The sequence below is a fragment of the Ixodes scapularis genome, unplaced genomic scaffold (genome assembly GCF_016920785.2).
Source record: "Ixodes scapularis isolate PalLabHiFi unplaced genomic scaffold, ASM1692078v2 PGA_scaffold4__175_contigs__length_147842914, whole genome shotgun sequence".
Classification (NCBI taxonomy): Eukaryota; Metazoa; Arthropoda; class Arachnida; order Ixodida; family Ixodidae; genus Ixodes; species Ixodes scapularis.
In genome coordinates this window covers 66,822,488-66,883,435 of record NW_024609879.1, presented here as the reverse complement: position 1 = coordinate 66,883,435, position 60,948 = coordinate 66,822,488, and the positions used below count along the sequence as shown (strand labels likewise).

At 47.6% G+C, this 60,948-nt stretch overlaps 1 protein-coding gene across 1 annotated transcript; it reads right to left on the bottom strand.

Moving 5' to 3' along the window:
- Positions 1-485: 485 nt before the first annotated feature.
- LOC121837779 lies at positions 486-48,123 on the bottom strand. Its single transcript, XM_042293588.1, has 5 exons — positions 47,861-48,123; positions 47,577-47,792; positions 47,064-47,222; positions 8,415-8,871; positions 486-593 (listed from the first exon to the last, which is right to left on the bottom strand). The coding sequence occupies exons 1-5, from the start codon at positions 48,064-48,066 to the stop codon at positions 486-488; spliced, it is 1,146 nt and encodes a 381-aa protein (XP_042149522.1). The 5' UTR covers positions 48,067-48,123.
- Positions 48,124-60,948: the final 12,825 nt, after the last annotated feature.

Sequence of the window (60,948 nt, the reverse complement as noted above, 5' to 3'; positions counted from 1 at the left end):
CGGGAACTAATGAAGAAGTTACTAGAGTCTCTCAAGACCTCCGCTTGCTGGAAGAAAAAGTCGAATCAATATCGTTAAACACTGAAACTACACTAAACCTTGCGAGCGACCTCAACGCTCTTGATAACCGTATCCGCCGGAATAATCTTGTATTCAAAGGCATTCCAGAGGAACCCAGGGAAACCTGGGCCAGATCTGAAGAAATAATAACTTGCTTTGTCAAAGAACACTTAGATATAGAGGCAGGTGTAATTGAAAGAGCCCATCGGGCAGGTAGAAAGAACGCAAACTTCCCCCGCCCCATCATTGTAAGATTTCTTAGCTTCAAAAGTAAGCAATCGATTCTTGAAAACGCACACAAGTTGAAAAACCTAGAATCTACTAAGGTATGGATTGAGGAAGACCACTCGCCATTGATCCGTGAAGCACGCAGAAAGCTTTGGGATTACGCAAAAACGCATCGTAGTCCCCAATCACGCGTGCGTCTAGTGTTTGATAAACTTTTTATGAATGACAAGGTGTTTTTGTACGATACCCAAACAGACACCGTTGTTGAGTCGCAACGGTCTATTCCAAGCCGAATTACAAACTGACTAAAAAAGAAAAAGAGTACGTCTCATGATTTGTCCTTTTTTCTTGCCAACTTTCGGAGCATACTATCTAAACAAGATGCTCTCGCTGATACAATTGCAATGTGCAACCCCGACGTCGTGTTAGGAACGGAGACTTGGCTTTCTGATAATATACTGAATAATGAGTTAGTACTCAACCATGACTTTGCGATTTTTAGAAAAGATAGGATACAGTCACGTGACGGTGGAGTCCTTATTGCTGTCAAAAGAAATTTGCCCGCTGTTCCCATTCTAATGGATGACAACATTGAAATAATCTGGGTGCGTGTAAAGGTTGCTTCCTCTTTCATTTTAGTAGGTGCATGCTATTGACCGCCGAACTCTTTGTCTGATTTCGTTGATGACCTGTATACCTCTATTGGAAATGTTACCTCTCGTTATCCAAGCTTGCCTGTTTTTCTTGGAGGTGACTTTAACTTTCCCGGGATTGAATGGACCACTGTTAATGTGTCTGACGAATGTCGCAACAATTCGCTTACATCCGCCTTTCTAAACATCTCGCAATCATTTTGCCTGACCCAAGTAGTACTTAAACCCACTCGGGACGATGCAATTTTAGATTTATTGTTCACTTCTGTGCCAGAATATTTAAAAAAGGTCACGTGTCTTGACAAGATCAGTGACCACGTGGCTGTCTTGATTAACTTCAGTATATCTATAAGAAATGCTCCCTTACAGTCCAAGGAAATTCACGACTTCTCTAAGGCAAACATTGATGGCATAAACAGTGTTTTAGAAACTTTTATTGGCGAATTTAACTGCGATTTCTTTTCTAGGTCAGTAGAAGAGAATTGGCAAAGGATAAAAAATAAGCTTAAAGACATACTTGCTACATTTGTTCCAAAAATTACTATACCTGATGCATCGGAAAAGCCGTGGTTCACGAAATCCCTGAAAAAATGCTGAACACCAAAAGACGTCTCTTCAAAAAGGCACAATCTCGGGATACTGACGAATTATGGTCTCAGTACGATACTCAGGCTAAGCTGTGCAAACGTGAAACCAAGGTTGCAAAATCCAACTTTTACGGCAATGGTCTAAAAAACTTGATGCAAAAAAATCCCAAGAAATTTTGGAAAATAATTAGCCCACCTAAAGACACAATTCCTAATTGTTTCTTAGACCAGCATGGAAATGTAATGTCACCAACGGAGTGCGCAAACAAATTTAATGAGTACTTCGGAGATGTTTTTACCGAAGAGTCTTACCCGCTGCCCCAGTGTGATTTGGCACACAACCATTCTTTATTATCGAAGATTAAAATTGACCCGGATGGTATTAACAATATAATACAAAACCTGCCCCTCCAGTCTTCTCCTGGTGCCGACGGCATCAGTTCCAAGCTACTAAAACTTACACAGCCATATGCCGGGCTTCTTCTTGCACAGCTTTATCAACAATCCTTAGACCAGAGCATTATACCGCATGACTGGAAACATGCAATCGTCACTCCAGTTTACAAATCTGGTAGTAAATCGTTGTTTTGTAATTATCGACCGATATCTCTCACCAGTGTCCCATGCAAGATTCTTGAGCATGTTCTGTACACTCATATAATGAACTTTCTTGTAGACAATGGTTTCATTTTCATAAATCAGCATGGCTTTCAGAAGAACCGGTCTTGCGAAACCCAACTTTTTGAATTATTAACAGATCTACACACAAACATACATTCGCGCTTTCAAACTGACACTATTTTTATTGATTTTTCTAAGGCGTTCGACCGCGTGCCACATAAACGCCTACTTAAAAAACTCGAGTGTCTTAATATTGATAGTTCTTTAATTAACTGGATTCGGGAATTTTTGACCAACAGAACACAGGCAGTTTCTTTTCATTGTAATGTTTCTTCTAGTATTAATGTGAAGTCTGGAGTTCCTCAGGGATCGGTTTTGGGCCCCTTGTTATTCCTTATCTATATTAATGATATTGCCACTAGCATTTCCTCTACAGTCAGACTCTTTGCAGACGACTGCGTTATTTATAGAACTGTAAAAAACCAGACCGACTGTCTCTCACTACAGCATGACTTAGACGCCCTCTCTTTATGGTGCGACCGCTGGCAAATGAACATCAATACCTCAAAATCTAAATTTATGAGCTTCTCCACAAAAAAATCCACTGTAAGTTTCAACTACTCAATAGGACATTTATCAATTGAGAAAGTAAATAAGTACAAATATCTAGGAGTTATTTTGAGCGAGAACCTACACTGGCAGGACCATGTAAATTATGTGGCTAGCAAGGCTAGTAGGTCATTAGGTTTTCTAAGACGAAATTTATATCTGGCACCTCCGGACGTTCGTTTACTCGCTTACAAGTCATATGTTCGGTCTCAATTAGAGTATGCCTCTATCATATGGAATCCTTGTCAAGACTACCTTATTCAACAAATAGAGTCAATTCAGAATAGGGCAAGCAGATTTATTTACAAAGATTACTCTCGACACTCCAGCGTATCTCAACTGAAAGAAAAAGCTGACTTGCCACTCCTCTCTATCAGAAGAAAACTTTCTAGGCTAACCTTCGTCCATAACATCTATTATAATAACCCACTCCTCAAGCTTAAACTATTAAAGCCGCCACACCGTATTTTTCCTCGATTTGACCATCAGCATAAGGTATTACTACAAACATCACATACTAAACTTTTCCAGACGTCACCTCTACAGTTGGCAATTTCCGACTGGAACAAACTTCCAGCCAACATTGTAACTTTAGCAAATGTCGACGAATTTAAAAATGCGTGTGCTCAATACTGCGTAAATTGAAATGTATGTTTTCCACGTGTTTTCATTATATTGTTATTTTTGCATGATGTGTGTTCATATTTTCACTGTTCTGTTTTCCTTGTATACTGTTGAATTTCCCCCCTCATGTATGCCCCCTTGGGGCGCTTGTGAGGTACAAATAAATGAAATGAAATGAAATTAAGTAAAAAGTGAACATCATCTATATTTTTAAGGAGACCCCGACAGTTCCACTGCATGAAACTAAAATGACTCATCACAGATTAATTAAATTATAGTTAAAATTGTGGGGTTCACAGCTGTGAGTGGACACAAGCTATGGTACACTCGGGGCAGTGACTCGAGCAGGTTTTTTCTTTTGGTCCCCCTTTTCGGGGGTATGCTTTGTCCCTCCCTTGGCGGGTGGAGGTGGTTCTGTCGGATCAACAGATACCTCCATGGCCTCCTCCTCCCGCTGTGAAGTGGAAGGAGTGGGCCCCTCGCTGCTCTGAAAGGGAGTGGTGTCAAGCACCACTCGGGGCTTAGGGCCAGGACGATGGGGAACCATCCTGGCACGTGGGGCTTTGGGCAGGGCCGCTGGGGTCTGAGAACCCACAGAGGCCTCGCTGGCGGTTGGGGGGCTGGGTGAGCTCTCCAAGTCGCGAAGACTGTACTGAGTGCCCACCGTTGCCTTTAGTGGCGGCGCTGCCCCCCTGGCAGCCGCCTCGGCATAGGTGCCTCCTTGGAGGAAGAAAAATCGCTTCCTTGCTTCAGGGTACGTGAGGTTTTCTTTGATTTTTAGTGTTAGGATTTTCTTTTCCTCCTGAAACTTTGGGCAGGCTCGAGAGTAAGTGGGATGGGCACCAGAGCAGTTGACACACTTGACAAGTGTACCCTCGCATGTGTCAGCTGGATGGTCCGTAGCTCCGCACTTTGCACATGTCGTTTTCCCACGACAGATAACAGAGCTGTGACCAAATCGTTGGCATTTGAAACATCGTCTCGGGTTTGGTATGTAGGGGCGCACCTTGCAGTGAAGATAGCCTGCCTTGATGTTCTCGGGCAGCACAGTGGAAGCAAAAGTGAGGACTAAGTGCTTCGATGGTCTCTCCTGTCCGTCTCTGCGTATGAAGATGCGTCGCATGGCGACCACACCCTGCCCGGAAAGGCCCTCCAAGATCTCCTCTTCGCTAGACTCCAGCAGGTCGTCCTCTGAGATGACGCCCTGGCAGCTGTTCAAGGTGCGATGTGGGGTGACAGATACTTTGTAATCAGAGATCTTGTTTAAGTCTAAAAGAACAACACTTTGCACTCCGTTTTCCACCTCAACGAGCAAGTCGCCAGATGCTAGTTTCTTTGTTTTGAAGTTTTTACCAATTAGGTTTTCTAAAGTCTTTGAAATAAAAAACGGTGAAAGTTTGGCAAGTGGTTTTCCATTTTCTGAGTGCATTACCAGAAAGCGGCTGAAGCTATTCTGGGCAGCAACTGATGTCTCTTTGCTAAATACTTCGGTCCGGACCCTTTTCAGGGTCCGATTGGGGGGGGTTTTTTGCTTGGAACCCATATGAAGGGCAGAAACTTCGGCATCCGTAGCGCACCACCCACCGCGGAGTCCAACAAGGGGACAGGTAACATCTCATAACAGGTCTGGCTTGTCTGAGTATGTTACTCTACCAGTGCTACTAGGAAGCTATAACCAAGTGTGGATCAAGAGAGTGTTCTGTCGCCACCCAAGGTTAGCCCTTGCCGCCAAAGAAGGTGAAAACGAAGAATAGGAGAAAGGAGGAAAGAGAAAGAAAAGAGGGGATAGTAGAAGAAATGGCGACTGACTGAATCATCCTGGTCGGGCCAAGCCAGGACACCCGTCTACAGGAAGCAGGGGCCAAAGTGGTGTGTTGCCTCGCCCGGGGGGCCCCGAAGGGTCCAAACCTACCCCGGGCTCAGCTCAACCACCAGGATGCCCTTTTCCCTGGACACGGGCTCGCCACACACAGCCAGACGTGGGTGGGTCTTAGCCACTTTTACTCAGGGTCTGTGGTGTCGCCAAAGTGGCTAGGGTCCGTGGTGACGCTACTCACCAAGCACCTAGCACCTAAGGTGCAGGCGCCCCCTGCGGAGCTCGGGGTCCGTGGAGACGCCACTCTCCAAACACCTGCTTTCACAGGTGCCCCCTGCGGGGGATGCGAGGAATGAAAAGGCGCAAATCCACGAGTACAAAATGGCGACTGGTGACGCGAGTGAAAGGAAACTGTCGTGTTACCGAGGGCTATGTAAAGAAGAGCCAAAACAAAAGGAACTAGAACACCGTCGGGTTTATCCCTCGCTCCTGCACACAACTCGTCTTCTTCCTTTTCTCCCCACACGCATCCCAGACCGCGAGGCGCTTTATATGACACCTCCCCCTTTCGAAGCATTACTGTCCGTAGCGGTCTGGTAGGCGCGATACCCTGCCGCTCCTTGTTACAGTTGCGGAGGTTTCAGTGCTTTGTTGCCTGACTGTCCGGTTGTGTACTTTCGAAGTCGCAGGCTGCTGCTGCCCGACCGTCTGGTTGTCTACTTCCAAAAACGCGGGCTGCAGATGACGGCTTGTGCGTCTCACTGTGCCTTCACTTGTTTCCACCACGTATGACTGCGGCATTTCCGTCTGGCGGTGTATCCTTCCTTGAGAAGCTGCGCCCGCGCGTATCCACACCTCTGAGTGAGGAGGTATCGTACTGCGATCTCTTGTACGATGGCGTCAATTGTAGTGCAAGGCTTCTCTTGTTTTTCGTTTGCCGTACTGTCGCCTATACTTGTGTACGTGGTGCCACCGAGGCGTCAGTGTATTTGGCGCTGTTGGAACAGTTGAACGTAACTTCCTCCCCATGAGGAGTTCCGCTGGAGAGAGACCTTCTGGGCCTGGAGTTGTTCTGTGGGCTAGAAGAGCCTGTGCTACATTGGGGGATTTGCTCAGAAGATGTTTGGCTGTTTGTACAGCTCGCTCAGCCTCTCCATTACTTTGAGCGTAGTAAGGGCTCGAAGTCACCAATTTGACTCCCCATTCGTTTGCAAACCGCCAAAAGTCGTTCGATCGAAACGGAGGGCCATTATCTGAGTGTAGCACTTCTGGGCATCCATGTCTCGCAAATATCTGGCTGAACACTTTTGTTATGACTTCTGTGTTAGTTCGTGAAAGTTCTTCCAGCTCTATGAACTTCGAGTAGTAGTTGATGACTACTATGTACTTCTTTCCACTGAGCTCGAAAATGTCTGTTCCTAGTTCCTGCCCCGGGCGATCGGGTAAAGGAGTCTGAAGCAGAGGCTCTGTGGGTGGCCGTCGATGCTGAATACAAGTTTTACACCGGCTGACGTAGTCCTGTATCTGTTTGCTGATTCCGGGCCACCACGCAGAATCTCTTGCTCGTGCTCTGCACCGAACGACCCCCTGATGTCCACAGTGAAGTCGCTCTAGTACTTCTTTTTGGAGGCTCCGTGGGATAACAAGCCTATCATTGCGTATTAGTAGGCCTTGTGTAATGCTCAGCTCTGCAGACAGGCTAGCAAATCCCTTCATATCCGTAGGAAGCGTTTCTCTCCCCGGCCACTCTTTTTCACAGTACGTCATTACCCTTGCCGTGCATGGGTCTTTCTTTAGTTCGGACCTCAATCTATCCAAAAATGAAACTGACGTCGGGAGTAGGTCGACCGTGAGCATTTCATACTCTCGGACTAGCGCTTCCGTAGAGTCTATCGGGTGTTCCATCATTCGTAGAGGTTTCCTGGACAGCACATCTGCTGTGTACATATGCTTGCCCGGGACATGTGATATCGTAAAGTCGTATTAAAAAATGCGCATTCGCAACCGCTGTAATCTTGGCGTCATCTCGTCTAGACGTTTTGTTGACAACAACGGTACCAATAGCTTATGGTCCGTCTCGACATGAAACCCCTGACCTACCAAGTAGGTGCGGAAATGTTCGCAAGCCCAAACGATCGCCAATGCTTCTTTTTCGACTTGCGCATACTTCTGCTCCGTCGGAGTCAGTGCTCTCGAAGCGTACGCTACTGGACGCCTGATGCCGTCCTCATCCTCCTGGAGTAGCACCGCTCCAAGTCCATACGATGAAGCATCAGCTGATAGTGTCCGGTGCACGTTTGGGTCGTAGAACGTGAGGATTGGAGTCTTGCCCAACAAGTATTTGATCCTTTGAAATGCTTGTTCTTGGGTTTCACTCCAGAGCCAACTTGCATCTCCTTTCAGAAGATCTAGGAGCGGCTTGGTTTCTTCCGCCATGTTCGGTAGAAATTTTCCGAGGTGGTTCACCATCCCCAGAAATAACCGTAGCTCAACCAAGTTTGCGGGAGCTTCTATCTTGGCCATGGCTTCAGTTTTCTTGGGGTCAGGCGCAATACCTCTTCCGTCTATTATGTGTCCTAGAAACTTGATGCTGCTTTTGCCAAACTCGCACTTGCTCGTGTGTAAGGTCACTCCAGCTTCAAGAAGGCGGCGGAGTGTAAGTTCAAGATTTCGGTCATGTTCAGGCTTGTTTCGACCAAAAATTAAAATGTCATCCATGTGACACACTTGGCCCTCGATTCCTTCGAGGATCTGCAGCATTTCACGCTGAAAGAATTCTGGCGCTGTTGATATCCCGAACGGGAGTCGCTTGAACTGGAACCGTCCCACTGGTGTAATAAATGTCGTCAGCTCTCTTGACTCTGGAGCCAGTGGTGCCTGCCAATATCCTGCATTCGCATCCAGCTTGCTGAAGACAGTCGCTCCCGCGAGTTTGGCTAGGTTTTCCTCCACCGTCGGCATGATGATTCGTTCCCGTATAATCTGTTGGTTTAACTGTGTATAGTCCACACAGATCCGGAGAGCTCCATCTTGCTTCTTGGCCACCACCATGGGTGAGCACCAGACTGTGGCATGTTCCACTTTCTCGATGACGTCCATCTCTTGCATTCTTTTCAATTCCAGCTCTACACTGGGCAGAAGTGCGATGGGCACTCGTCGTGGGTACGTGATGGCGAAAGGCTTCGCATCTGGGTGAACGGAGATCGTATAAAGTACCTTAATCTTCCCCAGTCCTTGAAATAGAGACGGGTACTTGGCAAGTACGCGATCATGCTCCAGATGATTGTCAGCCTTGATTTCATTCAGGCTTGGCAGCACTTGCAGAGCCTGAATCGCCGGGAGACAGAGTAAAGGATGTCGGAGTCTTTCCGATACGTAGACAGTTTCTCTCGTTGTTCTGCCGTTCCAAGTTATCGTCGCCTGGAACTTCCCGAGTGTTGTCAACGGCGAATCTCCTGCCCCCCGAAGATCTTCTCCGGCAGGCTCTAGCTTTGCCACCTCTCCGACCTTGTACTCGGTATGAGGAATGGCGGTAACGTCCGCCCCAGTGTCCACCTTGAATGTGACCTCCTGGTTGTTGACTTTCGCCTTGATGTACCAGGGATCTCCGTTATCTGCGTGTACCAGTGCACCCAGGAACACTTCGTTGAGACCTGGTTTGTGCACTTGTGACCTGTGAGACCCAGATGCAAGCTTGGAGAAGCATACGCTCTCAAAGTGTCTACCTTCTTGCAAGCGTTGCATTTCTTGTCTCTTGCGGCGCATTGTGTTTTTTCATGTTTGCACAAACTGCCACACCATCGGCATTTCCACGCCGCACTATTAGAATCTCCTTGACGATTAGATGTACCCCGAGCGCGTCTGTCTTTTTTCTTGCTGTTATCTTTTGGGTATCTGTTTCGGAGCTCCTCGATTTCCCTGGACTCCGTCTTATCGCTGTGAAGCTCCGCTTGCGGTCGTTTCACTGTCTCGAAAGAACGTGCTGACGCTGTCGCACTTTGAAGCGTGAGCTTGGCGTCGAGCTGGAGCTTTTCGCTCAGCTTCCTGTCCTGGAGACTTACGACGATACGATCACGGATCAGCTCCTCGCGAAGTAGTCCATAGTCGCAGGAGTCCGCTAAAGTGTGTAAGGCCGTGATGAAGGCCTCCACTGTCTCGTGTGGTTCTTGCTTCCTCATGTTAAATTTCGCTCTTTCAAAGATGACGTTTACGCGCGGAATGAAGTGGAGTTCAAACTTGCTCTTCACTACGCCGTAGTCATTTAGCTCTGCCTCCGACAGATGGAGTGACGTGAGAATGTCTTCCGCTTCTCTCCCCATGGCGTACAGGAATGTGTTTACCTGTGTCGTGGCGTCCCGTTGATGAAGTCCGGAAATGATCCGGTATCCTTCCCAGCGGGTGCTCCATCTTTTCCAGTCGTGGGGATCCCTGAAATCCAACTTTTCAGGGAGCTCGACCGCGAAGGGATTGAAGAAAGAAGGACCGCTGCTCACTTGGGAGCTGCTCGCCTGGGAGGTAGAACTGCCGGAGCCGTCACTGTTCCCGTTCATGGAGCCGGCCAGGTGGAAGATTTCGCTGTTCTCGTCAGGTCTCCTCCTGTGGTGCTTCTAGCTTCCTCGGAGACGATATTTACCGGTTGCCAAATCCCACCGCTGCCACCATGTCGTGTTACCGAGGGCTATGGAAAGAAGAGCCAAGACAAGAGGAACTAGAACACCGTCGGGTTTATCCCTCGCTCCTGCACACAACTCGTCTTCTTCTTTTTCTCCCCACACGCATCCCAGACCGCGAGGCGCTTTATATGACAGAAACAAAGCAAAATGATAATAATGAGGATGACTGGTTGGTTGGTCGGTTGATTTGGTGTTGCCAATGACGGAGGTACTGTTGGAGCAATTTGAGGCACACGGTGAACAGGACCCAGGGCCCACGTCGATGACCAGGGAGCAGGAGGACCGCGTCGACCCAAACATCTCGCCAGCAATTCGGGCTTGCCAGCTGGTAGCGGCCCACGTTCGCCAGGAGACAAAGGGATTCTCTAGGCAACAGAACACCACTGTCCCTGACCGGGCCCTTGCCCTCCGGGACCAGGTGCCGGTCCAGGCCCTCAGCCAGATCGAGGTCCACGAGAACCTGTGCGCATTTCTCGGGTGCCGCTGTGACGGAGTCGGGGCGTGGACTCGGGCCGCGTACCCCCAGAAAAGCCCCCCGAGGGCCACCCAAGGCACTGTGACCGACAGCCTGCGGCCCATCAGGACCGCTGCTGCCGAGATGACGGACCAAACCGGAGGGGGGGGGGGCAGAGAAACCACGGCCTCGGCTCATATAATCGCGGCGGTGAGGGACAATAGGTTGTCCCTCCCGGCCGGCTCCCCCGCACCGGGCGGCAAGGATGGCATCCGTGCCCACCCAAGATCTTCATCTTGCCCGGGGGATGGGAGGGGGAGAGATATCGCCCCCCGGCCCCTCACTGTCCCGGCGGAGTCTGCGCCAGCAGGCTCCGGGCCTACCCCTCTCGACCCCCATCGCGCAGATCCTCGAGAGGATCTGCGCGATGACGACTGCGGCGACGATTTCCATTTCCCCTGGAGGCAAGTCGGCAGAGGAGGGAAGCTGGATAGGGGACGTGGACGAACGGGCAACAAAGTCATGCCCGTTTCCTGCATAAACTAGTCAGAAAGAACAGCTCCCCGGCGCACCTGAAAAGTGCGATCTGTTAAGAAGTTCTTAATGAACACCATCATGTTACCATTAAAACCCATTGACACCAGGTTACTAAGAATACCATGCCTCCATGTTGTATCATATGCCTTAGCAAGATCGAAGAAAACTGCCACCAGATGTTCACGCCTCACAAAGGCCGAGCGAACCTCCATCTCCAGAGACACAAGATGATCGAGGGTGGAGCGGTTTTTGCAGAAACCACACTGAGCTCGTGATAGTAAGTTTTTTTCCTCTAGGCAAAAAACAAGCCTTGAATTTATCATACGTTCCAGCACCTTGCAGAGGCAGCTGGTGAGAGCTATTGGTCTGTAGTTCTGAGGATTTGTGTGATCTTTGCCTGGCTTTGGAATGGTTATAACGACTGCTTTCCTCCAGGATGTTGGGAACACCCCCGTTTCCCATATTCTGTTATAGAACTTCAGAAGAGCAAGTTTGGAATCGTGGGATTAGTTAGCAATCATTTTATAGTGTATGTTGTCTAAGCCAACTGCAGAATTCCGGCAATGCAGGGTCGATAGCTCCAGCTCTTGAAAAGATAAAGGTTTGTTGTAAGGTTCCTCGCTACTGAGTTTTATTGGCAGTGGTTGTCTTTCTACTTGCATGCAATAAGCTAGAAAAGGTTTTTGGTGTGAAGACTTGTTGTTTGTTTGTTGGTGTTTTATGGCGCAAGGGCAACACGAGGGCCAAATAGCGCCAAGATCCTGTTTAGCTGATTTAATATGTAGTATGTTAGTGCTTATGGGTAAAACTAATGTGCTATGTTTAGCTAATATACAAATGGGTAATAAGGCCTATAGAGTGTAAAGGGCTCCAAAAATTCATGTATACTAGAGAAGTGACTTGAGGCCACTTTTTTGAAGGAACGTGAATAAGTCTGAGTGGAATCTGAGGTTAAGGACCTAACACCAAACACGGATGAAATGGAATGTTTAACCTTCTTAGTGGTGCTAAAAGTGGTTTAAGGAAAGGTTCCAGCTTCCTGCAAACAAACAGATGCATTACTGTAAGGTCTGAGTCATATTTCGCAGGTAGGAGGTTCATTGCCCATTAAGAGATGTGAGTGTGTTAAGCGTCTATGTCCAATGCGCAGTCGTGTTAACAATACACTGTCATGACGCGAGAGGTGATGATGGTCTTGAAATTTATCTGTAGTAGGGTGAAGGGTATGAAGCTTGTTACCTTCACATTTCTTCCATTGCCGCAACCATTTTGTCGCGACACTCTTGGACATCACACGGCGAATGTCACTTAAGGGCAAAGGCATCTGTGTTGTCTTCGAACGGACCTTGTCGGGCAGTTTTGTCGGCAAGCTCATTTCCAGTGATGCCACTATGCCCTGGAACCCAGAGGAACCGAACATGTCCGCCTATTGACTCGATTTCTCGTAACAGCGTATGAATATCTACAATCAACGGGTGTTTCTTAGGCTCTATAGCACAGATGGACATAAGTGCACTTAAAGAGTCGGAGCATATCAGTGATTTCTTGATCCGGGACTTTCTGATGTGCTTAAGCGAAGCAATAATTGCATATAATTCAGATGTGAAGACAGATGCTATTGGAGACAACTGGAAAGCATTTCTGGTGGTCCCAGAAACAAAGGCCGCTCCAACAGCATCGCCCATTTTAGAACCATCAGTGTAAAATGCCCGGTAGTCCTTGAACTCTTTAAGAATTTCTAAAAAACACTGTTGGTACACCAGAGGCGCCGTACATGGTTTTTGGAATTTAGTTAACCGCAGATCACAGGAAATGCTTGGGTCATACTACGGGGGGAGTGGTGGACGAAAAGTTGAAACCTTGCTTATTGAAAACCTAGTGTCCGACAAAACTTGCTGCACACGAATTCCAAATGGTTGGGCGACTGATGGGCGTCGAGCAAACAGCTCAGTGAAAGATGGGGCTAGGACATGAGTGTAGGCTGGATTGTCCTTGTACATTGAAATTCTACCTGCATAAAATAGACCTAGCAATTCTCTCCTAAGACATAGGGGCTGTTCATGGGCTGTTATGTATAGGCTCTCCACTGGTGATGTTCGAAAAGCTCCCGTGCACAAACGAAATGCCTGGTGATGAACAGGATCAAGCTGTCGAATTGTGCTTTGTCTAGCCGATCCATAAACAAAGCTACCATAATCCAGTTTTGAACGCACTGTAGCCCGGTAAATATGCAGAAGAGACTCCACGTGTCCTCCCCAAGATTTGTGTGCAAGCACTTTAAGAATATTTAGTTTTTTTAGGCAGTTTTTGCGAAGATAGGCAATATGCTCTCCAAATGTCAGTTTTCGGTCAAAAATGACTCCAAGAAATTTTTGAGAGTCCTTACAAGTAAGTTGTGTACCATTTAGTGACAGTTCGGGATTGGGGTACAGTCCACGTTTCCGCGTGAAATGTACAATGGCACTTTTTTCTGCCGAGAACTGAAATCCGTTTCGAAAACACCACTTGCCCAGTTTGTTTATGCAGAGCTAGAGTTGTCGCTCGGCAACTCGCAGAGATGAAGTCCTGATAGAAATTTTAAGGTCATCGGCATATAAAGAGTGTTCGATGGGGCGAGAAATTTCACGGGAGAGTGAATTTATCTGAACCAAAAATAATGTGACACTTAAAATGCAGCCCTGGGGAACGCCCGTTTCCTGCATAAACTCGTCAGAAAAAACAGCTCCCCGGCGCACCTGAAAAGTGCGATCTGTTAAGAAGTTCTTAATGAACACCATCATGTTACCATTAAAACCCATTGACACCAGGTTGCTAAGAATACCATGCCTCCATGTTGTATCATATGCCTTAGCAAGATCGAAGAAAACTGCCACCAGATGTTCACGCCTCACAAAGGCCGAGCGAACCTCCATCTCCAGAGACACAAGATGATCGAGGGTGGAGCGGTTTTCGAGGAAACCACACTGAGCTCGTGATAGTAAGTTTTTTGCCTCTAGGCAAAAAACAAGCCTTGAATTTATCATACGTTCCAGCACCTTGCAGAGGCAGCTGGTGAGAGCTATTGGTCTGTAGTTCTGAGGATTTGTGTGATCTTTGCCTGGCTTTGGAATGGTTATAACGACTGCTTTCCTCCAGGATGTTGGGAACACCCCCGTTTCCCATATTCTGTTATAGAACTTCAGAAGAGCAAGTTTGGAATCGTGGGATAAGTTAGCAATCATTTTATAGTGTATGTTGTCTAAGCCAACTGCAGAATTCCGGCAACGCAAGGTCGATAGCTCCAGCTCTCGAAAAGATAAAGGTTTGTTGTAAGGTTCCTCGCTACTGAGTTTTATTGGCAGTGGTTGTCTTTCTACTTGCATGCAATAAGCTAGAAAAGGTTTTTGGTGTGAAGACTTGTTGTTTGTTTGTTGGTGTTTTATGGCGCAAGGGCAACACGAGGGCCAAATAGCGCCAAGATCCTGTTTAGCTGATTTAATATGTAGTATGTTAGTGCTTATGGGTAAAACTAATGTGCTATGTTTAGCTAATATACAAATGGGTAATAAGGCCTATAGAGTGTAAAGGGCTCCAAAAATTCATGTATACTAGAGAAGTGACTTGAGGCCACTTTTTTGAAGGAACGTGAATAAGTCTGAGTGGAATCTGAGGTTAAGGACCTAACACCAAACACGGATGAAATGGAATGTTTAACCTTCTTAGTGGTGCTAAAAGTGGTTTAAGGAAAGGTTCCAGCTTCCTGCAAACAAACAGATGCATTACTGTAAGGTCTGAGTCATATTTCGCAGGTAGGAGGTTCATTGCCCATTAAGAGATGTGAGTGTGTTAAGCGTCTATGTCCAATGCGCAGTCGTGTTAACAATACACTGTCATGACGCGAGAGGTGATGATGGTCCTGAAATTTATCTGTAGTAGGGTGAAGGGTATGAAGCTTGTTACCTTCACATTTCTTCCATTGCCGCAACCATTTTGTCGCGACACTCTTGGACATCACACGGCGAATGTCACTTAAGGGCAAAGGCATCTGTGTTGTCTTCGAACGGACCTTGTCGGGCAGTTTTGTCGGCAAGCTCATTTCCAGTGATGCCACTATGCCCTGGAACCCAGAGGAACCGAACATGTCCGCCTATTGACTCGATTTCTCGTAACAGCGTATGAATATCTACAATCAACGGGTGTTTCTTAGGCTCTATAGCACAGATGGACATAAGTGCACTTAAAGAGTCGGAGCATATCAGTGATTTCTTGATCCGGGACTTTCTGATGTGCTTAAGCGAAGCAATAATTGCATATAATTCAGATGTGAAGACAGATGCTATTGGAGACAACTGGAAAGCATTTCTGGTGGTCCCAGAAACAAAGGCCGCTCCAACAGCATCGCCCATTTTAGAACCATCAGTGTAAAATGCCCGGTAGTCCTTGAACTCTTTAAGAATTTCTAAAAAACACTGTTGGTACACCAGAGGCGCCGTACATGGCTTTTGGAATTTAGTTAACCGCAGATCACAGGAAATGCTTGGGTCATACTACGGGGGGAGTGGTGGACGAAAAGTTGAAACCTTGCTTATTGAAAACCTAGTGTCCGACAAAACTTGCTGCACACGAATTCCAAATGGTTGGGCGACTGATGGGCGTCGAGCAAACAGCTCAGTGAAAGATGGGGCTAGGACATGAGTGTAGGCTGGATTGTCCTTGTACATTGAAATTCTACCTGCATAAAATAGACCTAGCAATTCTCTCCTAAGACATAGGGGCTGTTCATGGGCTGTTATGTATAGGCTCTCCACTGGTGATGTTCGAAAAGCTCCCGTGCACAAACGAAATGCCTGGTGATGAACAGGATCAAGCTGTCGAATTGTGCTTTGTCTAGCCGATCCATAAACAAAGCTACCATAATCCAGTTTTGAACGCACTGTAGCCCGGTAAATATGCAGAAGAGACTCCACGTGTCCTCCCCAAGATTTGTGTGCAAGCACTTTAAGAATATTTAGTTTTTTTAGGCAGTTTTTGCGAAGATAGGCAATATGCTCTCCAAATGTCAGTTTTCGGTCAAAAATGACTCCAAGAAATTTTTGAGAGTCCTTACAAGTAAGTTGTGTACCATTTAGTGACAGTTCGGGATTGGGGTACAGTCCACGTTTCCGCGTGAAATGTACAATGGCACTTTTTTCTGCCGAGAACTGAAATCCGTTTCGAAAACACCACTTGCCCAGTTTGTTTATGCAGAGCTGGAGTTGTCGCTCGGCAACTCGCAGAGATGAAGTCCTGATAGAAATTTTAAGGTCATCGGCATATAAAGAGTGTTCGATGGGGCGAGAAATTTCACGGGAGAGTGAATTTATCTGAACCAAAAATAATGTGACACTTAAAATGCAGCCCTGGGGAACGCCCGTTTCCTGCATAAACTCGTCAGAAAGAACAGCTCCCCGGCGCACCTGAAAAGTGCGATCTGTTAAGAAGTTCTTAATGAACACCATCATGTTACCATTAAAACCCATTGACACCAGGTTGCTAAGAATACCATGCCTCCATGTTGTATCATATGCCTTAGCAAGATCGAAGAAAACTGCCACCAGATGTTCACGCCTCACAAAGGCCGAGCGAACCTCCATCTCCAGAGACACAAGATGATCGAGGGTGGAGCGGTTTTCGAGGAAACCACACTGAGCTCGTGATAGTAAGTTTTTTGCCTCTAGGCAAAAAACAAGCCTTGAATTTATCATACGTTCCAGCACCTTGCAGAGGCAGCTGGTGAGAGCTATTGGTCTGTAGTTCTGAGGATTTGTGTGATCTTTGCCTGGCTTTGGAATGGTTATAACGACTGCTTTCCTCCAGGATGTTGGGAACACCCCCGTTTCCCATATTCTGTTATAGAACTTCAGAAGAGCAAGTTTGGAATCGTGGGATAAGTTAGCAATCATTTTATAGTGTATGTCGTCTAAGCCAACTGCAGAATTCTGGCAACGCAAGGTCGATAGCTCCAGCTCTCGAAAAGATAAAGGTTTGTTGTAAGGTTCCTCGCTACTGAGTTTTATTGGCAGTGGTTTTCTTTCTACTTGCGTGCAATAAGCTAGAAAAGGTTTTTGGTATGAAGACTTGCTGGATACTGCTGAAAAAGTATGTCCCAGCAGATTTGCCTGGTCTATGGGCGAGCACACTTGAACTGTTCCATCTTTGAGAATAGAGAGTCGGGTATCATTATATAAGCCCTCCATCTTCCGGACTTTGTCCCAGATTTCTTTTGTTGATGTGTCCTGGGTAACCTCCGAGGTGTACTTGCACCAGGAGTTTTTCTTCTGGCTTCTGATTATGCGGCGGAGCTCAGCTTTGCTTCTTTTAAGGGCGATCAACCACTCAGAAGTGGGATACCTCTTGAACTTTCCCCAATACTTATTTTTATTTTTCTTGGCTTCTGTGCATTCTGGAGACCACCAGGGTTTTGGGTATTTTGGAAACCGTGATGATGTTTTTGGAATTGAAACTGTTGCTGCATCAATTATGACAGTTGTCAAAGCAGACGTGGCCTCATCGATATTAAGCGCGGTGAAACCATCCTCGGGAATCTGGGCCTGTTCACTGAATTTCGTCCAGTCTGCCTTCTCAATGACCCACCGAGGCACTCTTTTCGTAACACAAGGAGTAGCGCACGAGTGTTGGATGACAATGGGAAAGTGATCACTGTTATATGGATTGTGGTGAACACGCCAGGACAATTTCGTAAAAAGAGAAGCTGAACAAAATGATAAGTCTATGGCAGAGTAATTTACAGGTAAGCTTAGGGTAATATGCGTAGGAGACTTGTCATTTAAAAGATTCAGTGAATTTTTGAGCAAAAAATTCTCCACCACTTTGCCTCTAGAGTCATCCAATTGACTTCCCCATAGTCTATTGTGAGCATTGAAGTCTCCAAGAAGCAGGTAAGGGCTTGGGAGTTCATTTACAAGCTGTTCTAGCTCTGTCAACATGATCTGTTCATTAGGTGGAAGATAAAGAGAGCATACAGTTACCGTGATAGCGATGTAAATACGTGCAGCAACTGCTTCCAAGTTTGAGGTTAAAGGAATCTGCTCTGAAGGACACGATGGCTGCACAATGAGAGCCACTCCTCCACCTCTCACATCCGGAGGACGGTCTTTGCGATATACTGCGCATCTGCCAAATCTGAACGAGGCCGACTCGGAAAGGAAGGTTTCCTGAAGACAGGTCACCTCTGGGTCTAGGGCCTGCATCAGATCCTTTAAATCTTCAATGTTTGAGCGTGCTCCTCTGCAGTTCCACTGCACATATTCACTGGCATTATGCTAGGGCGGTCCTGTTATGCGAGGGCTCTGTTTCTTTTTTGGTTGCTTGTCAACTTCCATAGGGGTAGCCTGATCTGCAGGATCAGTGCAGGATTCAGCCATCCCTCCTTGTACACCAGGGGCTTCATGATGCGAGCAGGATGCACCTCGATTACACTCGGATGCATCCAGAGCATTTGATTGAGGTGTACTATGTTGTTTTTCATGTAGTATGGGAAGGTTGAACACAACCTTTTGGGAGCGTCCAAATGAAGGTGATTTGTTAGATTTCACCTTCTCCTGAACCTTGGCGTTGGGAGTGGCCGATGTGCTGGCAGCGCTCCCAGAGTGATGAGAAGAGGAGGATGGGGAGCACCGAGGTGCCTCCTCTGCACGCCGTCGGGGTTGCGAGAGACCACTGAGACGCACCAACGTGTCGGTTGTTTGCGTCATGGGAGTCTGTAAGGGTGTGTTATCCACCCTTGGTTTTGCAAGGAAAGGGGGGCTAAATGGGGCCACAATATCCTGAGCGGAGTATTGTGTACCCACAGAGGTCTTTGGCGGAGCAGCCCCCCTGGCTGCCGCCTCAGCATACGTGCCTCCTTGCAGGAAGGAGACGCTTACGTGCTTCCTGGTAAGTCAAGTTTTCCTTTGTCTTTAGAGTTATTATTTCCTTTTCCAGCTTGAATTTAGGGCACGAACGAGAGTATGCCGGGTGAGGTCCTCGGCAATTCAAGCAGGTGTGTGAGTCACTAGAACAGTTGTCTGTGGGGTGATCGTTGCTTGCACATTTGGCACATGTCGTTTTTCCTCTGCACGTGGTTGACCCATGGCCAAAACGTTGGCAGCGGAAGCAACATCTTGGATTGGGGATGTAGGGCCTCACTTTGCAGTTAAGGTAGCCAGCCTTGACTGCGGAGGGGAGACTTGTTGAGTTGAACGTTAGAACTATATGTTTAGTGTCCCTTTCCTGGCCATCACGACGAAGAGTGATCCGTCGAACAGCGATGACTCCCTGATCTTTAAGACCTTCAAGGATCTCTTCGTTCGGGCTTCCAAGTAGATCATCCTCGGAGATGACGCCCTGCGTGCTATTGAGAGAGCGGTGAATGGTAACAGAAACGGCATAGTCTTGGATTTCGTTGAGGGCAAGTAATGCAGTACTCTGCTCTGCAGTATGGACTTCAGACTTCAACAAGGAGGTCACCAGAAAAAAGCTTCTTTGCTTTGAAATTTTTTCCAACTACCATCTCCAAAGTCTTTGCGACTAGGAAAGGAGAAAGTTTTGCCAGTGGTTTGTCCTCGTTGTCTGAGTGCATAACCAAAAATTTTGGAAAAGTTTCCGGCGCCGTGGTACGATTTTTAAGAAGTTTGTCCTCGCTGCGGGCCCTTTTCAGAGCCCGATCAGAGTTTTTGTTTAGCTTGGAACCCATAAAGATGGGAAAGGGAGTTCAGTGCCCGGGTGCACCGCCCACCACGGAGCCCAACAAGGGGGTAGGTAATGTGCCATAGCAAGAAGGGCTTGGCTGACAATTACTCTACCAGTGCTGCCCGGGCACTATAACCTAGTGTGGTTGCAGGGACAGGACCTGTTTCCACCTAAGATTAGCCCTTGCCGCCAAAGAGGGGTGAAAAGGGAGTAAGAGAAATGAGAGAGAAGAAAAAGAAACAGGAAAGGTAAAAGTGAAAGATCAGAGGGGATAGTAGAAGGAAAGGCGACTAGACTGAATCATCCTGGCCGGACCTTACCGGGACTCCTGTCTACGAGAAGCGGGGTCAAAGTGGTGTGTTGCCTCACCGGGGGGGCCCCGAAGGGTCCAAACCTACCCCGGGTTCGGCTCAACTACCAGGATTCCCTTTTCCCCGGACACGGGCTCGCCACGCACAGCCAGACATGGGTGGGTTTTAGCCACTTTTTACTCAGGGTCTGTGGTGTCGCCAATGTGGCTGGGGTCCGTGGTGACGCTACTCACCAAGCACCTAGCACCTAATGTGCAGGCGCCCCCTGCGGAGCTCGGGGTCCGTGGAGACGCCACTCTCCAAACACCTGCTTTCACAGGTGCCCCCTGCGGGGCGACCCGCGCTGTCCCAACTGCGGGCTCAACCACAGCGCGTTGAATTGTCAGTGTCCCGCCTACCAGCGGGAAAGGGAGATTACGACCGTGATGGTCCGTGAGAGCATCCCCCGCACGGAGGCTCGTGGGGTTATCGCCGGCTGCCCCCATCGCGTTTAACATCAACGGGCATGGCAGGTGCCCCCCGCCTGCGATTCAGGGCGTGATTCCGACCCCCACTTTCCACCCCTCGCCCCCGCAGCGTCATGGTCCCCCCACCTAATCCTGCCCTGTCTCGTGGGGCCGCTTTTGAATCCTTGCCCGGAGCCCCCATTGCATCCAGCCCGGCCCCGCGTGGACAGACTCTGCCTCAACCGCGTCCCTGACCCAGTGCACCCCTGCCGCCGTCCAAGAGCCTGAGCACCAAGCTCCCCACCACCAGCACGTGCGGGCACCCCCCCTCGGCTCCGAGCGACTAAGGCCACCCGCTCTGCCGTACCGACGCACTTGCGCGCCGCCGAGTGCCCGGCAGGCACGATGACCTCTGCCAGCAGGCACCGCACCGAGCCTGATCTGCCCTCCACCACGGCACCCTCCCTACCCGCCGACAGCCCCAGGTTCTGCCCTGAGAGCCGCCCCCCACAGCCCACCGAGCTACAGATCAGGACACACGTGATGAACATAGAACATACCCCATATGAAAATAAGCTGCAGCTTCCAGCTGGAAATGAAGATTTCCAGCCGCATTTTTGGCTAAATTATAGAGCAGCAGCTGGAAATCCTGTTTACAGATAGAAATGGATGCTGCTCATGCTGGAAATCAGAAATTCCAGCTTGGAAGTACATGATCCACCCGGAAGTTTCCCAGCTAAATGAGAAAAATCTAATTTCCAGCAAGAAATTTGTCCATTTCTGGGTGGAAACAGCCTGGAATCCGGCTGGTAAAATAGATTTCCATCTCCAGCCGTAGTCGATTTCTGGTTGCATAACACAGCCTGGACTGGAAGCATTTCTACATGGGGGGACACTTCACACACTCCTGTCCCTCCTCCGCGCACACCCACACGGTGAGCCCCTCCTGCCCCAACACTACCCCATCCGCAGCCTCCTCTACAACACCCACTATGGCCGCTAACCCCCTCTGTTACGCACAATAACCAACAACGAAGCACCATCAATACTACAATGGAACTGCCGCGGCCTATCAGCAAGACTACAGGGCCTCAAAACTCACCTCTCCCTCAACCACGACAACATCATTGCCCTACAAGAACCACACTGCAGTGTAAACACATACAGACTATCAGGATACATACAATATGGTATAGCGGGGCACAAACACCAGGTGCAATGATCATGATATGCGACATCCCCCACACACCTCTAGATCTCACAGATTTCACCACAGACACAGAGGAGTACGCGGGGCTAAGGGTAAGAAAACCAGAAAGCGACATCAATATAATACGAGTTTACATTCGGCCTAACAAACCTTGGCCTAATAAACCACACAGAGGGACACTTGATTCTAGCGGGAGACTTTAACGCACATAACGAAATTTGGGGGACAACATCACAACAGTGAGAGGAAGGCAGCTGCTTGAAGCCCTAAACGCACTTAACCTTAAAAACATATTACTCGGCACCCCCACATTCGCCCGATCCGGAATTCTCTGCTCAAAACCAGACCTCACAGTCGTCAGCTTCCTCCTCAAGCTCCGCGCACTTCCACAACCCGACACACGAGCAAGTGATCACCTGCCCATCTTGATTGGCAGGTGTGCACTTCCCCCCCCCAAGAAAACCTGTGAAGTAGTCGATTGGCAAAAATACAGAAACACACTAAACGAACTTGCTGCACAACACGACACACTCAGTCCCCAGGACATCGAGTGTGCTCTCGGGGTGGCCACCAGGCTCGTTGATGTCCCCATCACGCGGCCCAACCCCGACCTGCGCTACCTGGAGCTTCGGGCCCAACAGAGGAGGGCCCAAAAGCGCGCATTCCGTACCGAGGTGACGCAGGACGTCCAGGCATACTAGCGCATCGACGCCCGCTTCAGAAGATATACCAAGCATCTGGCGCGCCGTCAGTGGAGACAGCACTGTTCGACCCTGCACCTGACGGGTAGGGGTCGACTGGCGTAGGCAATGATGCGTGCCCTCCACGGTCACCCCACGCAGAGGTCTCCTGCGGAGTCGCTGGCCGCCCACCTGGGTCTCAGTCAGCAGGACGCCGCGAAGATGCTGGCTGATGCCCTGGCAGCGCCCCTGGCACAACCGCCCGACGTCCCGCGACCCAGCTATTGGCCACCAGATCCAAGTCCCACCGCCTCCCAGGCCTGTCTCTACCAGAGACTTCACTCTCGAGGAGCTGCAGGACGCCATACGTAGACTCCCCAAAAAGAGGTCGGCCCCAGGACCAGACAAAATCACAAATCAGGCCTTAAGAAACATTGACCGTTAAACCCTCCCTGCCATCCTGGCCACCTACAACCAAATCTGGAGCTCTGGAAGAAAAATCCCTCCCCACTGGAAAACCTCCACAGTGTGCCCCACCCTTAAGAAGGGAAAAAAGCCGACCTCCCCCAGTGCTTTCTGGGCTATCTCCCTCACATCCTGCATGGCCAAGCTCCTCGAGAGAATGGTTCTCTGTCGAGTGGACCACTACCTCGAGTCAATCGGCTACTCTCTGTGGAGATGACGGGCTTTCGCAGACGCCGCTGCATGGCAGACCCCATCACAAACCCGGTGTCAGAGCTGGAGTGCGCGTGCCGCCGCAAGCAGGTCACCGGGCTCGTTCTGCTGGACATTGCTTTCGACGCGGTTCCCCACAACACCATCATCAGGGCCGCCAGACAGGCGGGCCTCGCGGGAAGAACCCTTAACCTCATCGAGGATCTCCTGTGATAAACAATTTGAGAAAGAAATATATATACATGTAAAAATAGAGATCACTCTCCTCACACACTGGTTCTGCACCCTCATCCCTTCCATGCCTTCTTCCTCCTCCATATCCTTAATCCTCTTCCATACCTCCCCTCCTTCCTCTGCATACCTTCCCCTCCTCCTGGTTTGTACCTTCCCTTCTTCCTCCTGCATACCCTCTCCCCCTCCTCCATACCCTACCTTCCTCCCCCAGCTTCCCCACAAAATTTAGCTGGAAAATCAACGCCACTTGACCTCAACACCAATTCAATTTTCCTGCTAAGTCACCTATGAACAAATTCAGTCTTTCCGCTAGATTTAGCGGAAAAATTGACGTAATGTGACCTCAATACCAATGCAATTCCCCGCTACATTTAGAGGGGAAACTGAATTGGTGTGTAGATCTGAGACGCCCATAATGCTATGCGCGTGATTGCGCTGAAGGCGACTGACGCCACACAACGTGGAAACGGGCGCCTAAGAGCTGCGCTCCAAAACTGAGAAATGAAGTAATTTGACCCGATGCCAGGACGATGGTCACAGAACGCTTCTTAGACAATGAGGGGGGGTGACTGGAGTCGGGGCACACTCTCTGGACAACCCTTTTGGTTGTGCAAGGCTCCCGGCTACTGCAGAAGACCGGCAGATCCGCCTCTGAGACTGCTCTGCGCAGGTGGTCCGGAAGTTAGAGGCACCCCCAACGAAATGTTCTTCTGTTTAAATAACAAGGCACGGAAAATAAGTTCCCATAAAATTTCGCCAAACATGAAAACAATAATTGCTTCTAGGTGCCAACGAGTCTACGACATAACTTACGCGATATGTTCGACCCCGCTTAGTTAGATCGATCGATCTTGCCTAGATTCTCTTCTACAGAGTAGCACAACATTTCAGACTTTTGCCACTTAGGTTTTTGCCACACATACACACCTGAACACGCTAATTGTTTAAAAAAAAAGTGTTTTAGCCGTGCGAGAAATATGTGACAAGCAGCAACAAGCAGTAGATATTTATGAAATATTTTGATTCATTGTCATTTACTGTTAACTTGTTCCAGTCGATGGAGGGGTAGTTAAAATCTCCAAAAAATTTAAGGATTGCTTTAGGGAATATAAAGGATATATCACTGAGACACTCTTGTAAGAGGCACAAAGGCATTATTACTGTCAGGTGGTTTGTAGAAGAGGCCAATGACTGTTTGAAAAAGCGATGAAAGCTATAACCAAACCATTTCTAAGCCCAACGTAGTAGTCACACGTGGTACCGTCAGGCGGTTGTTCACAGCAATCAGTACTCCCCCACCCCGCTTGCACATTCTATCACATTTATACAAATTGAATTTCATACATGAGGGGAAAACTTCAGAGTCATGAATCTCAGGGGTGAGCCACGTTTCGGTCAAAAGAACCATGTCAGCTTGAGTTGAGTCGATTAGAGAATATAAAGCATCGCGTTTAAGAAGCACACTTACGTTCGTTAATAAAACAAAGAAAGAATCATGGCTGCAGCAGACTCGTAGCGTAATCTGAAGCATAAAGATGTAAATACCGCAATCTATGAACGTTTCTAATACACGATGGGTCCCAGTTTGACAGTCGATGAGCAAAGAGCTATTAATGGGGCAGCTTTCAGATATGGCACACCCCATTAAAGCAATACGCAGCCACAGGCACCCTATGACTACATTTAGCAGAGTTCTGCAAGCTTATTACCGAGAAGGCTGCGTAGCTGATCTTCCGTGTGGTGGGTGAGAAGAGCGACGTCAAACGGAAGAGGACAAGTTTCTTAAGCGTATGAGAGATAAGGGATGAAGTTGAACTAGAAAATGTAGGCCTCTCAAACATTCGGAGAAGCCTCCACAAAGCAGGTATCCACAGCAAAATCACTGCGCAAAAGTCTCTCCTAGACGACACCGCAAACAGTGCATCAAGCGTGCGTCTGCCATTGAGTCATGGTGCCCGCAGAAGTTGCGCAGTGTGGTTTTCACAAACGAGGCATTTTTCAGCACGTGCTGGAACCAGCAGAAGAGGGTGTGGCGTCCATACGCATGTCGGTAGGTTTCCGTCATTGCCCCAAAATTGCGTAGCAATTGGCCATCCATTTTTTAAACATGGGTTCCTCATTTCAGGACAAAAGCTTTTTTATATATATATATTGATAGTTGCAATGTACTCTGCACAGGTATGAGGAGTGCCATATATGTGGGGCACCATCAGCCACGACAAATTGGTCCCCTGCACAGGATATGTAGACGGATGACGCCAGTGGGTAGGTAGGATTAAGATTTTAATGGCGCAGCGGCAACGGTGGCCATAATGCGCCAAACAAAATGTTTTAAAGATCGAATGAAACAGATGCTAGGCTAAAGAAACTTTTTATAACTGGTGTAGATATCCAGTTTTGTTAATAAAATCAAAAACTCGTCCAAGTGGTACTAAGGCATTGTCTCCAAGTAAAAACATAGGATGAAAGGGAAGATGGTTTCTAAAGAGTTCAGGAAAACATGATACGCGCAGTTGATGATAAAACCTACATTCCCATAGAATGTGTAAAACTGTAAGTAATTCCCCACAATGGGCACAAACTGCAACATCTTCACCACTTAGAAGGTATGTATGTGTCAAACGTGAATGGCCAATTCTCAGGCGGCAAAGCAGAACCTCAAGGTGGCGGTTCTTGGATTGGATTGGATTGGGTTTTTGTGGCGCAAAAGCATCTAAGGCTATAATGCGCCAGGTACATAAACTATTGCCGAAAAGGGTTAGGGAGAAGAAAGAGCTCTAGTAGCAGATGATGGGATAAAACTATGAACATGAGGTGTGTATAAATGTAAAAGGTATGAAACTGACTTTAGGGACTTAAAATAAAATCACAGTCGGTGTAGAAGGCCGATAGCTTTAAGGAAATTAAAAACACAAGAGTGTGCAATAAGAGGTTCGTCGCCAAGTAAAATCATAAGATGTAATGGGATATGCTCCTTGTATAGCTGCGAAAAATGGTCAAGGCGTTCTGGGTCATACGCATTACATTCAAGTAAAATATGATGTATGGTTAGATGGCTATGGCAATGCTCACACTTCGGGGAATCTTCGCCACGCAGAAGATGCCCGTGCGTTAGTCGTGTATGGCCAATCCTTAGACGGCAGAGAACCACCTCATAGAAACGTTTGCAATGTCGGGCACTCTCCCATTCCTTCAGTATGTGCTTCACCGCATGTAACTTGTTGTTTACTTCGCGGTCCCATTCATGTTGCCATTTCTGCATTACGGAACGTTTCACCTTCTTAAAGTAATCTTTTGGAGGGATTTCTCTTGTATCCACAAAGTAAGTGACGGCAGAGCGAGCGGCCTGATCTGCCTCCTCGTTACCCAGGATGCCAACGTGACTTGGCACCCAGCAAAAAATAATTTTGTACCCAGTTTTGGTGGCTGATATTATCTTATCTTGCAGCTGAGCAACCAAAGGATTTGTGACTAAATTTAGTGAAACAAGGGCTTTTAATGCACTTAGAGAGTCCGTGTAGACTACAGAGCGACGAAGCCTTTTCTTAATCTTAAATGTATACTCCACAGCAAGTAATAAACCCGGCAACTCTGCTGTTAAAATTGTAGCAGAAGGGTTAAGTTTCTTTACATGGCAAACAGATGGTCCAACCATCGCACAGCTAACAAAAGAATCTGTTTTAGTGCCATCTGTGTAAATGCTGAAGTGATGTTGGTACTGGCTTTGTATTTCAGAAAATTCTTGCCTCAGCACTTCATCGGGAGTATCTTTCTTTCTGTAATTTGTCAAGGTGAAATTACAGTTAATGAACGAATACTCCCAAGGAGCTGCAGAGCTTCTGCACTTTGTCACAGGGGGCTTTGGGTCAAGGTCAAAGTACTTTGCTGCCTTAGCATGCCTCAGAGCAAAGGGAGGGACGATACTTGGCTTATTTTGAAAAGTCCTCTCAAACTTGATTTTTTCAACCGATTCAAGAGCTGGATGGAGAGGGACTGATCTTACTCGGAGTGAATACATAAACCCCAAAGCGAAACGTCTTTTCTCTAGAGAATATTCATTGGCCTCTGCATAGAGGCTGGCTGATGATGATTGGTGATGATGATTGGGGTTTTTTGGCACAAGAGCAACTCAGGCCATATTGTGCCAAACAAAGGTTTTTCCAAGAGGCTTAAAAGTATAATCTATACGAACTGGAAGCTACAGCTGGTGTAAAAAGCCAGTTTTATGAAGGAAATTTAAAACTCGATTGAATGGTACCAATGGTTGATCGCCAAGCAGAAAATATGGGTGAAAGGGAAGGTGACCTCGAAAAAGTTCTGGAAAACATGATCGCCGCTCTTGGTTTAAAGATTTGCAATGCCACAGGATGTGCAAAACAGTCATAGCTTTCCCACAGTTGTCGCAAAGTTTAACGTCCTCACCACAGAGCAGGTGCAAATGAGTCAAACGGGTATGACCGATTCGTAAGCAGCAAAGGAGAACTTCAACCCGACGGTCTTTATGGGAGGAACTCTCCCACACCCCCAGTTGGGGCTTGATAACATGAAGCTTGTTCTCTTTTTCCAAATCCCAACCCAACTGCCATGACTTCATAATTGATTTCTGGATAATTGGTATCAGGTCTTGGTGTGGCAAGCCAAGAGGCAGTTTTGGGGACTCTTTTGCAGAGCCAGCAAGCAAGTCTGCTTTCTCATTGCCGGAAATACCTACGTGGCTAGGAACCCAACAGAATTTGATCAAGTGTCCTAGCTGAAGTGCTCGGTTTAACCGTACCCGAAGATATTGCACGAGAAGGTTCTTACTGTCTGCTAAGGACGAAATGGCTAGAAGAACGCTCTGGGAGTCGACAAACAGAATTGCTTTCATGATATTGTTCTCCAGTAAGTGCTCAACAGCCATTGCAATGGCATACAATTCAGCAGTAAAAATATTTGCAAGAGTATGGAGTTGTCTAACTTTTTCGAAGGCAATGGAGTAAACCGCACACCCCACGAAAGTTGGTGTTTTTGATCCATCAGTGTAAAAGTGTGAGTAGTCCTTGTATTTCTGTTCCAGTTCCGCAAACTCCTGCTGAAGAACGAGTGAAGAAATAGCTCTCTTTCTGTACTTGGACAGTGACCAGTCACAAGAGATTGGCAGAAGGTCCCAAGGTGCAATTCTTTCATTGCTCTTCAGCAAAGCAGCCTCACTAACGGGAAGCTGGAGTGATGCTGCCATGCTTTGAACTCTGAAACTCAGAGGCCGAACAATACTTGGCTTGTTTTCAAAGAGTCGGAGGGATGTAGCAGATTGGAGGGCATCAAAAGAGGGATGTTGAGGAAAACTGTATATCTTGTAAGCATAACAAAGACTCAAATATTGCCTTCGTCTTTCCAGAGACATTTGATGTGTATCAGCATACAAGCTAGGCACAGGTGATGTTCGAAATGCCCCCGTGGCAAGTCTGAGCCCCAGGTGATGGACGGGGTCCAACATCTTTAGGGCAGATGGACGCGCCGACCCATAAACAATCGCACCATAGTCCAAGCGGGACCGTACCAAAGAGTTGTAAAGTCGCAAGAGGCACCGTCTGTCAGACCCCCAGGTTGTATGCGACAACACTTTGAGAATGTTTGAAGAACGTAGGCATTTATGTTTCAACTCTTTCAAGTGGGGTATAAAAGTAAGCTTTTTATCAAATATTATTCCTAAAAACTTGTGGGCCTCCTTTACAGATACAGCGACATCATTCAAGTGCAACACTGGATCTGGAAACAGGCCACGGCGGAGTGAAAAGGGAACACAGATTGTCTTTTCGGGGGAGAACCTAAAGCCATTTTGATCAGCCCACTTGCTCATCTTATTGATTGTGAGCTGCAGTTGCCGTTCACAGCTGGATAAGTTACAAGAGGAAAACAAAATCTGCACATCGTCCACATACATTGAATAGGATACAGATGGTGGTATAACCTTTCCCAGGCTATTAATCTTCACAGCAAAGAGTGTAACACTTAGCACTCCACCCTGAGGGACGCCATTCTCCTGGAGAAAGACATCCGACAGGATAGAGCCCAAACGTACTTGGAAGGTCCAACCCGTCAAGAAGCTTTGAATACAGCGAAGCATGCGACCTCGGACACCATATGAGTACAAGTCTCGAAGGATCCCATATCTCCAAGTCGTGTCGTAAGCCTTTTGTAGGTCAAAAAAGACAGAGACACAGTGCTGGCGATGGACAAATGCTTCCCGAATAGAGGTTTCCAGGCGGACAAGGTGGTCTACTGTGGAGCGGCCTGCTCGGAAGCCACACTGATTTCTATCAAAAACACCCTCTGCCTCTAAAAAATGTATAAGACGACGATTAATGAGTCTCTCATAGGTTTTGCCCAGGCAGCTTGTCAGAGCGATTGGGCGGTAACTTGTCGGTAAAGAGGGGTCTTTGCTGGGTTTCAGAAGAGGGATTATGTGTGCCATTTTCCAACAGTCAGGAAAACAAGCAGCATTCCACAATAAATTAAAAAAAGTGAGCAAACTGCTTAGGGATTCAGGCGACAGTCTTCTTAGCATCTCGTACTGAATCCTATCTGGCCCAGCCGCAGATTTCTTTTTGACACCGAGAGCCAACTCAAGCTCACACCGTGTAAATGGCTTGTTATAAGGAGCACCCTGACCACCAGACAAAGAAATAGTTTGTTTTTCTGCTGCTGATCTAAACCTCTTAAAGGATTCACTATGGTTGGCTGAATTAGAGACTTCCTGAAAGTGTTCACCAAGAATATTTGCTTGTTCCCTCAGGGATGTTGCTGATGGAAAGAGGGGTATCCTGAAAGACCGATAGTCTCCCCTAATCTTCCCGAGACGATCCCACACTTCCTTTGAAGAAACAAAGCTGCTCAAAGAGGTGACATACTTTTTCCAAGACCTGCCTTTCGCTTGCCTTCGCGTCCAACGAGCTTTGGCTCTTCTTTTCTTGAATTCAAGTAAATTCCTAGGAGTGGGATAACGTCTGAAGATGCACCATGCCTTGTTTTGAGACTTGCGTGTAGTGGTGCAGTCTTCGTTCCACCACGGCCTGCACCTCTTGGGGAGTTGTCCAGACGTCTGGGGGATACAGCGTGATGCGGCATTTATAATCGCTTCAGTAACATACAGCGTGGCATCTTCAGGGCTCATATTTACGAGAACAGATGAATCAATAAAAGCCTCCAAAGAAAAAAGAGACCAATCAGCCTTGTCCAATTTCCACTTTGGAAGTCGTGTTGGAATGGAAGGAAGTGGCGTCGTGCTTTCTAGAATAATGGGGAAATGATCACTCCCAAAAGGGTTATTTAAAACAGTCCATGAAAAGCATGGAAGTAAAATTGGTGATGCAATTGAAAGGTCAATAGATGTGAATGATTGATGTGCTGCACTAAAAAATGTAGGTTCCCTCCCATTAAAAAGACACAACCCAGATGATAATAAAAACCGCTCTACGACGCCTCCACGTGAATCCTGGCGAGCACCACCCCACAAAGGGTGGTGGGCATTAAAATCGCCTAAAATTAAAAAAGGTTGAGGTAATTGTCTTACAAGTGACTCAAGTTCGCTGATATGCAGTGGAGAGTTTGGAGGCAGATAAAGAGAAACTACCGTGATCAAACGGTCAACAAGAAGGCGTACCGCTACAGCCTCTAAGGGTGTAGAAAGGGGGACCTCAGAGCAAGCAACACCATTTTGCACCACTAGTGCCACTCCTCCAGACGAGTTTGAGGAAATTCTGTCTTTTCTAAAAACCTGGTGCTGACGTAAAATCTGTGTATTAGTGTTATTTAAATATGTTTCTTGGAGGCAGAGTGCAATAGGTCTTAGCTCGTCCATAAAATAATTTACATCATCAATATTTCTGATTAGGCCACGGCAGTTCCACTGCATAAAGCGGAAATTGGCCATTGTTTTAAAATTGAGTTAAAATATGAATAAAGAAGAAACACTGGGAGAATAAATAAAAGTTCTAAAGCTGCCGCATGTGGCAAAAATTAATTCGCAATGTCACGTTGGGGGGATTACCGGTTTTTTGCTTTTCTGCTTACTCTTAATAGTCTGCCACTCCATATCGTCTTGGTCAGACGTATGAGTGGAGACTTCTCTACACTCATCCATGGCCTCAGTTTCCTGAGGCGAGGTTTTTTCTACAGATTTGTTCAGGTTCGGGGAACGGGGCGCCATGCCCCGCCCGCGACCAGCCCCAGCCGAAGAGGTAGAGGAGGTGCTGGGCGAAGCGTCGCTCAAGTCTACCCGCTCCTGTCTCTTAGGCACTGTAGGTGCGGCACGAGAGCCATGCCGCTCCTTAGATGATGGTCTCTCCAGGGAGTGTGGGCGAGAATGTCGACCCTTCTCCCTGGAAGGAGATCGCGGAGAAGGGACGGTTGCGGCAGCCACCGGCCCATCCTGAGTTTGGGAAACAGCCTGAGAAGACACAGGCTGTTGCCCTGTTTGAGCACGAGGATTCGCACTCTGGCTTGGAGGGTCCGAAGACCGCCCAGCGGAGATTGCACGCCCCGGAAGCTGAATCTTCAGCTGGGGCGTGGGGGACTGCCGTGGCTTCCCATAGTCCAGAAAGGACGTCTGGGTTGCCACTGCAACCTTCAGTGGTGCATGTCCCCGCTGCACCACTTGGGCGTAGCCGCCTTTCTGCACGAATGCAAAGCGACGGCGTGCTTCAGGAAAAGAGAGGTTTTCCTTAACTTTCAAAGTGAGGATCTCTTTCTCGTTTTTCCATGTCTTACATGATCTGGAATATGCAGGGTGTGCTTCTGAGCAGTTTACACAGCGTGGGTTGTTAGTACATGCATCAGCTTCGTGGTCGGTCTTGCTACACTTCGCACAGGTGGCCTTTCCACGGCAGCTCTGAGAGCCATGGCCGAATCTCTGGCACTTAAAACATCTACGGGGGTTTGGCACATAAGGCCGAACTCTGCAGCGTAGGTACCCAGCCTTCACAGCCTCAGGAAGGATTGTCGATTGGAAGGTGAGTACAACGTGTTTGGTCTTGAGTTCATTCCCGTCACGACGCATGGTGATCCGCCTTGCAGCTGTGACACCTTGGTCGGAAAGGCCTTCAACAATTTCACTCTCAGAGGTGTCAAGAAGGTCATCCTCTGAAATAACCCCTTGAATACTGTTTAATGTTCGGTGGGGAGAGACAGAGGTGTCATGTCCAGAAACAGATGTTAAACTAAGTAGTGCAGTACTCTGCTCGCTTGATTTGATCTCGACAAGTAGGTTGCCAGATGGCATTTTTTTTTCTTTAAACTCCTCGCCGACCACACCCTCGAGTGTCTTTGCGACAAGGAGAGGCGATAATTTCGAAAGCTGTTTGTCACTTTCAGAGTGAAGAACTAAAAACTTGGGGAATCTGGCAGATGTTGGTGGTGTCTTGTTTGTAGCTTGAACTTCGGTGCGGACCCTTTTCAGGGGCCGATCGAGGACGGTTTTAGCACGAGAACCCATAAAATGGGAAAGAAGATTCAGTGCCCGGGTGCACCGCCCACCACGGAGCCCAACAAGGGGGTAGGTAATGTGCCATAGCAAGATGGGCTTGGCTGACACAATTACTCTACCAGTGCTGCCCGGGCACTATACCCTAGTGTGGTTGCAGGGACAGGACCTGTTTCCACTCAAGGTTGGCCCTTGCCACCTAAGAAGGTGAAAAAGGAAGGAAGAGAGTGCAGAAGAAAAGAGAAAGAGGTGGAAGGAAAAGTGAAAGAAGGAAGAAGAGGGTAGAAGAGGCGACTGACTGAATCATCCTGGTCGGGCCAAGCCAGGACACCCGTCTACGAGAAGCAGGGGTCGAAGCGGTGTATTGCCTCGCCCGGGGGGCCCCGAAGGGTCCAAACATACCCCGGGCTCAGCTCAACCACCAGGGTCCCCTTTTCCCCGGACACGGGTATGCCACGCACAGCCAGACGTGGGTGGGCGAACCCACATGGCTCGGGGTTCGCAGTGACGCCACTCACCAAGCACCTACTAAAGTAGGTGCCCCCTGCGTGCGGGTATGGTGGCCCACGTGGCTGGGGTCCGTGGTGACGCTACTCACCAAGCACCTAGCACCTAAGGTGCAGGCGCCCCCTGCGGGGCTCGGGGTCCGTGGAGACGCCACTCTCCAAACACCTGCTTTCACAGGTGCCCCCTGCGGGGGCATAGAGGCTGGCGATCGGAGAAGTGCGGAAAGCACCGGTGGCCAGCCGCAGCCCCTGATTATGAATGGGGTCCAACATCTTCAATGCTGAAGCTTTGGCTGAACCATACACAAAACTGCTATAATCAAGTCGGGAGCGAATTACTGCACGATAAATGCGCAGGAGACAGAGTCGATCAGAACCCCAAGATTGATGAGACAACACTTTGAGAATGCCGAGTGATTTGATGCATTTTGACTCTAATTGCTTAATGTGCGGAACAAACGTTAACTTTGAATCTAAGAGGAGACCTAGAAACTTGTGTTCATTTTTCACCTTGATAGGAAGTCCATAGATGGTTAAGGAGGGTTCTAGAAAAAATCCTCGCCGGCGAGAAAAGCATACACAGACAGTTTTTTTCTGTAGAAAACCTAAAACCATTTGTATTAGCCCAGCTTGTTAAATTATTGATTGCCACTTGAACCCTCCTCTCACAGATGGAAAGATTGCATGATGACACTGAAACCTGAAGGTCATCAATGTAGATAGAATACTGAACTGAACGAGGTATTACATGGGCAATGGAGTTCATTTTTATAATAAAAAGAGTGACGCTAAGTACACCCCCCTGGGGAACTCCATTCTCTTGCAAAAAATCTCGAGAAAAGGTGGTACCCAGCTTTACACGAAATGAATGACTTTCTAGATAACTTTTAATTGCGCCGAGCATGTGCCCACGGATACCAATTTCAATTAGGTACTGCAGTATTCCAAATCGCCAGGCAGTATCATACGCCTTCTCCAGATCAAAAAACACGGAAAGGCAGTGTTGTTTGTTCACAAACGCCTCTCTCACGGCTGTCTCGAAACGAACCAAGTGATCTACTGTGGATCGGGAAGATCGAAAGCCGCACTGGTATCTGTCTAGAATGTTGTTATTTTCAAGAAAATGCACGAGCCTTCTGTTAATCATTCTTTCAAGTCTTTGATAAACAACTTGTCAAAGCTATAGGCCTGTAGCTAGATGCGCATGAAGGATTCTTTCCTGGCTTCAGCAAAGGAACCACGAAGGCAACCCTCCAAGCGAACGGAAAATGGCTTTCAGACCAGATTTTATTGAAAAGGTATAGGATAAGCTCAAGAGTTGAAGGATGAAGATGTTGGAGCATAATGTAATGAACTCCATCTGGACCGGGTGCAGTCTGTTTAGGACAGTGGAGAATCATTTCAAGTTCACGCATTGTGAATGGGGCATTGTAGGGATCTTGAAAACCACTCGAAATGTTAACAGCCTTCTTTTCCATCTGTGCTTTGTGTTTAAGAAATGTAGGTGTGTAGTTTCTTGAGCTAGAAACAAATTCGAAATGTTCTTCAAGAATATCTGCCTGTTCCTCGAGGCTTTCAGGGCATGTTCCATTTTTTGTCAAAAGAGGAACGGAAAAAGCATGATACGAGCCATTAATCTTATGAACTCGATCCCAAACCTCCTTTGGTGTTGCCTGACTGTTTACAGAAGATGCATACTTCTCCCAGCAATTCCTCTTTGACCGCCTGCGAACAAATCGTGCACGCGCCTTCATTTTCTTGAACGAAATAAGATTACTTGGCGTTGGATATCGCCCGAATATGCCCCATGCTTTATTTTGTTTCTTCTTTGCCTCTTTGCAGTCCTGATTCCACCACGGCTTAGGCCGTTTGGGGAGGTGAGTGGACGTCATTGGTATTGCAAGCATAGCAGCTTCTAGTATGTGTTTTGTGACATGACCTGTTGCCTCATCGACAGAGAGCTGATGGAGGGATGTAATAGCTAAAAGAGATGATTGCTTAAAAAGTGTCCAGTTGGCTTTGTCAAACTTCCACCGAGGTGACCGTGTTGGATATGTGACAGGATGATTCTGGAAATCTAAAATAATGGGAAAATGATCGCTGCCGTAGGGATTAGGGATGACTTTCCATGACAACAGTGGAAGTAATATCGGATGCACAAGTGAAAGGTCGATTGATGTGAATGTATGTGTTGCTGAGGAAAAGTGTGTAGCCTCTTTAAAGTTGAGCAAACACAATCCTGTTGAAACCAAAAAACATTCAATAAGTGCTCCTCGTGTATCCCTTCGTGCACTTCCCCACAGAGGGTTATGAGCATTAAAATCGCCTACGAGCACAAAAGGAGGAGGTAGCTGATCACAAAGAGCTTCGAGCTCTTTATACTCCAGGTGATAATTTGGAGATATGTATACAGAACAAATGGTTATTAAACGGTCAATCAGTATACGGACAGAAACAGCCTCTAGTGATGTGTTTAAGGGAGGAGGTGGGGAATAAATATGAACTTTCTTATTTCTAGAGATATCTGAACGAAATTTACAGGGTGTATTTATAGCACAGACATAAGAGTAACTGCATAGTTTCATGGAGCTGTGCATATTATTTCTCAAGTTACAAATATTTATCAAAATTGTCCATATGCATTCCTTATCCCAGGTCTGGAGAATTTGAAAAAGGTAAGTAAGATTAAGGTTTTAATGGCGCAGCAGCAACTGAGGCCATAATGCGCCAAACAAAATGTTTATTAAAACTCAGCAAAACAGATGCTAGACTAGAGAAGATTTTTATAACTTGTGTAGATAACCAGTTTTGTTAAGAAAATTAAAAACTCGTCTAAGTGGTACTAAAGCACTGTCACCAAGTAAAAACATAGGATGAAAGGGTAGATAGTTTCTAAAAAGTTCAGGAAAACATGATACGCGCAGTTGATGATAAAACCTACACTCCCATAGAATGTGTAAAATTGTAAGTAATTCCCCACAATGGGCACAAAGTGCAACTTCTTCGCCACAGAGGAGGTACATATGTGTCAGACGTGAGTGGCCGATTCTCAAGCGACAAAGCATAACCTCGAGACGACGGTTTCTGTGAAATGAACTTTCCCAGATACCTATCATTGGTTTAATCACGTGGAGTTTGTTGTTGGTTTCAGTGTCCCATTCTAGCTGCCAAGTCTTTAAAAGAGATTTCTTTAAAAGTGGTTTAAAATCCTGGTAGGGCAGGCCAAAAGATGCTATTGAATCTGTGGCAGATGCAGCCAAGCGATCCGCACTCTCATTCCCTGCAATTCCCACGTGACTTGGTACCCAGCAAAATTTGATATTACTTCCAAGGCGCAGAGCTCTGTTTACTTTAAAACGAACATGTTGTGTAAGTACATTCTTTGTGGGAACTCTGGAAGAGATAGCAGCTAAGACGCTTTGTGAATCGACAAAAATGACTGCGTTCAATACACTGTTATCCAGAATATGCTCAATGGCTAATAAAATACCATAGAGCTCTGCAGTGAAGATGCTTGCCATTGAGTCAAGCTGCACAGCTCTTCCAAAGCCACTACAATAAACTGCGCAACCAACGGAACATAAAGATTTTGATCCGTCGGTGTAGTATTCGGCGCAACCACTAGATATCCTTTCTTGCAAAGATAGAAACTCTTGCTGAAGAAACTGTGGAGCCACGGTCTTCTTACTGTATTTGGTAAAAGACCAGTCACAACATACGGGTAGCTCGTTCCAAGGGGCAATTCTCTCCATAGATTTTAGCAAGTTAACACCACCTGTGGAAGGGACAGGGAGGCTGAGAGAGCTACAAATACTTTGAACTCGAAAACCTAGGGGGCGCACAATTGTTGGCTTGTTTTCAAACAAATTACAGAACTGAGGAACTTGTAAAATACTATAAGCAGGATTTTTCGGATCCGAAAGCACTTTGTAATAATAACACAGGCTCAAGTACTGTCGGCGTTTTTCCAGAGACATTTGATGACTGTCGACATACAAGCTTAATACGGGTGACGTGCGAAATGCCCCAGTGGCTAGCCGGAGTCCGAGGTGATGAACCGGATCCAACATCTTTAGAGTGGAAGGTCGTGCCGAACCATAAACAATCGCTCCATAATCCAGACGTGACCGAACTAAAGCATTGTACAAACGTAGGAGGCATCGTCTGTCGGACCCCCAAGATATATGTGACAGAACCTTAAGAATGTTTGAGGATCGCAAGCACTTTTGCTTTACTTCCTTTAAATGAGACTTGAATGTAAGCTTTTTATCGAAGACCATGCCTAAAAATTTATGTTCCTGCTTCACCGATATTTCTATGTTATTCAATTGTAAGATCGGGTCCAAAGTCAAACCTCGTCGCAGGGAAAACGGCACACACACAGTTTTCTCTGGGGAAAACTTAAAACCATTTTCATTTGCCCACTTGGTCATTCTGTTTATTGTGAGCTGCAGTTGCCGTTCACAACTGGAGAGGTTGCAGGACGAAAAAGATATTTGCACATCATCCACGTAGAGCGAGTATGAAACAGATGACGGTATAACTTGAGCCAGACTGTTTATCTTAACTGCAAATAAGGTGGCACTTAAGACTCCGCCTTGGGGGACACCATTTTCTTGCAAGAAGACATTGGATAAAGTCGAGCCTAATCGGACTTGAAATGTACGCTCACTTAAAAAATTCTGCAAACAACGAAGCATACGGCCACGCACTCCACAGTTGTATAGATCTCGAAGGATACCATACCTCCACGTAGTGTCATATGCCTTCTCTAAATCAAAAAACACCGACACGCAATGCTGCCGGTGTACAAAGGCCTCACGTATGACGGTCTCAAGTCGGACCAGATGGTCCATGGTGGACCGTCCAGCACGAAAGCCACACTGCTTGGTGTCAAAAAAGTTTTTCTCTTCCAAAAGGAACATAAGGCGGCGATTTATAAGCCTTTCATAAGTTTTCCCCAAGCAGCTTGTAAGTGCTATGGGGCGGTAGCTGGTAGCCAGAGAGGGATCTTTTCCAGGTTTCAGCAAAGGTATAACCTGGGCACTTCTCCAAGAATGTGGGAAAGCAGCAGCTTCCCATAGGTAGTTGAAAAAGGACAACAGGTGGGACAAAGATTCATGAGACAGGTGCTTAAGCATCTCGTAGTGAATTCTGTCTGGCCCAGGTGCAGATTGCTTTTTTAGGCTGAGAGCAACTTCCAGTTCACACATTGTGAACGGTCTATTGTATGCAGCAGAGTTGAAGCCTGACATAGTGATTTTCTGCTTCTCAGCGGTAGACCGGTACTTTAAAAACTCCGTACTGTAATTGGAAGAGCTGCAGACATGCTGAAAATGTTCTGCGAGGAAGTCTGCTTGTCCTGTTAGAGATGCTGAGATTGAAGGAAAAAGTGGAATCCTGAAAGCGTGGTACTGCCCACGAACTTTTTTGAGACGATCCCATACTTCTTTAGCAGTAACGAAACTATTTAAGGATGAAACATACTTTGTCCATGAAGCCCACTTGGCCTGTCTTCGCGTCCACCGAGCTTGTGCTCTTTTTTTCCTAAACTCTATTAAATTACGGAAAGTTGGATAGCGACGAAAAGTTCCCCAAGCCTTGTTCTGGCTTTTCCGAGTGGAAGTACATTCCTCATTCCACCAGGGCTTGCACCTCCGGGGAAGATTTCCTGAGGTCTGTGGAATTGAAGCAGAAGCAGCATTTATAATGCATTCCGTAACGTAAAGCGTTGCATCTTCAGGAGTCATATGAAGACACAAAGAGGGATCAAGTGTAGCTTCTAGACCAAAAATAGACCAGTCGGCCTTTTCCAACTTCCATCGTGGAAGGCGGGTTGGTATCGATAAAACTGGTAAAACGCTCTCTAAAATTATGGGTAGATGGTCACTTCCAAAAGGATTGTTTAAAACGTTCCATGAAAAGCATGAAAGTAAAGATGGTGATGATAGTGATAGGTCAATTGATGTAAAAGTGTTGTGGGCAGCACTAAAAAATGTTGGTTCTTTCTTATTGAGCAGGCAGATTCCAGTTGATAATAAAAGCCTTTCAATAACTCCACCTCGAGAGTCTTGACGAGAGCTTCCCCACAAAGGATGGTGGGCATTAAAATCACCAAGAATTAAAAACGGTTTGGGAAGTTGTTTGATGAGTGCTTGAAGTTCGTGAAGATGCAGCGGAACATTAGGTGGTAAGTAGAGTGATACTAGAGTGATAAGGCGGTCAAGAAGGATGCGAACTGCAACTGCCTCGAGTGAAGTTTGTAAAGGAACTTCAGCACATGCCACTCCACTTTGAACCACCACTGCTACACCACCCGAAGGGTTTGAGGAATGGCGGTCCTTCCTAAAAACTTGTTGATGACGCAAAACCTGCGTGTGCGAATCAGTCAGGTATGTCTCCTGTAGGCAAATAGCAACAGGACGGAGCTCATCAAAAAATGAATTGATGTCATCTATGTTACGTAGAAGGCCGCGACAGTTCCACTGCATAATGCCTATATGCTTAGCCAGTGCAAAAGTGAATATAAAAACTGGTAAAAAAGTAAAATGAGGTGACTATGGCTTAAAATCTATTTTTTTGCGCGGGGCATTTTTCTTTTTTACAGCCTCTTTCTGCTGGCCAGTAGAATCACTGGTGGCAGAAAGAGAGGAGTCAGATCCAGCGAGGAAACTTTCCTCGCCGGACTTGGGTCCACCCTCGTCCATAGGCTCTTCAGGGGAAGCCGGAGGAACACCCGGTGGGGTTGGTAGCCTTAACGGCTCACTAGGTCTTTGCTGGGTCGAGACGCGGGGTTGTCCCCGACCTCGAGGAGGCAGGGAGGTAGGGGCGGCGGGAGGTGCCGCCCCCTGCTTCAGGGTGGACGTGGAAGGAACAGCGTCCACCGTGTGGTTGGAGTGCAGTGCAGCTGGCACTGCACCCGCGGGTTTCAAAGGGGACACTGGCGGGAAACACACCCCCCCTGGAGGGGTCTGTGTTCCCGCCGATGCCATCACGGGTCGTGCGGGTCCCCTGCGCACGACCTCGGCATACCCTCCTTTCGATAGGAAGGAGAAACGTTTTTTCGCCTCATGGTAGGAGATGTTTTCTGTGGTTTTCAAAGTAAGTATTTCTTTTTCTTCTTTCCATTTTGGACAAGAGCGCGAGTATGCTGGGTGACGGCCATCACAGTTGACACATTTCGGTTCACTCTCGCAACTGTCAGCAACATGCTCCTTACTGGAGCACTTCGCGCAAGTGTCGCTTCCCCGGCAGCTCCGTGACCCATGGCCGAACCTTTGGCACTTAAAGCACCGCTGGGGATTCGGCACATAGGGGCGAACACGGCACCGGAGGTAGCCTGCCTTTATGGCCTCTGGAGAAGCTCTCTCAACGGAACATGAGCTGACTTGGAGTGAGAACAACGGGGTATTCACCTGACGAAGGGTGATGCGACGAGCGGCAACAACTCCTTGGTCTGAAAGGCCTTCAACGAGTTCTTCCTCAGACGAGTCCATTAGGTCGTCCTCCGAGATAACTCCTTGAACTGTATTAAGTCTGCGGTGTGGAGTAACGTTTACTTTGTATTCAGACACAGCGTTGAGAGAAAGAAGGGCATCACTTTGCTTTTTGGTGCTGATCTCAACAAGAAGATCACCGGATGGCATCTTTTTTGCAGAGTAATCTTTACCAACGATTCCTTCCAGTACCTTGGCGACTAAGAAAGGGGACAGTTTGGCAAGTGGTTTTTCTTCTTCAGAGTGTAAGACCAGGAATTTTGGAAATTTTTCGAGTACTTTGGATGTTTCGGGAGTGACTAGAGCTTCGGTGCGGCCCCTTTTGGGGGGCCGATCAAAAGGTTTAAGTTTGGAACCCATATAAAAGGGGAGGGTTTTCGGAAACTGTGGTGCACCGCCCACCACCGAGCCCAACAAGGGAATAGGTAACGCTCCATAACAAGAATGGCTTGGCTGAAGACGTTACTCTATTAGTGCTGCCCAGTCTCTATAACCAAGAGTGGTTCTGGACAAGGTGTCTGTCGCCACCCAAGGTTAGCCCTTGCCGCCAAAAGAGTTGAAAAGGAAAGAAGAGAAATGAGAAGAGTGAAAAGGAGGAGAAGACAAGGGTGAAAGTAGAGAGGGGATAGTAGAAGTGGCGACTAGACTGAATCATCCTGGCCGGGCCTTACCAGGACTCCCGTCTACGAGAAGCAGGGGCCGAAGTGGTGTATTGCCTCACCCGGGGGGCCCCGAAGGGTCCAAACCTACCCCGGGTTCGGCTCAACCACCAGGATGCCCTTTTCCCCGGACACGGGAAAGCCACGCACAGCCATACGTGGGCGGGCGAACCCGCATGGCTCGGGGTCCGTGGAGACGCCACTCTCCAAACACCTGCTTTCACAGGTGCCCCCTGCGGGGAATTTGAAAAAGGTAGTAGCGACGTAAAATTTGTTATGATGACCCCTGGATACATTCCCCAGGGCATAACAGAGCCCTTTTTTTAAATTTCTTTGTTGAAAGATTTTAATGCAACTTTGAATTTTGTGTAATCAATGAAACCCACATTCATCAAATTTAATTTTTTTATTATAAATTTTTAGCATAGTTTTCTAGAAAAAGGGCTCTGTTATGCCCTCACAAAGTTATTAGAGAACAGAATAAAAAAGACAGCACAAAAATCCATTCATCAGTTCCTGAGATATCGCTGGGACGAGCAGCCACGGCAGTGAAAAAATCCATTCTGAGAAAACAGCACTTGAAAGTTGCACACAGATTTTCAGCTTTAGAATGACCCTGCAGAATAGTCAGAAGTGTTCTTGCGCACTTTCTTCTTGTTCTGCCTTTCCAACTTGTCTTGATGTTGTTTGCTGGCCTTGTGCAGACGTAGGGCATCTTTCTCGGCAGCTCGTTGGAGGGCTAGATGGGCCGGCTGAAGTCCCACTGCAACCGATATTTCTGCAGTTCCCTTGTAGCAGCCGGCGTTGAACCTCAACACCGCTTCATGCAGTGCAGTTTCGACAGCGATCAGCGATGCATGCTGTTCCTTAGGCATCAAAGACCACAGGACAGAGTGGAAAGACTCAGATGCATTCTGAGTCTTTGCTCCCAAGCAGCGTTGAAGCAGAGAAACCTGCGACAGGCGTTGGTAGACGGGCAGCATAGCTGCAGCGACGTAGGCTGGGAGTTTGTGCTTGTGCTGGGGCTGTGGCTCACCTTTTGCCTCGGCAACTCTATGACGGCACCACGATTGAGCTCCCTCCGGACAGAGTTCATGGTGAGGCTCCTGGTCAGTCGATGTGACATGATGGTAGGTGGCCATAACAGCACGCTGCATCGCTGCCACGTCCTTGGAGTTGTTTCGGAGGGCCCAGCCATAGTAGTCGGTAAGCTTGTCGATAAGGGCCTTCGTCAACCTGCCCTTGCCGCTCAACGGCTTGTTGCTCTTCTGGACAAGGTTGCGCAGTGCCGTTCCCATTCTCTTCTGAACATGGTTCAAACACTCTTCCTTCACGATGGGGACTAGCCCGTAGACGTTCTCTTCTGTAAGGGCAGAGAAGGTCCTGCTGTCCCCGTTGGAGACAAGTGCTGCATACCGCAGGTCGTGCTTGGAGACAGAGCGCTTGAAGAGGGTCAGGGCCGCCTCGACCTCCATCCTCCCAGATTTGGCGTCCGTGTTTTTCTGGCAGACATGATGCATGTGCCAGCTGTCGTACCCTTGATCTCCAGGCTTGGGTCCTGTTTGGCACCCAAGGCACAGGTTGGATAAAACCACGGCGTCCAAGATGAGGCCTGTGTGGTATTCTATGACTGACCCAACTCCGATGTGAGATGTGTGCCCTCTCTTGTGCCATGTGCCGTCATACACCACGGTGACATCCTTGCAGAACCCCGGGTCCATCTTCTTACAGGCTGTCTTCACCGCGACAGCTGACTCGGCATAAAACTTTTCCACGCACAGGGCCTCTGGCTCTCTGAAGGTCTTCTTCAGGTGCTCTTGGAACGTTTTGTGGTGGAGACCTCTGTGGGAGACGTTCATAGCTGCCCAAAAGTCATTGAGAGCTGTCTGCCCCTTTCCTATCTGCTTGATTGCCACGATGGAGCGGATGTTGACTTCGAAGGCCCTCGAGTCTTGCTGGCGTGGCGAAGTCCAGGAACTTGCAATAATGCCGCAATGGGGGCATACAAGCTCGAGTTTTGCTGCCAGTCCGAGTTTGGTGCCTTCTTGGACAGTCAATCCAGTCCCCGAGCAATGCTTGCACACTGTGCAGCAGAGCAGGTTGCTCAAAACGTCGATCTGAACAAGGCAGAACTTCTCACCTTGGCCTGTAGCAGAGGCAGGCGTGGGATCGGGCAGCATGGCTTCAAACTTCCTCTGGGTTGCTGGCATAGCTCCAAGGTCGACTTGAACGGTATCACGATGTCTAGCTTCTGCTTCGATCTCCTCACGTGTCAGGAAATGTGTCCGCAAATGGGTGCTGGAAGACGCGCTCCCACTTGTCGCGGCAGGCGGAAGACGGGCGCTGGGACCCGCGATCTCGGGAGGAACCACAACGGTCGGCATGCTCGGTACTCCAGGCGTGAGCGGGGCGATGCGTTCTTCCTCGACGACAGCCGATGGCACAGAAAATCCATCACTTGAAGTGTTGACGCGATCATCATTGACGGCACGCCGTGCAGAAACTTCCAACTTCGCCATCCGCACTAACTTCATGGACCGCTTCCGCGCGCCAAACGCGCGCACCGTCTTGTACTTCGAACCCCGCATCATGTGCGACCACGAAACAGACGGGCACGCTACACGAAACTACTCAAAGAAAGTTCGGAAAACGATCGTAAAGATGGCGAAAAACGAAGCGGAGCTGACAAAGCAAGAGCGCGTGCAAGCAGACCACTACCAAAAGCAGACGACGCGAGCGGCAACAGCAGGAGAAACGGAAGAGGAGAAGAGCGCTCCGCGCGCGGAGAAATCGCGTCCCAGCCAATAGCAGTCGCACGCTCCCCCGCACGCTCCTCCAGCGCGCGCTCTGTCCAATCGCGTTCTTGCGATTGCGACATGGAAGAACGGCGATCACGCCGTAACCACGCGGCCGACGCCATTTTGGGAGCTGGCAAAAAAAAGAGAAAGAATTCACGTTCAAAACAAGACTAAGATGGCGGCTGTCGGCCGAACGCGTCGGAAATGGCGAGCGCGCGAAGTTGGGGTTGATTTTGACGTTTGACCGTCGCTTGGATGCTACTCAGGCCTCGTAAATAATTGTTTTTAAATATTTCCCCGTTGTATTTGGTGCTGATAATTACAGAGAAGGTAGTTTATGAGATATACAACCGAAAAATAAAGTTTTCTAAAAATCGACTTTTTCGCGATTTTTCGGTTTTCAAAGCCCGCGTCCTCCCTTAAGGGAACTTCAGTGCAAGGGACTGAGCGTTGTAAAACAACAGCAGAACCTCCAGACGAATGGCTTGAATGTTGACGATCTTTGCGAAACAGCTGGAAATGCTTCAGGATTTTCGAGTGACTTTCCTTCAGGTGAGTCTCTTGCAAACAGAAGGCAATAGGACTGTGCTCCTCTAGCAGGTCAGTAACATCATCATAGTTTGCAAGTAAGCCTCGACAGTTCCATTGAAGAAGTGGAGGCATTAATATCAGAAGTAGATGAAGGTATACGGAACACAGTCAATTAAATCCAATCCAAAAATGTAGTTCCCACAAAAAACTATGTTGGTGGAATTACTGGCTTTTTTGTTTTTTTCTTAGATTTGGTTGTCTCCCACTCCATGTTGTCCTGGTCGGACGAAAGAGCGGAAAGCTCGGTGGCCTCGTCTTTCGCCTCCACCTCTTGAGACGAGGCTTGTTGCATAGGTCTGGGCAATGTCGAGGCACGGGGCCGAACTCCCCGGCCACGACCGCCCTCATTCAAAGGAGCAGCAGTGGAGGTGCTGGGCTGAGTGTCGCCCAACTCCATCCGTCCCTGCCCCTCAGCTGTTGAAAGAGCGGCGCGATGCCGCTCCTCGGACAAGGCCCTCTCCCGTGAGTTGGGGCGAGACTCTCGCTCCTCCTCCCTGGCGGGGGCCCTCGGAGTGGGGACAGACAGAGGGGTTCCCTGCCTGTCCCGTGGTCGGGAAGCAGCTGGCGCGCTCCCTCCAGAAACCGGAGGAAGCTGCTGCCGCTGCTGGGGGGTTGGGGACTGAAGAGCCACTGCCAGGACCTCAGGCGAGACCTGGGTGGCCTTCGATTCTGTTCGCGGTGCTGGTCCCCTTTGCACCGCTTGGGTAAAAGTTCCTTTTGCAAAAAAGGAATACGGTTGTTTTTCCTCCTGGTAGGTAATGTTCTTTTGTGCTTTCAGGGTTAGAATTTCTTTTTCTTGTTTCCATTGTGGGCATGTTCTGGCATAAGCAGCATGATTGCCTTGGCAGTTGACACATTTGAGAGTATTCTCACAAATGTCAGCAACATGGTCGTTGCTGCCACACTTTGCGCAAGTTTCACGGCCCTAACAGTTCCGTGAGCCATGCCCGAAGCGCTGACATCGGAAACATCTTTGTGGATTGGGAATGAAAGGCCGGACTTTGCAGTAAAAATAACCAGCTTTAACGGTCGTAGGAAGCGTATGCAGCTCAAAGGTCAGTATCAGATGCTTGGTTGGCTGCTCCTGCCCGTCTTTGCGGATGGTGATTCACTTGACGGCCACCACAGCCTGTTTCTGGAGTCCAGCCAGAATTTCGTCCTCACCGCAGTCAATGAGATCAGCCTCGGAGATGACACCTCGGACACTGTTCAGTGTCCGGTGTGGGCTGACCTTTATCTTGTGTTCTCCTAGACATGTCTGTTTTAGAAGTGTCCTGCTTTGAACTTCAGTTTCTACTTCTACGAGAAGATTGCCAGAAAGCTTTTTCGCCTTGAAAGCTTTGCCAATGATGGCATCAAGGCATTTAGATACAAGCAAAGGCGAGAGCTTAGCCAGTGGCTTTTCTTCATCAAGGGCTTGAAGGACAAAAAATCTTGGAAACTTTGGTGGTTCAGATGCTTTTTCAAAAGTAAGTACGGAGCAACCCCTTTTAGGGGGGCGCACCGTGTTGGGTTTAGAAGAGGAGGCAGCCATAAGAGGCGAAGTTTGTTCGGAACCTGTGGTGTGCCGCCCACCACGGAGCCCAACAAGGGAATAGATAACGCACCATAACAAAAAGGGCTTTGCTGGAGACGTTATGCTATTAGCACTGCCCAGGAACTATAACCAAGTGTGGTTCTGGACAAGGGGTCTGTCACCACCCAAGGTTAGCCCTTGCCGCCAAAGAAGTTGAAAAAGGAAAGAAGAGAAATGAGAAGAGTGAAAAGGAGGGGAAGACAAGGGTGAAAGTAGGGAGGGGATAGTAGAAGTGGCGACTAGACTGAATCATCCTGGCCGGGCCTTACCAGGGCTCCCGTCTACGAGAAGCAGGGGCCGAAGTGGTGTATTGCCTCGCCCGGGGGGCCCCGAAGGGTCGAAACCTACCCCGGGCTCGGCTCAACCACCAGGATGCCCTTTTCCCCGGACACGGGAAAGCCACGCACAGCCAGACGTGGGCAGGCGAACTTGCATGGCTCAGGGTCCGTGGAGACGCCACTCTCCAAACACCTGCTTTCACAGGTGCCCCCTGCGGGGTGCTGTTCACAGACGACATCAAACTTTTCTCAGTGTTCATTCTCTTGTCAACTGTATTTTTCTGCTGTAGAGCAGCGACATGGCCTTGTATATATTGTGTAATGCTTGCTCCCGCTTCAATATATTTTTATGTTTTCATCTGTTAATTTATGCAACGAAATGAAAACTGTATAGTGCTTCAATATATTTCTATTTTTTAATCTGTTGGTTTAGGCAACGAAATGAAAACTGTATGGTACTTAATATATTTCGATTTTTTCATCTGTTGGTTTATGCAACGAAATGAAAACTGCATAGTTGTTTTGTGGCATATGAAAATGAACATAAGTAAAATTGTTGCACCAAGACTCACCTTGGAAACCTTGGGTACCTAAACCCCGTCTCCTCCTCACAAGGAAATGCCTCCCTGATTGTCCGCACAACACAAGAAGGCAGGACAAACCTGTTGCCCCTGCCAAGTCGCCCCCACACCCAGCGCACAAATCGGCGATAGGCAACATACCTATAACGCCTGGAAGAAAAAAAAAAAAAATAGATCACAACATTAGAAGAGTCCCAGTTTCTTCCGTCACATGGTGGGTAGAATCTATTCGACCCATTTAGCAGTTGTAATAAACGCAACAATGGCCCAAAATTAATCTTGATAACTTCGAAAAAATGCCTTAGCAAAAATTTGTGAACATTTTTTTACGAGTGTTATGTGTGTTACTTTGAAATAATTAATCTACCAACCACCTGTGGGCACCTCTATAAATAGCAGCGTGACACGTTAAAAAGCCAATCTATTCGGTCACTTCAGAGGGCCAACGTGAACGCCCGATAGATCGCATCAACTTCGCCGAGTCAAGTATACAGAATATATTACCTATGCATGTCGTGGTGCATGGCGAATCTTCGGTCGTGCAACTCGAAGTAGGCTAGCCTGAGCATCACTAGGTTGAGGCACACCAGGGGAAACTCCTCGTGCGTCGTGATGCAGCGCAGGCGCTGAATCCGAGTCAACTTGGGACCCATATCCCTGCAGCAGCGGCACTCGTCGGGCACGAAGCTGGGCAACACAGCACATCGGCTGCAGCTGCACCTAGTGAAGGCCACGAAATAACAATATCACTTGGGTGAACTGATCTATGACTTTTAGATTGGTCTCACCAGTCAGTGTTGTCGAGACGCCACAAATCAGGATGGGGCGAGAGCTCCGACGACTCGGCGACGGCGTCATCCGGATCGTCCCGTTCCCGATCAGGGGTATCGTAAGGCACCAAACCCAGTTGTTTCAATCGTTCGACTATTTGTTTTTCAAAGTCTGAGAGGTCATCGGGCACCGAAAAGGGAACTTCGTCCGATTCTCCGACCATCCTCACTATGGTCACTGCTACCCGAGTTCCGGCTCTCACTGCTAGCCTGCTACAGATGCCGAGCTCCGCCATGTTAACTGAGGGTGGACAAAAAGCCAGGAGGCCGCATAACTTCCGGACTCCCGATTTCGGATATTTCAAAAGAATGTGCGCAGTACGTTCAAAATTGCATGAAAAAACATGTTTTACGAATGCCGGTATTAAATGTTATAGAAATGTAGCCTACAAAGCTTCTAAATTTCATGATTTTTGACGTCACCGATCAAAAGAAGCAAGGAGGCTAGAGGCGGGAGAATCAAACGCCAAAAATAAAAAGGGGCGCGCGCGCGCGCGAAAATTTTTTTTTTTCGCGGTAAGTTTTTTTTTTGCATGTCTATGACTGCAACTTGCATCGTTTTAGACAATAAAAAAAATACGACCTTTGGGGTATCAGTGCCCCTTTGAGCACTTAGCACATGTGTCGGCCCCCCGACAGCTACGTGACCCATGGCCGAACCGCTGGCACTTGAAGCACCGTTGGGGGTTCGGCACATAGGGTCGGACTCTACACTGGAGGTAGCCTGCCTTTACAGTCGCAGGGAGAGTGGTGCTGTCAAAGGGTAGGATGATGTGCTTCGTTTTTCGTTCGTTGCCATCACGACGAATATTGATTCGTCGCGCAGCGACAACTCCTTGGCTGGAGAGGCCCTCCACCAGCTCTGCGTTTGATGTGTCTAGCAGGTCGTCCTCGGAAATAACCTCTTGGACAGTATTCAATTTGCGATGCGGAGTAACAGTGACTTCGTAGTCCGAAACAGAGTTGAGTGCCAAGAGGGCATCACTTTGCTGTTTCGTACTGATCTCTACAAGGAGGTCTCCGGATGCCATTTTTTTTGCATGAAAGTTCTTACCAACAACGCCTTCTAGTACCTTGGCTACAAGGAAGGGGGACAGCTTGCCGAGTGGCTTTTCATTTTCGGAGTGCGAAACAAGAAACTTTGGGAATTTGAAAAGATCAGGAGTCTTAGTTGGAATGTCAAGGACTTCCGTGCGGGTCCTTTTCAAGGCCCGATCAGGTGGTTTAGTTCTGGAACCCTTAAAGATGGGAGGGAAATTCAGTGGCCGGGTGCACCGCCCACCACGGAGCCCAACAAGGGGGTAGGTAATGTGCCATAGCAAGATGGGCTTGGCTGACACAATTACTCTACCAGTGCTGCCCGGGCACTATACCCTAGCGTGGTTGCAGGGACAGAACCTGTTTCCACTCAAGGTTGGCCCTTGCCGCCTAAGAAGGTGAAAAAGGAAGGAAGAGAGTGTAGAAGAAAAGAGAGGGAGGTGGGAGGAAAAGTGAAAGAAGGAAGAAGAGGGTAGAAGAGGCGACTGACTGAATCATCCTGGTCGGGCCAAGCCAGGACACCCGTCTACGAGAAGCAGGGGCCGAAGCGGTGTATTGCCTCGCTTGGGGGGCCCCGAAGGGTCCAAACATACCCCGGGCTCAGCTCAACCACCAGGGTCCCCTTTTCCCCGGACACGGGTACGCCACACACAGCCAGACGTGGGTGGGGGGGGGGGGTTTGCAGTGACGCCACTCACCAATCACCTACTAAAGTAGGTGCCCCCTGCGTGCGGGTATGGTGGCCCACGTGGCTGGGGTCCGTGGTGACGCTACTCACCAAGCACCTAGCACCTAAGGTGCAGGCGCCCCCTGCGGGGCTCGGGGTCCGTAGAGACGCCACTCTCCAAACACCTGCTTTCACAGGTGCCCCCTGCGGGAGTAACGCCCAGGTGCGTCGGAACTATTCAGATGGGAATGAAGGGGGGGGGGGGGGGGCGACGGCGATTTTGCGTTCCTTTTTTCGTATTGTTTCCCTTAACGTATTTTAACGGCCGTCGTTACCCGTAAAAATACGTTGCTTCTTGTAGCTTTGAGAGCAACATACAAAATTATAGCGCACATCCTCGTAGGAATCAACGGAATGAAAAACAAAACTTGAGTAGCCAGTAACAATCATTACACCCACAATCTTACATTTGCACCACAAGCTGCAAAATTTGTTCTACAATTTACTTGTCGAAGCCTGTTACTGCACTTGTAAAAGTCCGTTTCTATTCTGCCTACATGCTTTTTTTATGTGCCGATATTGGTGGAAGGTGGAACTCTAATACCACTAACTACCATTACCCTAATTTTGTGTGGTATCTTTTATTTTCAGAGAACCGCCTTTATTCACATCCAAGCTGCATAACTACATGGGAGCACAACCTAAAGAAGTGGCCAGAAATTCGTTCCCCACAAATAGTTTACTATTTTCTCAAGATCAAGGCCTGCGACTTGGAGGAAGTCAAGGCGTACAAGAGCCTCGACTCTTACAACTATGTGCAAAGCGGCTGGGTCGGAGCACTGCTGGTGCATGAGATTGACCCGTGCACACTTCTACTAAAAGGAACTGTTCAAGGTTCGTAGTCTGTGAACAGGCCCAATGATGCATGGAGTTGTGCAAAAAAAGATGGTGAGGTGATAACTGATGGGAGCACGTGCATGGCTGGCAAGGCAAGAGTTTGCAGCCACGTCGGGGCTGTCCTCTGGAAAGTTGACTGTGCGGCAATTGATTGATTGATTGATTTGAGTTTTCTGGCGCGAGAGCTACCAGGGCCAAAATGCGTCAAGTGCATAAACTATTGCAGAAACAAGGGCTGAAGAAACAGAGCTATAGTAGCTGATGATCTTATAAGATTATGAATATGAGTCGTGTATCACATAAACATGAGTTTTGGGTAGAAAAAATTACTATGTCTATGAATTTTAGGATTACACACTGACCATAATCTACAACATTTTAAAATACCTACAATGGGAGTGATATATTTTACGAATAAAAGTCACAACCAGTGTATGTAGCCAGTTACTTTAAGAAATTTTAAAACATGCCGAAAAGGGACTAGAGGTTGATCACCGAGAAGGAAGGCAGGGTGGAACGGAAGATGACATCTAAAAAGTTCTGGAAAACATGCCCGCCGCTGTTCATGCAGGTGCATGCAATTCCACAATATGTGTAATACAGTCACTACTTTGCCGCAGTGCTCACACTGTGGAGCATCTTCACCACAAAGCAAACGCAGATGTGTCAAGTGCGAATGGCCAATCCTCAATCGGGACATCAAAACTTCATGGTAACGATTCTTGTGATGGGAACTCTCCCACACCTCCAAACAAGGTTTGATGATGTGTAGTTTATTGTGAATTTCCCTATCCCATTCCGACTGCCATACCTTATTAATTGCTCTTCTGAAAGCTGGCTTAAAATCTTCATATGGCAGTTTAAGAGATATTTTAATCTTATCCTTGATAGAAGTGGCTAGCTTATCTGCCCCCTCATTACCGATAATTCCTGCATGGCTCGGTACCCAGCAGAGTTTAATATCGAATCCAAGTAGGAGAGCATGGTGCATCTTTACACGCACTTGTTGTGTAAGCCAGTTTTTGGTGTCGGTAAGAGAGCAAACTGAGAGCAGGGTACTCTGAGAGTCAACAAACAAAATAGCTTTCATCACATGATTCTCAAAGATATGTTCAAGGGCCATCATTATACCATAAAGCTCAGCAGTAAAAATACATGCAATGCTATCGATACGTCTTGCTTTCTTGTATTGTGGTGAAAACACTGCAGAACCTACGTAGGATGAGGTTTTGGCACCATCGGTATAAAATTGTAGGTAATCTTGATATTTCTCCAGCAACGCTTAAAACTCCTGCTGAATCACAAGAGGTTCGACTGATTTCTTATAAAATCTGGCCAGTGACCAGTTGCATGAAACTTTTACTGCACTCCAGGAAGGAGTGCTCTCGGCCCTTGTAATCATGCTATTCTCAGGGATTGTAAGCTGCAGGGAGGTTGAAATACTTTGAAGCCGAAAGCTTAATGGTCGCACAATGCTTGGCTTGTTTTCAAAAAGTCGTAAGAGAGGAAGTCTGTACACAGCTAAAGGCGGGATGTGCAGGGTCAGATTTAACTTTGTATCCATAACAAAGGATAAGATAATGGCTCCTTTTTCCTAAAGAAATTTGATGAGCGTTTGCATACAAGCTCATTATAGGCGAAGTCCGAAAAGCTCCGGTAGCAAGTCGAAGGCCAAGATGATGGACAGGATCTAGCATTTTTAAAACAGATTCCCGTGCTGATCCATACACAATCGCACCATAGTCCAGACGGGAACAAACCAGGGCATTGTATGATCGGACTGTCAGACCCCCAAGACATGTGGGAAAGCACTTTGAGGATATTAGATGCTTGCAGGCACTTCTTTAGTTCCTTGATATGGGCCAAAAATGTAAGTTTCTTGTCAAAAACAACTCAAAATTTGTGCTCTTGCTTTACAGGAACAGATATACTGTTGAGTTGTAAACTGTGCTCAAGTGAGAGGCCACGCCGCAGTGAAAAGGGCGCGCATACTGTCTTTTCAGGAGGAAATCTAAACCCATTTTATCGGCCCATTTACTCATTTTATTTATAGAGACCTGCAGTTGGCGCTCCAGCTCGAGAGGTTGCAGGAAGAAAAGGAAATCTGCACATCGTCTACATATAACGAACAGGAGACAGATGGTGGTATCGCTGCAGTGAGGCTGTTTATCTTCACTGCAAACAGAGTAATGCTCAATACACCTCCTTGGGGGACCCCATTTTCTTGGAGAAAAACATCAGATAGTATGGAGCCAAACCTAACCTGAAAAATTCGGTTAGTAAGAAAATCTTGCATGCAATGCAGTATTCGGACACGAATGCCAAATATGTGCAAGTCCTTGAGAATCCCATAATGCCAAGTAGTGTCGTAAGCCTTCTCTAGGTCGAAGAATACCGACACACAGTGCTGTCGATGTACAAAAGCTTCACATATGGAAGTTTCCAGGCAAACAAGGTAATCTAAAGTTGAGCGACCAAATTTAAATCCACATTGATTTGTATCTAAAATTTTTCCAGCCTCCAAAAAGTGCACTAGTCGCTTATTTATCAGCCTCTCATACATTTTGCCGAGACAACTGGTCAGCGCAATGGGACGATAACTTGTAGGCAGTGAAGAATCTTTACCGGGTTTCAGCAAGGGAATTATATGCGCACGTTTCCAGCACTGAGGAAAAACAGAAACTCCCCACAAATGGTTAAAAAAAGTCAATAGATGTCCTAGGGATTCACGGGACAAGTGCCGCAACATTTCATATTTAATTCTGTCAGGTCCAAGTGCAGATTCCTTTTTTGTTGCAAGGGCCACCTCAAGTCCACACAATGTGAAAGGCTGGTTATATTCTAGAGCATCTGATCCAGACATACCAATTGATGCTTTTCCGCTATAGCCCTGAATTTCTGAAGTTGGGCAGTGTAACTGGATGAACTATAGAAACTTCTTGAAAATAATTTGCAAGACAATTTGCCCGGCCCTTTAATGTTGGCACAGCTGAGGGTAAAAGAGGTATTCTAAAAGAAAGATAATTGCCCCGAATTTTTCTCACTCTGTCCCACACCTCTTTTGAAGTAATAAAACTATTTACTTTGGAAACATACTTCATCCACGAACCCCTCTTGGCTTGCCTCCTTGTCCATCGAGCCTTTGCTTTACTTTTTTTAAATTAAATCTTGCTCCTAGTACTTGAGTAGCGACAAAAAGTGCCCGAGGCCTTGTTCTGAGACCTACGTGTGGCAGTACACTCCTTGGTCCACCAAGGCTTGCACCGCTTCGGAAGATTCCCCAATGTTTGCGGAATAGAAATAGGTGCTGCATTTATGATTCGGTCAGTAATGTACAAGGTTGCATTCTCAGGCGACATAGATAAAAATTCGGTAGCGTCAAGTAGCGCTTCCAACGCAAAAAGAGCCCAGTCCGCCTCATCCAACTTCCACCTGGGGATGCTGGTTCGAAGAGAAGGGAGTGATGCCATACTTTCTAAAATCACAGGAAAATGGTCACTTCCAAAGGGATTGTCTAAAAGCTTCCATGAAAAGCATGGAAGTAAGGATGGTGATTGTTGTTGTTTGCGGGTTTTTTGGCGCAACAGCAACGGAGGCCATACTGCGCCAGACTAAATTAACTAATGAAACTCCTATGGTTACCTCATTACAAAAAGATGATCCTGAAAACAACTGGGACTAGATCTGGTGTATAAGGCCAGTACTAGTAATATATGATAAAACTCGATCAAGAGGAACGAGAGGGTGCTTTCCCAGCAAAAGAGCGGGATGAAATGGAATACAAAATCTAAAAAACTCAGGAAAATGAGCGCGACGTTCGGTGTCGAATTCCGGGCAGATCCACAAAATATGAAGTATAGTAAGATTGTCTCCACAGTGCTCACAAACTGGTGGATCCTCCCCATAAAGGAGATATCTGTGTGTAAGGAAGGAGTGCCCGATTCGAAGCCGGCACAATACAACTTCGTGAAAGCGGTTCTTAAGTGAGGAGCTCTCCCAAGACCCAAGGACTGGTTTGCTTACATGGAGCTTGTTATTAGACTCCAGGCCCACTCTGCCTGCCATAGACGAAAAAGTGACGACTTAATTAATGACTTGATATCCTGATAGGGAAAGCTAGCTTGATATCGAGAGCAGTTACCTGAAGATGCAGCGAGCCTGTCTGCCTCCTCATTACCCTTCATTCCCACATGACTCGGAACCCAGCAGAATTTTATATTGTGACCTTTAGTAAAGCTCCATTAAGTTTACTTCGCACCTGTTCCACAAGCATATTCTTAGTGGCTTTTAGAGAGCAAACTGCAGTAATGGCACTTTGAGAGTCCACACATATTACGGCCCGTCTAGTTTTACTCTTCAGAATATAATCCAATGCAAAAGACACAGCATAGATTTCAGCAGTAAATATACTCGCAAATTCCTCTAGACGTGTAACTTTTACAAAACGACCTGAATGCACGGCACACCCGACAAACGATGAAGTCTTGGCACCGTCTGTGTAAAAGTGAGCATAATCTTTATATTTCTCTTCCAGGTCAAGGAATTCCTGCTGAATAACAAGAGCTGATATGCTATTCTTATTAAACTTAGTGAGAGTCCAGTCACAAAAAACACGTACCACATTCCAGGGCGCCACGCAGACTGTGTTTTGAATTAGGTTAAGTTCGTCCAGACGAAGTTGAAGTGAGGAACAAAATTGCTCTACACGAAAACTTAACGGTCTGAGGATGCTTGGCTTATTTTCAAAGAGACGGTAGAGTTGAGACCTTTGTATGGAATGATACGTTGGGTGATCAGGGTTTGCTAGGATCCTAGACGCGTAGGTTAGGCTGAGGTATTGACGTCTTTTGCACAGCGACATCTCATTTGATTCCGCATACAAACTAAGTACAGGCGATGTCCGAAAAGCACCTGTTGCCAAACGCAAGCCAAGATGATGTACAGGATCCAACATCTTGAGAGCAGATGGGCGAGCCGATCCGTACACCACGGCGCCATAATCAAGACGAGATCGCACAAGCGCGGTGTACAAATGCAACAGACATTTTCGGTCCGACCCCCATGATTTATGAGCCAAAACTTTCAGAAGGTTTGTGGAACGAAGGAAAATTTCTTCCAGAAATTTCAGGTGGGGAATGAAGGTAAGTTTTTTGTCAAATATGACACCAAGAAACTTGTGCTCCTTCCTAACAGGAATTAGAGTACCGTTTAGTTTCAAAACTGGGTCTAAGGAGAGCCCACGACGTAGGGAAAAAGGCACACAGACTGTCTTTGCAACAGAGAACTTGAAACCATTTTCGTCTGCCCACTTAAAAAGTTAGTTTATAGCCAGTTGTAACTGCCGCTCACAACTAGAAAGATTGCAAGAAGATGAGGAGATCTGTACATCGTCAGCATAAAGAGAGTAGGAAATAGACTGAGGTAGCATTCGTGTGAGAGAATTCATTTTCAGTACAAACAAAGTTACGCTCAAAATGCCTCCATGTGGGACTCCGTTTTCTTGAACAAAAGGTTTAGAGAGGGTGCTCCCAAGCCGGACTTGAAAGGTTCTGTTTGTTAGAAAGTTGTTAATGCATTGCGACATCCTACCACGGATATTGCAATCATACAAGTCTTTCAGGATACCATATCTCCAAGTGGTATCACACGCCTTGTCTAAGTCAAAAAACACTGCAACACAGTGCTGCTTGTTCACAAATGCCTCGCGTATAATGGTTTCCAGGCGAACCAAATTATCGAGAGTAGATCGACCTCGGCGAAACCCGCACTGATTTTTGTCAAGGACCTTTTGCCTTTCTAATATGTATACTAACCGTCTATTTATAAGCCTTTCAAATGTTTTCCCAACACAGCTCGTCAGAGCAATGGGACGGTAACTTGATGGTAGTGAAGGGTCTTTCTGCGGCTTTAGGAGCGGGATGACATGAGCATGCTTCCAGGCATGGGGAAAGCAGGCTTTTTCCCACAATAAATTGAAAAACAAGAGAAGACTTTTCAGGGGCTCAGGAGAAAGGCGACGAAGCATTTCATAATGAACTGCGTCGGGCCCTGGAGCAGAAACCCTCGTTATGTCAAGTGCCATTTCAAGTTCACACTGCGTGAAAGGCTGGTTATAAGGCTCAGAGTCTCCTCCAGACATGGAGATATTTTGCCGCTCTGCACGAAATTTAAATCTACTGAACGAATCACTGTAGTTTGCCGAGCTGGATGTGTTATAAAAATGTTCATAAAGGATGTTGGCGATGTCAACTAAAGATGAAGAAGGGGCATCAAAAGTAGGAATTGCAAAACACCTATAGTCTCCATTTATTTTCCTGTATCTATCCCAAACCTCCTTGGCTGGCACAAAACTATTTATAGAAGAGACATACTTCATCCAGGATTTCCATTTTGACTGCTTCCTGGTCCAACGGGCTTTAGCTTTCCGCTGCCTGAACTCTGCGAGATTACCTGATGTGGGGTATCTGCGAAGTTTGCCCCAAGCCCTGTTTTGATCTGCTAAGGTTGTGGCACACTCCTTGTTCCACCATGGTTTGCATTTTTTTGGCACATTACCAGAGGTTCGTGGAATAGACACCTCAGCAGCATTTAGAATCTGCTCAGTAATATACAGTGTAGCATCTTCAGGTGACATAGAAGAAAGCAGAGAAGGGTCCAAGGTGGAATGTAACCCAAAAAGTGACCAATCAGCCTTATCTAACTTCCACCTAGGGATACGTTTTAAAAGTGAGGGCAACTGAACACTCTCTAAAACAATTGGAAAGTGATCACTGCCAAAAGGGTTGTTGAGAACATTCCATGTAAAGCAAGGAAACAATGAGGGGGATGAAATCGACAGATCTATGGATGTAAATGTGGTGTGAGCTGCACTAAAAAATGTTGGCTCTCTCCCATTAAGAAGGCATAGTCCAGATGCCAATAAAAAACGTTCAACTACACCTCCACGAGAGTCCTGACGAATACTACCCCATAGGGGATGATGGGCATTAAAATCGCCTAGAATCATAAAGGGTTGTGGGAGCTGACCCACAAGACCCTGCAATTCACTAAGATGTAATGGAGTGTTAGGTGGTAAATAAAGTGATACTACAGTTATGACGCGGTCTAAAAGAAGGCGCACTGCCACGGCTTCAAGTGGTGTGCAGAGCGGGACCTCAGAGCAGGCGACCCCACCTTGTACAACCACTGCCACGCCACCAGAGGGAGTATCACTAAGACGGTCTTTTCTAAAGACCCGGTGACGTCTTAAAATATACGGAGAGGATCATGAAGATGAGTTTCCTGAAGAGCAAGAGCTATCGGCCGAAGCTCATCCATGAAATGATTTATATCATCAATATTTCTCAAAAGGCCGCGACAATTCCATTGCATAAAATTTACTTTTGCCATTTATAAAATTTGTTTATATCGGAACATGTAGATCAATAAAACTCGGTAGTAAAAATATTAAAACTCGGGAGAGAGACCCCTTAAATTACTTCGGCGCAGTAACCTTTTTTCTTTTTTTTTTTTTGTTATTCCCTGCACGGGTCTGCGTCTGCCACTACATGCTATCCGGGTCAGAAGCAGGAGCAGCCTAATCGTCCAACTCCATGGACAAGTCTGTCAATGAGTCGTGTCGCTGGTGTTAGCCAGCGTTTTCTTCCGGCTTGGATCACGGGGAGCCAGGCCCCGGCCGTGACCAGCCGAAGAGGCAGCGGAGGTGCTGGGCAGAGTATCTTTCAACTCTGCCTGCTCCGGCCCCTTGAGTACAGGGAGAGCAGCACGAGACTTGTGCCGCTCTTTGGAGGAGGCCCTCTCCAGTGAGTTGGAATGAGAGTGTCGCTCCTTTCCACCGGAGGAAGGCGTCGCGGTCAGGACAGGCATTGGCATTGCCTGCCTGTCCTGAGACTTGGGGGCTGCTGATGTGCTCCCTCCAGAAGGTGGGGGAAGCTGCTGCCCCTGCGGGGGGGTGGGGGCCCGAAAGGCCACTGCCAGGGCTTCAGGCGAGACCTGGGTGGCCTTCGATTCCGTTCGCGGCGGAGGGCCCCTGCGCACCGCGTCGGAGTATGTGCCTTTCGAAAGAAAGGAGAACCTTTGCTTTGCTTCCGGATAAGATAAGTTTTCTTTTGCTCTTAAGGTGAGGATTTCCTTTTCCTGTCGCCAGGAGGGGCAAGAACGAGAGTACGCAGGGTGAAGACCCTTGCAGTTGGCACAGAAAGCTGCCGCTTCACAGTTGTTGGTTAGATGGTCGTGGCTGCTGCACTTTGCACACGTCTCCTTCCCTCGACAGCTGCGTGATCTGTGGCCATAACGCTGGCAACGGAAGCACCGCTGGGGTTTGGGGACATATGGGCGGATGCGGCAGTTAAGGTATCCTGCCTTGATGGTTTCTGGCAGTGCGTTTCTTTCAAAAGTAAGGATTACGTGTTTTGAAGGAATTTCCTCACCATTTTTACGGAATATGATGCGCTTAACGGCAACAATGCCAACACCTTGGAGTCCCTCGAGAAGTTCCTCACTAGTGTGTAAGAAGTCGTCCTCGGAGAGGACCCCACGGATGGTGTTGAGCGTGCGGTGAGGGCTAACCGACACTTTAACATCAAGAAAACTAGTCAGTTTAAGGATCGCTTCACTCTGTTTTTTGTTGGTTACCTCCACTAGGAGGTCTCCGGAGTGCTGCTTTTTAGCTTTGTAGGAAAATCCGACAAGGTTTTCTAGTACCTTCGCAACAACAAAAGGTGACAGCTTTGCAACAGGTTTTTGTTCATCAAGTGAATGAACAACAAAAAACTTCGTAAATGTTTCTCCTTCAGAATCTTTGTCGATGGTCTTGGGTTCAAGACAACGCCTTTTAAAGGCTTGCCCTGAACGAGGTTTGGAAGAGGGGGGCGCCATAGGAGGGCAAAGAGTGTTCAGAACCTGTGGTGTGCCGCCCACCACGGAGCCCAACGAGGGAATAGTTAACGGACCATAACAAAAAGGGCTTTGCTGGAACCGTTAGACTATTAGCACTGCCCAGGTACTATAACCAAGTGTGGTTTTGGACAAGGGGTCTGTCGCCACCCAAGGTTAGCCCTTGCCGCCAAAGGAGTTGAAAAAGGAAAGAAGAGAAATGAGAAGAGTGAAAAGAAGGAGAAGACAAAGGTAAAACAAGGGAGGGGATAGTAGAAGTGGCGACTGACTGAATCATCCTGGTCGGGCCAAGCCAGGACACCCGTCTACGGGAAGCGGGGGCCGAAGTGGTGTATTGCCTCACCCGGGGGGCCCCGAAGGGTCCAAACCTACCCCGGGTTCGACTCAACCACCAGGATGCCCTTTTCCCCGGACACGGGAAAGCCACGCACAGCCAGACGTGGGCGGGCGAACCCGCATGGCTCGGGGTCCGTGGAGACGCCACTCTCCAAACACCTGCTTTCACAGGTGCCCCTGCGGGGAAAGAATGGTGATGAAAGAGACAAATCTATGGAGGTGAAAGTATTATGAGATGCACTCAAAAAAGTTGGATCACTTCCATTTAAAAGGCAAAGGCAAGATGATAACAAAAATCGTCCAATAACCCCACCACGGGAGTCTTGGCGGGCACTACCCCTCATGGGGTGGTGCGCATTAAAATCTCCTAAAGTTAAAAAAAAAGGTTGGGGAAGCTGGCTAGCGAGTCCTTGAGGGTCCTGTAGATGCAGTGAAATATTTGGTGGTAGGTAGATAGAAACCAGTGTAATAAGGCAGTCAAGAAGAACACGGACTGCCACTACCTCCAGCGAGGTCGTGAGAGGAACTGGAGCACAGGCTAGACCGCTCTGGACAACAACAGCCACTCCACCAGACGAGTTGCTAGATGATGCACGGTCCTTTCTGAAAACTTGATGGCGGCGTAAAACTTTGGCATGCGTGTCCCTCAAATGGGTCCCCTGCAGGCATATGGCCACAAATCGAAGCTCATTGAGAAAAAAATTTATGTCATCAATATTAGAAAAAAGGCCGCGACAATTCTACTGCACGATACTATACTTTGCCATCTAGAGAGGAAAAATGTATATATACGAAAAGCAATTCAACAGGGAGATTTGTCCGTAGACGTCTGCGTTCCAGTCAAAACCATTGGCCGTACCGGTCCCGTGTACGGCCTCGGCATAAGAGCCTTTGGAAACAAAGGCAAAGCGCTTCTTTGCATCAGTGTATGAAACATTTTCAGTAACCTTCAAAGTGAGGATTTCTTCTTCTTGTTTCCATAATGGGCAAGATCGGGAGTACGCTGGGTGCTTACCGCTACAGTTAGCACCAGTGGGGCTTCATTCTCGCACACATCAGTGACGTGCTCTTTGCTATCGGTCTCAAAACTTTCACCGTGATCGGTTCAAGTTATTAGACCGATCTGGAGCCGGGTTGCAAATCATTACTGGACCGTTATTTCTTAAAACTTTGACCAATATTTGTCGGCTATTTGTCCAACATTTTCGTGCTG

Excerpts from the sequence above, each read along its gene's own strand:
- LOC121837779 (XM_042293588.1), bottom strand. The coding sequence starts at position 48,066 with ATGGTCGGAGAATCGGACGAAGTTCCCTTTTCGGTGCCCGATGACCTC. Across the intron at positions 47,223-47,576 it reads ATGCACCACGACATGCATAG|GCGTTATAGGTATGTTGCCT; the intron begins GTAATATATTCT and ends TTTTTCTTCCAG. Across the intron at positions 594-8,414 it reads AAGGACTGGGGAAGATTAAG|TCAGTTTGTAATTCGGCTTG; the intron begins GTACTTTATACG and ends TTTCTTTTTTAG.